The 72,089-nt window shown below is 45.0% G+C and overlaps 1 long non-coding RNA gene across 1 annotated transcript; it reads left to right on the plus strand.

Moving 5' to 3' along the window:
- Nucleotides 1-28,823: 28,823 nt before the first annotated feature.
- Nucleotides 28,824-33,461, plus strand: LOC143998330 (uncharacterized). The gene is made up of 2 exons (XR_013277855.1): nucleotides 28,824-28,954; nucleotides 33,161-33,461. It is a non-coding gene; the product is annotated as an uncharacterized LOC143998330 (long non-coding RNA).
- Nucleotides 33,462-72,089: the final 38,628 nt, after the last annotated feature.

Genomic DNA, 72,089 nt, shown 5'->3' on the forward strand with positions numbered 1-72,089 from the left:
ATAAGTTGCTGTAATGTTGAACAGGTTCTTCTGAGCCCAAGACATAATTGGCTCTACCTCCTGCCGTAGAGACAGACTCCGAGTACCTCCTTGTCTCCTTATATATGCCACTGCCGTCGTGTTGACTAGTCTGAGTAGAACCGAGGTTCCTGAGATCATATGACGAAATGCTAGGAGCGCCTGAAAAGCTGCCCTTAATTCTAGAACGCTCTACACCATCCTCCTGGAAGGAAAGTCCCAGATGCCCTGTGCTACTTCCATCAAACAGTGGGCGCCCCAGCCTTTGTTGCTGGTGTCGAAGTTATTGTTATCCATTAGATGAGGAGGATGGAATGACAATTGAACAGATTCTCCCTCTGAAGCCACCAGGGAAGGGAGCTTCTTATTGAGGATGTGATGCGGATGGGCTGAGTCTTGTCGCCTAGCCATTGGTGAAGAAACCCTCATCTTCCATTGGGCCCACTTCACCATTGGAATCGTGGCTACCATAGTGACGATACTCCTCAGACACTGGAGAGCCTGGAGATGGGAGGCTGAAAGAGCCGACAAATTCTGTTCCGAATTACCAGCACCTTCTCTTCGGGTAATGAGATGGTACCCTTTACTGTATTGAAGAGGACTCCCAGGAATACAAGAGACTGAGAAGGAATTAACTATCTCTTCTCTAGATTCAGGATCCAACCAAATTCTTGAAGAGTGGAGATAACCTTACCCTTGTGTAATAACAGACGTTCTCTGTCCTGGGCTGGCAGCAGAAGATCGTCCAAATAATGGTGAAGACAAATTCCTTTGGTTCTCAATAGGGTCACCACAGCTAACAACACTTTTGAGAAAACTCGGGGAGATGTTACGAACTGTAGATTTCGTTTGTCCACAGAAAAACAAATAAACTGCTGGAAATCTTCTGCCACAGGGACATGAAAATAAGCGTCCTTTAGATCTATTGAAATCATCCAATCGCCTGACTGGACCGATTGTTGTATTGTTGACAGCGCTTCAATCTTGAACCTCTCCTTTTTGATAAAACAATTCAGATGTGTAAGGTCTATGACTGGCCTCCAAGTTCCGTTTTTCTTTTGGACCATAAAAAGAGGAGAATAAATTCCCAACCCTCATTGATCGAATGGCAGGGCCTTGAGCCAATAAAGATTTTAGGCTGAAAGGGAGGTGGGAACGCACCTGAGTCTTGGGGATCTGCTGAAGGTCCAGGAATGGCCTGAAGAGACCGTTTTGAAGGTCCAGAAGTCTTGGATTGAGGCCGCCCAGACATGCCGAAAACCGTAGAAGATGAGCCCCCATCTGAGCGGGCCCAATCTCAAAAAGATTTTGTCGATTCCCTCTCTCCTGTCGAACTGCTTTTAGCCGATTTTTTAAAGGAAGACTGCCTTTACTTCCATGACCTGGAATATTCACAACCAGGTCTATAACTACGGGCCTCCCTGGCCTGCTCTTGATATTGTTTCTTAGGAAAAAACCTTCTTTGGCTTTTTAAACGTCTATCCTGAGGGAGAAACCCAGACTTCCCTCCAGTGGCCCGGGTTATGATATTATCCAATTTATTACCAAAGAGGGAAGAACCCTCAAAAGGAATTCGGCACCACACCTGTTTAGATGCTGGATCAGCCAGCCAGGGACGGAGCCAAAGAGCCTGTTTGGCGGTGACAGATGAAAGCATAACCCGAGACACCAAGCGGATGATGTCAATCAAGGCCTCTCCCAGAAAAGCCGATGCAAGCTGTAACTCCTGGATAGGAGAACTTTTTGCGACTTCATCCGAAATTTTCCTGAGAGTATCATCCACACTGTCCGTCCATACTTCTATGGCCTTGGACATTGCTGCTAAGGCCAACACTGGTTTACAGGCCATACCAGCAGTAAGGTAAATTCTCTTTAAATCGGAATCAATCCGCCTATCCAAGGCATCCTTAAATGAAACTGTATCTTCCAGTGGAAGTGTCACATGTTTTACTAGTCTCATCACTGCTGCATCCACTAGCGGAGCCGATTCCAGGTACTTGACCTCATCTTCCTTAAAGGGATATAACTTTGAGACTTTTGAAAGCATACTGTTCTTCTTCTCAACCTTACTCCACTCATCCGTAATGACCTCGCCAAACTCAGACAGGAATGGAGATTTGAGATGCTCTTTTTTAAGTTGCTTGAAATACTTCCTTTGTTTGGAAGGATTAGCCACCTCATCTTCCCAGTTCAAAGCCTCTCTGATAGCCTTCACCAAGGGGGAGAGTTAGGCAAAGTCAAACCCCACACAGGGACTATCTTCCTCAGAATCACTGTCTGACGCAGCAGCTGAAGGGTGACTTGGTAGAGAGGACTCCCAGTTCTCTTTAATTTGCGACTCCCTCACTGGTGACTGAGGCGATTCTGACTGAGGCACAGGGGTTTGGCTGGCCCCGACCCCCTTGAGGGACTCTTTAACCACTTTCTCCACAAGGGATCTTAGCTGCTGGTCCGTACCCCCTTTCTCACTAGAGGCTTTGGAAAAGCAGAGGTCACACAGGGATTTCCCAGTAGGAACTTGCAACCTGCACCCCCAGCAGGTACTGATAACTGAACGGCTGGAATGAGCCTTGGAGGAGCGAGATCGATCCTCGCTACGGTGCCCAGATCTTGAGGGTGAGCTGTGATGTTTAGATTTAAAAGAGGAATGTCGGTGGTAAGACTTCGAAGAATCACTTCCTCTGTGAGAGCTGTATCGCTGTTCTAACCTAGATGGGCTGGTGTAAGACAGAGAAAGAGGGAATATACAGATAAGGAAAGATAACAGACTGACTAAGACAGGATCCCCCCCCCCCCCCCCACACACAGTACCTATTATTAGAGGGCTGGCCACATACAGGTGGAGGAGAGTCCATGTCTCTAGAGGCTTCCATTGTTACTGCAAAGACATTCAAGTAAGGACGAGAGCAGCAGAAACTCCCCCCCACCTGTCCCAAAAGGCCACCTACCTCCACAGTAAATGACCTGGACAAGGGGAAGTTGCGCAATAGCCTGCAAGCATTCCCAAAGCCTGCAGGCTATTTCCCCCGTTTAAATAAGGCACCTTAGTGACCTCATCACAGCGCCGCGTGCGGCATCACTGCGCATGCGCGATTAGCGGCATTTTGCCGACGCAGTGCCGAATCGCAAAAGGGGCTTGGTCCTTTGGCTGCAAATTGGTTTGGGACTTAAGTGGTTAAACCCCAAGGTGTAACAGCTATTTCATGTATAAATGACCATTGACCATGTACAGTATCTTTAAATCCCATCTCCAACCAAATAAGGTCTCACCTTTTATCCCGAAGCACTGAGCTAATCTTTAAAAAAATGATTCTTTGCTATGATTACCTAATTCCCTTTATGGTGCACCTTTCAGACCGGTGATTTCTATCTGCTTTCTGCTGTTGTTTCCACTGTTCTCCTGACCAGTCTGGTTATCTTCCCTGGTAATGTCTTGATTCCAGTCCTAAAGAAGCCTCTGTTAACCCAGATGATGGACAACTTTAGCAACAAATAAGCAGTGCCATGTCAGAGGACAGAAGAACCCTTCCACGCTGCAGGAAAAAAATCAAAAATTTTGAATTTACCTGTCATATGACCAAGTATTTGGGGTCTTTCTTTTATCCCAACTCTGTTTTTTTTTCTTTCTCGAATATGTACTTTATTTCCAGGTGTCTGCTACATTGTCCTCTTCTCCTGATCTTCCCTCTGGTGGTGGGCATTCCTTAGTCCTGTACTAAACAGCACTCATGTAATAATGTGTATGCGCTGTTCAATACAGGAGTACTGAGGGCCCAGGGCAGGATAAAAAAAGTCCCTGGGGCTAGACACATGATGCCTCAGGCCAATGAAACAATGCTTTAAGGTACAGAGAGGGTGTAGATACATTATAAAGCAATGCAAAGGTTGCCATTGTTTATCTCTGTTCAAAAATAAATAAATAAATGACTTGCAAAGCTGAAATTAACTTACCATGAAGAACGCTGACATCCACAACTTTTTTGGCTGCCGCGTGCATCCACTTTGATCTGGGATCCTGGGCAGCCACCGGTTCTGCCACTGCTTCAAGGTGTTGATGTGGCTTTATCTCCTTTTATCTCTTTTCTTTTTTCTCTCTAAAAGTAAATTGAATAACTAAAATATCATATACAGTGGGGCAAAAAAGTATTTAGTCAGCCACCAATTGTGCAAGTTCTCCCACTTAAAAAGATGAGAGAGGCCTGTAATTGTCATCATAGGTATACCTCAACTATGAGAGACAAAATGTGGAAACAAATCCAGGCAATCACATTGTCTGATTTTTGAAAGAATTTATTTTCAAATTATGGTGAAAAATAAGTATTTGTTCAATATCAAAAGTTAATCTCAGTACTTTGTTATATATCTTTTGTTGGCAATGACAGAGGTCAAACTATTTCTGTAAGTTTTCACAAGGTTGTCACACACTGTTGCTGGTATGTTGGCCCATTCCTCCATGCAGATCTCTTCTAGAGCAGTGATGTTTTGGGGCTGTTGCTGGGTAACATGGACTTTTAACTCCCTCCAAAGGGTTTTCTATGGGGTTGAGATCTGGAGACTGGCTAGGCCACTCCAGGACCTTGAAATGCTTTTTAAGAAGCCATACCTTTGTTGCCCGGGTGGTGTGTTTGGGATCATTGTCATGCTGAAAGACCCAGCCATGTTTCATCTTCAATGCCCTTGTAGATGGGAGAAGGTTTGCACTCAAAATCTCACGATACATGGCCCCATTCATTCTTTCATGTACACGGATCAGTCATGTTCCCTTTGCCGAGAAACAGTCCCAAAGCATGATGTTCCACCCCCATGTTTCACAGTAGGTATGGTGTTCTTTGGTTGCAACTCAGCATTCTCTCTCCTCCAAACACGATGAGTTGTGTTTCTACCAAACAGTTCTACTTTGGTTTCATCTGACCATATGACATTCTCCCAATCCTCTTCTGGATCACCCAAATGCTCTCTAGCAAACCTCAGATGGGCCTGGGCATGTACTGGCTTAAGCAGGGGGACATGTCTGGCACTGCAGGATCAGATCCCTGGTGGCATAGTGTGTTACTGATGGTAGCCTTTGTTACGTTGGTCCCAGCTCTATGCAGGTCAAACACTAGGTCCCGCCATGTGGTTCTGGGATTTTTGCTCACCGTTCTTGTGATCATTTTGACCCCATGGGATGAGATCTTGCGTGGAGCCCCAGATAGAGGGAGATTATGAGTGATCTTGTATGTCTTCCATTTTCTAATTATTGCTACCACATTTGATTTCTTAAAACCAAGCTGCTTGCCTATTGCAGATTCAGGCTTCCCAGCCTGGCGCAGGTCTACAATTTTGTTTCTGGTGTCCTTCGTCGGCTCTTTGGTCTTCACCATAGTGGAGTTTGGAGTGTGACCGTTTGAGGTTGTGGACAGGTGTCTTTTATACTGATAACAAGTTCAAACAGGTGCCATTAATACAGTTAATGAGTGGAGGACAGAGGAGCCTCTTAAAGAAGAAGATACAGGTCTGTGAGAGCCAGAAATCTTGCTTGTTTGTAGGTGAACAAATACTTATTTTCCACCATAATGTGCAAATAAATTCTTTCAAAAATCAGACAATGTGATTGTCTGGATTTGTTTCCACATTTTGTCTCTCATAGTTGAGGTATACCTATGATGACAATTACAGGCCTCTCTCATCTTTTTAAGTGGGAAAACTTGCACAATTGGTGGCTGACTAAATACTTTTTTGCCCCACTGTAAACATTAAGCTGATAATGTAATTTCAATATGTACAAACAAGGTTGGTGCGCTCTAGAGCTGAGCTCTGTGCAGCCATAGACACACACAGTATGGCTTGACCCCACCCTGTTCCCTCCTCACAAGATTTGACTGGAAGCAGCCAAAGTCAATGGCCCCCACTGCTCTCAGTGTAGTGCAGCGAGAGCAGAGAGAGTGGAAGGAAAACTGGCAGCCGGGCACATCGCTGTATCAATGTAGGGCTCAGGTAAGTATTTTAGGGGGCACAGCACAAGATGTTTTTACCTTAACCACTTGTCGACCGCTTCACATACCTATACTGCGGCAGAAGAGCACATACAGGCAGAATCACGTACCTGTACATTGCCCTTTAGGAAGCGGCAAGCGGGCCGCAAGTTCCATGAGTGTGATCGCTGGTTCCAACGACTCGATGTCTGCAGGGATACCCGCGATCGTCTCACGGAGAGGAAGAACGGGGAGATGCTAATGTATACAAGCATTTCCCCGTTCTGCCTAATGACACTGACACTGATCACAGCTCCCTGTGATCGGGAGCGGTGATCAGTGTCATGTCACACACAACCACTCCCCCCCCACAGTTAGAATCACTCCCTAGGACACACTTAACCCTTCATTGCCAGTCACATTTACATAGTAATCGATGCATTTATAATTGCACTGATCACTGTATAAATGGGAATGGTCCCAAAATCGTGCCAAAAGTGTCCGATCTGTCCACCATAATGTCGCAGCCACGATAAAAAATCGCTGATCGCCGTCATTACTGTTAAAAAATATATATTAATAAAAATGCCATAAAACTATCCTCTACTTTGTAGACGCTATAACTTTTGCGTAAACCAGTCAATAAACACTTATTGTGATTTTTTTTTTACCAAAAATATGTAGAAGAATACATATCAGCCTAAACTGAGGAAAAAATATGTTTTTTTTATATATTTTTGGGGGATATTTATTATAGCAAATAGTAAAAAAGAATGCATTTTTTTTCAAAATAGCCGCTATTTTTTTTGTTTATAGCGCAAAAAATAGAAACTGCAGAGGTGATCAAAGGCCACCAAAAAAATCTCTATTTGTGAGAAAAAAAGGATGTCAATTTTGTTTGGGAGCCACGTCGCACGACCGCACAATTGTCAGTTAAAGTGACGTAGTGCCGAATCACAAAAAGTGCTCTGGTCTTTGGCCAGCCAAATGGTCTGAGGCTTACGTGGTTAATGCAGGAAATATAATCAAATAAAATAAATGATATAGCTTTAGAACCACATTATTTTCCGGCATCAACCATTAGCCAAGGTATGCTGGGTGACTCGGGCTGTGAGTTTTGGTGGTGGTGGGTTATTGTAGCAAATTAGACCTGGAAAATGTGATTTGCTTTGCACTGGTAATTTAGTAACTGTTACATGTTTCCATTTGTTGTAATATGTTGTCATTTATTACTAAGTGCCTGTCTTTACTAGGACCTTAACTACTGCATGACTAGGCAGCAACCGAGTTGAAATGCTTTTATGCCTTTTTTAAAGTAGAATGAAAGACTAAATAATAAAACAACATATAAATGTTCCCTCCCCTTTCTCCCCAAGGCCCTGCTTAGATTTTATTTAAAAAAAACACAATGTAAATACAATTTTTTTTAACATGCTTCTATGTGCTCATGTGGTTGCAAAATCCAACTTGTAGTTGTTATTGTGGTAGGCCAACAACGGGGTTGAATCAAATACAAGCCCTAGAAGTGCTTTCAGTCAGTTGCAATGCAGTCATCTAGGAAGTATGAAGCCTAAAGCCTCGTACACACGATCGGATTTTCCACCAACAAAATGTGAGACTTTTGCCCGTAGGTCGTTGGCCAGGAACTTGTCTGTACATAATTGTCGGCCAACAACTACGAGCGTAGTGACATACTATGTGGCTTTTCAGCTTTTAAGCGCTACCCTTTGGGCACCTTCTGCTAATGTGTACATGCAGCTGATAGCAGCTACAATAAACTCTGCGCCACTTACTAAATTTCTTGTGATAGTAATTGTGATTACTCTAATTAAACGACTATTATATATATTGATAATTTTGTAGCTGCTCTCTAAAAATAATCTAAAATAAGAAACTTGATTAATTGTGATTTGATGGCAATAGGGGTGCTATTAGAAAAAGAAGGGAAACCTCATATCTTGAACATTACATTAAATAATTTATAAGTGAAAAATACTACAGTTTCACCCATACGTGATTATAGTGGTGTTGCAACCCACTAAACATGCAATAATAAACAAAACAAAATTGCAAAAAATTAATTAAATGGTCCCAATTAGATTCTGGAAAGGAAGACATATATCCAAAGTCCATGCAATTATTAAACTCCACAAATACAATTGTGATAGGCTTCAACTAGATCCGTTTTCCAGAATCCAATAAAACCACAGATTTGAACACAAAGACACCCAACTCGTGGTTCCTCATTGTGACAACCAAGAGGACCAGAAAATTGCTCATACGAACGTGCAGTGTCGTAACTAGAACCTTCAGGGCCCTGATTCAAGAAACCATAAAGGGCCCCCCTGAACCCCAGCCAGGGCCCTTCCCTCCGAGTCCGGCAGTGGAACTCCAGGGCGTTGTCACAGGTATGACCTTTGTGAGCCCTGTAGTTCCACCACTGGCATCAGTATATTTTTTTTTTAGGTGCCCCATTAGGGGACTGTCCCTAGGCAGGATGGGGTCCCCATTCCCAGAAGAGATGAGGTCCTTTTCTCCAGGGCAGATGAAGTTACTGCCCCCAGGTGAGAAGGGGTCCCTATCCCCAGAGGGAGATGGAAGGGGCATGTAATGGTGTGTGGGGGATAGGGTCCTCTCACTCACCATGACCAAGCTGCAGGCCGCGCACTCATCCATGTTGGCCTGGGCTACATCCAGTGTGCTGGACGGGCGATCAGCATATCTCCCAGAAAGACCTTTCATCATCTGTGTATGACGGGGGAGGAGGGGGGCTGGCAGACAAGCCTGCAGTGTCCTCCGGGGAGCCGGCTCTCATAGGGCTGCACTGCATCTGTGTGCTTAAAGTTTGTTTACCCGGGAGAAGTATGCAGTGCAGTGTGGGCCAGACACAGGGGGGGGGCAGGACTCTGGCTGGGGAGAACAGACATTGGACTGAGTGGCAATGCATGAAGCAGGAGAGGGGTACTCTGAGGAGCCCGCCGAGGACACAGGTCATGCAGGGAATGCACAACTAAAGAGCAGCCAGTGTGATAGTCGATCTGCTAGTCACCCTCCACCTCCAGCCACCCGTGTGCATGGTGCACTGGTACCCCGAGCTGCCTATGCTGCTGCCGGCCATATGTAGAGGGGGCTGCATGGGCCCCCTGCAGCACAGGGCCCAGTTGCGGCCGCGACTGCTGCCCCCCCTATAGTTACGCCCCTGCGAACGTGATCACGTTCGTATACGCAATTTCCCGGTCCTCTTGGTTGTCGGTCGCATTTGTTGGAACGCACGCCATACACAACGAAGAACCACGAGTACACTACAAAACGATCTGATAAGCGAGCAGCCCCAGTGCCAGGTCGGGCACTGAGTAATGTAAGCAGCCATTTGGCTTTATGTTTTAAAATTTTTTTTAAATAAATATTATTACGCTATGGATATTGTTTGCTCTTTATGCCCCGTCTGAGCCTATGAGGAGGAAGGTGATCTCTATAGAGTGTGTGTCATATTCCATGTGAGCAGGCACTCACCTGCACAAGCTCAGCTGACTATCTTTTTAATTTAAGTAGTCATTATAATCTGGTAAGGAGATTATTGTATCTTCATGATTGGATGTCTTCGTGTTCAAATCTGTGGTGAAGGGATCTTTAAAGCGGTTCTTCACCCTAAAGGGGAAGTTCCGCTAGTATTATCCCTCCCCCCTCCGGTGCCACAATCGGCACCTTTCGGGGGGGAGGGGGGTGCAGTTACCTGGATAATCCAGGTATCTGCACCCACTTCCGGCCAGACCGCCGCATGGCTCCGCCCACCCCCGCATGGCTCCCCCCCGTTGTGTTCTGGGAAACACACAGTTCCCAGAGACACAGCGGGGGACCATAAAAGAAGCGCAGCGCAACTCGCGCATGCGCAGTAGGGAACTGGGCAGTGAAGCCCTCATGCTTCACTTCCCGATTCCCTGACAGAGGATGGCGGCGGTGGCTGCAGCGAGACGAGCGATCGCTCGTTATCTGCCGCCGACATCGCTGGAACCTGGGACAGGTAAGTGTGATTTTATTAAAAGTCAGCAGCTGCAATATTAGTAGCTGCTGGCTTTTAATATTTTTTTTTTAGGTGCAGCTCCTCTTTAACTAATCTCAGAAGATTTTATTGGATTCTGGAAAACGGATCTAGTTGAAGCCTATCACAATTGTATTTGTGGAGTTTAATAATTGCATGGACTTTGGATATATGTCTTCTTTTCCAGTATCTAATTGGGACCATTTAATTGATTCATTTTTGCAATTGTTTTTTTTTTGTTTATTATTGCATTTTTAGTGAGTTGTTAAACCACTATAATCACGTACGGGTGAAATTGTAGTATTTTTCACAACGCTTAACTACCAATGTAAAAAAAAAAAAAAATGTACAAAACATGTCTAATAGGTTTCCTTCTGTCTTCAAACACATACACACATCTATCTATCTATCTATCTATCTATCTACCGTATATACTCGAGTATAAGCCGAGATTTTCAGCCTCTTTTTTGAGGCTGAAAGTGCCCCCTCGGCTTATACTCGAGTCGCCGCTGTCTGACTGCTCGATCAGCGTATCGAGCAGACAGACGGCGGACATTAATTTTCAAAAGCCGCGCCTCCTTCTCTGCCTCCGCCTGTGATAGGCGGAACACTGAATTTCCCAGCAGTCAGTGTTCCGCCTATCACGGACATCCGCTCATTCTCATACTACGGACGAGTATGAGAGGATGTCCGTGATAGGCGGAACACAGGCTGCTGGGAAATTGAGTGTTCCGCCTATCACAGGCGGAGGCGGAATTTTGAATTGTAGAATGGCCGCCGAGAAGAGCGGCGATCCATCGGCACGGGACGGAGGAGGCACGGAACGGAGGAGGCACGGCACGGGACGGAGGAGACACGGGACGGAGGAGGCACGGCACGGGACGGAGGAGGCACGGGACGGAGGAGGCACGGCACGGGACGGAGGAGGCTCGGGACGACGGCGGCTCGGGACGGAGGCTTGGGACACAGGTAGGCTGGACACACACACAAGGCTGCACGGACACACACACACACACACACACACACACACACACACACACACACACACACACACACACACACACACACAGGGATGGATGGATGGATGGATGGATACACACACACACACACACACACACACAGGGATGGATGGATGGATGGATACACACACACACACACACACACACACACAGGGATGGATGGATGGATGGATGGATACACACACACACACACACAGGGATGGATGGATGGATGGATACACACACAGGGATGGATGGATGGATGGACACACACACAGGGATGGATGGACGGACACACACACAGGGATAGACGGACACACAGGGATGGACAGCCATGTCTCACCCTCGGCTTATACACGAGTCAATAAGTTTTCCAGTTTTTTGGGGGTAAATTGGGGGCCTCGGCTTATACTCGGGTCGGCCTATACTCGAGTATATACGGTATCTATCTATCTATCTATCTATCTATCTATCTATCTATCTATCTATCTATCTATTTATCTCTATCAGTACTAGACAATGGATGTTGGCAGAAAATGACGAAGAGCAGGCCTGTTATAAGCCACTAAGATTATATTTAGGGTTACAAATGCTTTAAATTTTTACTAAACCCAGGACCCTGCATTCACTATATCTGGTCTCCCACAGTACACAGAATATGGAAATGCAGTTATTTTAGTAAATATAAACCGCTAAATACCTTTTCTCATCAGCAGTTATACATAGCTCCCGACTGTCCTTGATTTCGAGGGACTGTCCCTGATTTGGAACAAAGTCCCTCTGTCCCTCTTTCCTCCTCATTTGTCCCTCATTTTGGTCTGATCTATATAGCTGAATATAAAATGCGCTTTTTTTCTTTCAAAAAGTGCTAAACCTTCATCCAATTTCAAAGTTACTGCATTTGTAGATTTCAAAAGCCAGTAAAAAGGAATGGTAGTGGTAAAAAAAATAAAGGACTTATATATTTAACCACTTAAAAACCACCCCAGGTACATTTACTATGGCATGGTGGCCCTAAAGTGCAAAATCTTGTACTTGTACGTGATTCTCATGCACGGCTCTGGGGCGTGCATGCGTGCTGCCGAAGCCATGCTCCTGCGGGGTTTAGACACAGCGGGAGCCAATCAGCAGGTCCCACGATCGTTCGCTGGAGAAAAGGTCTGTCTATGTAAACTAGGCAGATTGTCCTTCTGTCGGACAAGAACAGAAACATCTGTGATTCCTGCTAATCAGGAACACAGATGTCTCTCTTCCTCGAGTGCATCTGTCCCCCACACAGTAGGAAAACACTCATAGGAAACACAGTTAACCCTTCGATTGCACCTGATGTTAACACCTTCCCTGCCAGTGTCATTTATAGAGGGTCTGTGCATTTTTTTAGCACTGATCACTGTATTGGTGTCACTGATCTCCAAAAAGTGTCACTTAGGGTCAGATTTGTCCAATGTAATGTCGCAGTCCCGCTAAAAACTAGTAAAAACATTTAAAAAATGAAAAAGTCCCTGTATCTGTCCCATAGTTTGTAGATGCTATAACTTTTGTGCAAACAAATGAATATATGCTTTTTTGGATTTATTTTTTTTACCAAAAATATGTAGCAGAATACAAATTGGCCTAAATTGATAAAGAAATTAGATTTTTGAAATGTTTTCATTGAAAATGTTTTTAAGCAGAAAGTAAAAAATATTTTTTTTTTTTTTCAAAATAGTCATTCTTTTTTTGTTTATAGCGAAAAAAAATAAAAGCTGCAGAGGTAATCAAATAGCACCAAAAGAAAGCTCTATTTGTGGGGAAAAAAAGTCATCAATTTTATTTGGGTACAGAGTTGCACGACCGCGCAATTGTCAGTTAAAGCAATGCAGTGCCGTAACGTAAAAAATGGCCTGGTCAGGAAGTGAACTTCCTTCCGGAGCTGAAGGGGTTAAGGGTGCGTGGCAGGTTGTGTGTCCTATGCCTACATACTTTTGCTACACACCAAACTGAGAATGTGCAGAGTGCTTCCTAGGGCTCTGTACTATTGGGAGATGGATTGGGGACAGTGGAAGAAGGGAAGGATCAGTGAGGACAGGATCAAACAGCCTTTTTACACAATGCAGAGGATTATCCCCTTAGGTTCCACAATGAGTATAACAAGCATGCTTTACTGCACATACAGACTGATTTTACTGTTGTGGGTTTAGTAACACTTTGAATGCAGCCTGGTGACTACTTGTAAAAAAAAAAAAATGCAGTATGCAAAAATCTCCAACATGTCTGCATTTTTCCATCCCACACTGCAGCTCCTTTCTGTCTGCTCAGCTGCAATGCATAAAAATGAATGATATGTCACACTCTGACACTTCAATAAAGTAAAAAAAAAGGAACCAGTGCTCTGCACTTTAAAAGCACAGGGCACTGCCATCCACAGCAAACACTTCTTGCATGGTAAAAGCAGTGTTTCACAAAAAGTGTAAATAAGCCCAAAATTATACATTAGCAATGTAAACAAACAGATTATCATTTCCTGTGTTGGTCACCTTGTGACCTCTCATAAACTTCTACTTAGTCACATAGCTGATCAGAGAAGAAGCTAATGGAGAGAACCCAAAGTGACATTAAAGCCTTGTTTTTTTTCAATATATTAACCCTTTCATGACTAAGCCTATTTTTGGCATTTGGTGTTTACAAGTTAAAATCCATATTTTTTGCTAGAAAATTACTTGGAACCCCCAAACATTATATATATTTTTTTAGCAGAGACTCTAGAGAATAAAACGGCGATTGTTGCAATATTTTATATCACATGGTATTTGCGCAGCGGTGTTTTAAAAGCAACTTTTTGGGAAAAGGGACACTTTCATGAACTAAAAAAAAAAAAACAGTAAAATTAGCCCAATTTTTTTGCATAATGTGAAAGATAATGTTACGCCGAGTAAATAGATACCAAACATGTCACACTTTATAATCACACGCACTTGTGGATTGACGACAAAGTACGGTAACTAAAAATCTCAATAGGCGACGCTTTAATTTTTTTTTACGGTTACCAGGTTAGCGTTACAGAGGAGGTCTAGTGCTAGAATTATTGCTCTCGCTCTGACGATCGCGGAGATACCTCACATGTGTGATTTGAACACCGTTTACATAGGCGGGCACGACTTCCGTATGCGTTTTCTTTGCCTAGCGAGCTCGCGGGGACGGCGGGCGCTTTAAAAAAAATGTTTTATTTTTTTATTTATTTTATTTGTTTTAAAATGACTAAATTGTTTTTTAAAAAAATAAATAAAAATTTGATCACTTTTATTGCTGTCACAAGGAATGTAAACATCCCTTGTGACAGTAATAGGTGGTGACAGATACTCTTTATGGAGTACCTGTCACCACCTATTGGCACCTATTGGCAGCCGAGTAAACGGGAAGTGACGTCATGACGTCGCTTCCGTGTTTACTATGAGGAGACTGGAACGAAGCGGCCGGAGGCATCACACACGGAATCGGTGCTCCCGTTTGAACGGGAGCACCGGTAACAGCGGCAGGAGGCGGCAGGAGGGGGGGGACGTCCCTTCTCACTCCTCCGGCATAACAGCCGAGCGGCTTTTAGCCGCATCGGTTGTTATGGCTGGAAAGCCAATCGCCTGCTGAAGAAAACGGTACCGGGATGATGCCTGCAGGTGCGGGCATCATCCCGGTATACCCCCCAGAAGCCGAGTACGCAGATCTGCGTACGCTCGGCGGGAAGGGGTTAAAATAACAAACATATTATACTTACTGTACCTGCTCTGTACAATGGCTTTGCATAAAGCAGCCCCGATCCTCTTCTTCTGGGGTCCCTGTTGGCACTCCAGGCCCCTCCCCTTTGGCAAGTGCCCACGTGAAAAGCCGCTTTACATGGGGGCATCTGTGTGTGTTCGCTTCCAAGCCCAGACTCCCCACTCCTGGGTCACAGCATTTGCTTGACGGGAGCCAACAACACCTGCTGCTATCAATCTGCCCAAAGAGGAGGGAAACAGCGCCTGGAGCCGCTGCTCTCATGCACGTCGCTGGATTGAATTGGGCTTAGGTAAGAAAAAGGGGGGGTTCTGGGGGGAGCTGCAGCACCTTAATGCATAGAATGCATTATAGTGGATGTAAACCCAGTTCATGAAATTTGAACTGGGCACATATATCTGCAGTGTTTTCTTATCTCTGTTCAAAGCCCTCAGTCCCATGGCTTTCTCCTGCTCCGTTCTTCTGTTATCAGCATGATAACTTCTGACAATATCTCAGACAACTGTGATAAGACCAGGCTGAATTATGTGTCAGGGTGGGTGCTATAAATAGATTAGCAGAGAGCTGGTCTATTCAGAGCACAGCTCTGAAAGTATCTGCCTATGTGGAAGGTGGGGGTGCCTTTCCTCCAAACAGCTGTCTTGCAGTGTAAGCAAAGAATCCACACCCACAGGTGAATTAGGAAGAGAAAATGATAACAGGACGTGCACTTTCTAAACAGTATATAAACATGAAGACAGCGAATATACATGTAAAACGTATGTAGGGAGATTTGTTTCATCCCTGTGTATCATCATTATTATTATTATACACGATTTATATAACAGCAAAAGTTTGAGCAGCGCTTAACAAAATTAAATCTGAGGCTGTTCACTTCACTGGGTATATGTGAGGACTTACATCCACTTTAAGGTGAAAAACCATAAGGTTTTAGAATCACTTTAAATAGCAGCATTCTGGAAGAGGTTTATCCAAAATGAAAGTATAATTATTTTAATATTATACTTTTTATTCTATTCTTTATTTAGGTATAGCATGCAGAAATACAGAAACCATCACAAGGGTGTGCATGAAAATAAATAATCCCAAATCCTAACCTATAGTACATACACCACAGTGTAGGGAAAGATGATCAAATATCTGAAGGGAAGAACACTGAGCTTCAAGGGACTAGGAAGTCTCTGTACCCCGCATGACGTTTTCATGGCAACTGCCTTTTTTCTAATTAGGAGTAAAGAAAAAGCCGAACTGACCTGTAGGTCTTAGCAACCAGAGAAAATCAGTAGGGGAGCAGCAAAAGAAAGAGGATGGGTGAGAAGATAGAGAGGGGGAGAAAGATTTAAAAAAAAGGGGGGGCAGATTTGATACCACCGACCAGTCGCGCCATTTCTGTCCTGGTAGTCTCCAGAGTAGTCACACCTCAGGCGAGCTAAACCACCAGCTCCACAAATTCCTCAGAGTAGACAAATTCATGCCAGTAAAACCATTTTTTTTTTAAATTTCTCACGTAGGCCTTTCTCCGTGGCCACCAAGTCCTCCATAGCGTTAATTTCCACTACTTTCTTCAACCAGGCGGCGACTGAGACTGCTTCCAGTATAGGGGGATGCAGCTTTTTGCAGCTGAGAGGCAAAATTGATCTCCTATTGATCTTACTAGAAATCCTGAGATGATGCAGAAGGAAGAATTCGGGGGTCCAAGGTAACTCCCGATCAGTGAACTTTTGAACTCTGTCCAAAAGGACTGAAGGATGCGGCAAGACCAGAAGATGTGAAGAAGCGATCCAGGTGCCTCTCCACATTACCAGTTTACTATTAACTTAATGATATTACCCTAATAAAAATACAAACATCCATTTTTATGCGTCTTGCCTTGCATTTATATGCATTATGTGTACTGCAATGTAAATGAGGCACATAGAAAGCCATTGTTATCTTTGGGCCCATGCAGTGACCTGCGTTTATCCAGTGTAGAAAAATGCAGGTCACTGGAAATTGTGTAAATGAGCTCTTATGGGTGCCTTTACATTGGACCTTCACTCTTTTTTTTTTACTTTCACCAGCAGTTGTACGCTCGCAGGATCCTGGAAGTCAGCAAACCAGAAATGCCCATTTTCTGTTCACAGACAGCCTTCAATGTTAGCACAGGAGAGAACATGACGATCTGAGATATTCACACCTGCTTCCCTCTGCTGATTCTGGACTGTAAATAAGGACACCCAAAGGCTTGGTCTCTTGATACAGAAAACAGGGAATGAAAACTGTCATTCAATGTAGTTGTGACTAGTAACCACTAGAGTGTGCTAAATGACTGATCTACATTGTACCTCTATCACAAACATACAGTATCTGAGTGCAGTAGTCCCTATAGTCCATCCAGTTAGGACACTGTTTTCTTGAAAATGCCCCTGTAGCTCATTCAAGTCAAACAATCTATACTCCCTGGGCTATCTGCCACTGGAGGCTGGTGATAGAGCAAATATACATAATGGGGGGCAACCCTGAGCCCTCCATTATTCTTTCTACACTGACTGTGAATGTTACCAGTAACGTTTGTCAGACATTTTGGGAAGTACTAATATAAAAAGGTGCTATTTTGGTACAATGTGATTTGATTAACAGCAAAATGATTTAGGAACTCAATCTGATGTAGCGCCGGCTCCTGACGAGAACAGGCTATATGTTTTTGAAAATAAATATTCCTAAAACCACAGTTGGGTTTTAGGGCTAATTTTGCTAAATTATGGTTTCAGTACCAGTCTAGCTGGATTGCACTGAGTTCTCCTTGGCTGCAGGTGTCTCTGTCACCGCCAGCAAGCAGCAGAACGCAGCCTAGTTGGGTGTATTGAGTGCCATCCTTGTCTCTGAACCAGCCCTGTGGGAGTGTTTCCTGCTGTGCATTCTGGGAGGTGGTATTTAAGGTACTGCGATCACGTGCTTCTGGGTTCCGGTCCAGAAGAGATTTTCTGTCTGTTTGGTCCTGGTCCTCCTGATCAGCCCCCATGGCCCTCCTGGTATGGGGTGCGGATCCATACAATTCCGAGCCTCGGGGCTTGATAGCCCGAGGCGAAGCAACTGCAGGGACAGGCCTGAATGGATATGAGGCCATAATGATTCAAAGGTGGGCCTTCTCATCTGGGGAGAGGCCCAGCAACTGGAGAAGCATCCAGGGGAGGACTCTACAGGAGAAGGCCACCATGCGCAAGGCTGGTTTCTCAGAAGGAGCCTGGAGGCTCAGTTGAAGGACACTTTGTGGATCTATATTCATAGGGTATCGCCGGACCAGCTGAGAGATACTGGTACCGTATCATAGTTCTCTAAATTTGTCTATGTCCCTCAGTTACACCCAAGTCTGTGGCAGAGACTTTTGCTTTTCAAGTGTTGTACATCCAAGTCTGTGGCAGAGACTTTTCCTTTGCTTAAAGCGGGATTCCACCCTAAAGTGGAACCTCCACTGATCGGATCCCTCCCCCCCTCCGGTGTCACAATTGACACCTTTCAGGGGGGAGGGGGTGGAGATACCTGTCAAAGACAGGTATTTACACCCACTTCCGGGCATAGACTCCCGTGGGAGTCTACGCCATTTCCTGCCCTGCCGCGCTGTCTGCTGGGACACACACGGGTCCCAGTGACAGCGCAGAGATTTCCTATTGCGCTGCACGACTCGCGCATGCGCACTAGGGAACCGGGAAGTGAAGCCGATTCGCTTCACTTCCTGATTCCCTCACCTAGAATGGTGGCGGCAGCAGCCGAGAGCCGAACGATCGATCGGCCTCGGCTGCCGGCATCGCTGGACCCCGGGACAGGTGAGTGTCCATTTATTAAAAGTCAGCAGCTGTAGTATTTATAGCTGCTGGCTTTTAATATTTTTTTTTTTGGTGGAATCCCTCTTTAACACCCTGCCGGCTGCTAGGCCTAGTGAGAGGAGGTCTATCCGGAGGTTGGGAGAATCCAGCTGTGAAACGTTTATTCTATGGATTTTGCAGTTCCAAAAGTACCTGAACTTCCTTTCTAACTCTCTGCCTTTATTAAGAAACTGTGTTATCTTCTTTTTTTTTTTTTTAAATCAACCAGGTTTATTTCAATTCACAATGCATACATGTTACAGATTACAGTTACAAAAATGCTACAGATCATACAGCTCCTCAGATAACAATTGTATAACTCAAATCGTCAATGTCACATCACGTTTTATGCATGAAATAACTAAAGCCAAAAGGTACCTTGTGTCAGTGGTTTGGGCTACTTCACTACCCAGAGGCCGGAGGATCTACTTGTCATTTACATTACTATGTATTGTGCATAGACCGGCTATGAACAAGTGCTAGACTCCTGCAGCCACCTGTCCCAAATTTTGTAGTATTTCTCAGGACAACCCCTATTGGTGTATATAAATTTTTTGTAGGGGAGGGTGTTGTTTATTTCTGCTTTCCATTCTGCAATGCTCGGGGGACAAGTCCTCATCCATTTCCGAGCTATTGTCTTTCGCGCTGTGAATAACGTCTCGTGCAGAAATGTCTTCATGTACCTGTCGGTCGAGTCTGGCAAGAGTCCTAAAAGGCACATTTTTGGGTCCAGCGTGGCTGGAGAGCCCATTTCGTCATGGAGGAATCTTACAATCTGTGTCCATAGTCCCTGTACTTTGGGGCATGACCACAGTAAGTGAATGAATGTTCCTGTCTCCCTTCCGCACATTTGGCACAAGGAGGACTGGGAGCCTCTGTACCTGGCAACCCTGAGGGGGGTAAGGTACGCTTGATGGAGTATGTAAATTTGAGTCAGCCTGTCCGACAGTTTTGGGGAAACTGTCTTACAGCATTCCAGAGCTTCCTCCCATTCCCCGTCCTCGATAGGTCCCACCGCCCTTTCCCAGCGAGGTTTAAGTCCATAAGCTATTTTAGTTGCTACTGGGGTGGAAAGCAGATTGTAGAAGGCTGAAATTAGTTTTTGAGGATCAGTGTTTTTGATGATTGCCATAGCGACATTTGAAGTGGGCTTAGGGGGGGACAACGGGAATTGAGTGCGGATTGCATGTTTGACTTGCAGATATCTAAAAAACATATGATTGGGAAGATTGTACTCCACTTGGAGTGTGTGGAAGGTTTTTAGAGTCCCATTGGTAAGTAAATGTTGGAGATAGAAGATTCCATAGGTGGACCAGCAATCTACATCAGGAATTTGCAAGAATTCAGGTAGGACCTTGTTGTGCCATAACGGGGTGAAGTCGTTATATTGGGGAATCTCTAGTTTAGCGGAGGCGATGTCCCATATGCGTCTATATTGACGCAGCAGGGCCAGTTCACCAGTCCTCAAATCAGTATTTCCGGTGTTTATTGTTATCGCATAAATAGGGTCTTTAGTGCATCTGGCCCACTTGGGGCACATCAGCTGGAGGAACCGCTCCCTGTCTGTCTTGTCAATGTGGTATAGTTGTGATAATTGGGACGAAATATAGTATAGGTTGAAATCTGGTAGTGCCATACCTCCCAGGTCAGGTGGGTTTTTTAGCGTCTGCCATGCCAGTTTGTGTCTGTTAGGACCCCATATGAAAGATTTGAGGAGAGCTTCTAGAGTCTTGAAGTATTTCAAAGGTAAGTATGTCGGGGAGTGCCACATCACATATAATACTTTGGGAAGTAGAACCATTTTAATTAAGTTTATTCTGCCCCACACCCCCAGTGGCAAACGAGCCCAGGTCCTCAGCTTAGTTTTTACATAGGACGTGAGGGGTTCAATATTGAGACGTACAAAGTCTGTCGACATTCTGGATACATGGATCCCAAGATATTTGATGGTACTAACTCTCTGAAGTGGCAGACTGGCCTGTGACTCGGTTGGTGGGAAACTGTCTATTGGTAATATTTGCGATTTCTCCCAGTTAATTTTTAAACCAGAGAAGGTCCCAAATTGTTTGATTGTATGCAGTGCCACCCGCAAGGAGGAACCCGGATCTGCTAGGTATAAAAGGGTGTCATCCGCGTACATACTAATTTTTTCAATCAGATTACCTGAGCATAGTCCCTTGATTTCTGGATTATTCCGGATGGATATGGCTAGCGGCTCAGCAGCCAGGGCGTATAACAACGGCGAGAGAGGGCAGCCCTGCCTTGTGCCCCTGGTGAGGTCAACTGTGTTATCTTCTAAATAAATAACCCAAAAGAGGATCCAGTGTCAGTTTCTGCATTTCTTTGGGTCATCTACCAACGGAATCCCTAGACGGAGGTGAGGTCAAGAAGGTAACGGTAAGCCCAAATCAAACCAGCAGCTCCTCCGGGGGTCAGTGCAACACTGACATATTCAGTATCTCATAAAAGTGAGTACACCCCTCACATTTTTGTAAATATTTTATTATACCTTTTATGTGACAACACTGAAGAAATTACACTTTGCTACAATGTAAAGTAGTGAGTGTACAGCTTGTATAACATTGTAAATTTGCTGTCCCCTCAAAATAACTCAACACACAGCCATTAATGTCTAAACTGCTGGCAACAAATCGGAGGGCACATATCGATAGAACACTGGCAGCACTCATGCAAGCCCCAGAGCATGACACTCTCATCCAGGGCAGCCATCAGAAATTTTGAACCCCCTTACACAGCTTCAGGCCACAGTGTAAATTTGCTGTCCCCTCAAAATAACTCAACACCCAGCTATTAATGTCTAAACTGCTGGCAACAAGAGTGAGTACACCCCTAAGTGAAAATGTCCAAATTGGGTCCAATGTGTCAATATTTTGTGTGGCCACCATTATTTTCCAGCACTGCCTCTTGGGCATGGAGTTCACCAGAGCTTCACAGGTTGCCACTGGAGACTCCTCCATGACAACAAATGGAGTTGGTGGATGTTAGAGACCTTCCCCTCCTCCACCTTCCTTTTGAGGATGCCCCACAGATGCTCAATAGGGTTTAGGTCTGGAGACATGCTTGGCTAGTCCTTCACTTTTACCCTCAGCTTTTTTAGCAAGGCAGTGGTCACCTGGGAGGTGTGTTTGGGGTTGTTATCATGTTGGAATACTGCCCTGCGACCCAGTCTCCGAAGGGAGGGGTCATGCTCTGCTTCAGTATGTCACAGTACATGTTTGCATTCATGGCTCCCTCAAGAAAAACTGTAGCTCCCCAGTTACGGCATTCTATTGATATGTTCCCTCCATCGAAAAGTGCCCGCGCATGCGCAAGACAGAGCCGCACTCCAGCTGATTTCCCGATCAGCTGCATGTGCACATCACAGGAGGCATTATTCGACGGGAGAGGTAATTTCACAGACACAATTGAAAGCCATTTACAGAGCGGAAGGGGACATGGAAGTTGTTACATTATGCGTATGGAGAGGGATGGATGTTGGCATTTTCCCGTCAGGAGAGAGAATGTCACAGACACTATTAAAAACTATTCGGAGGGTAAGGGCACATATCGATAGAACACCGGCAGCACTCATGCAGCCCCAGACCATGACACTCCCATCCAGGGAAACCATCAGAAATTTTGGGGCCCCTTACACAGCTTCAGGCCTTGGCTTCCCCAGGGCCTGACCAAAAACATTCCCCAGGACCCTCCCACTGAGTCCTTCGGTGCACTAATTTTTATTTTAACACTCTCTATAATATATCCCCACCTCCGCCCAGCACCATCCATCCCTCTCCATAACATATTCCCACCTCTGCCCAGCTTCATCCATCCCTCTCCATAATATATCCCCACCTCCGCTCAGCACCATCCATTCCTCTCCATAATATATCCCCACCTCCGCCCAGCAGCATCCATCCCTCTCCATAATATATTGCCACCTCCGCCCAGTACCATCAATTCCTCTCCATAATATATCCTTACCTCCGCCCAGCACCATCCATCCCCCTCTATAATATATCCCCACCTCTGACCAGCATCATCCAGCTCTCTCCATAATATATCCCCACCTCCGCCCAGGATCATCCAGCCCTCTCCACAATATATCCCCATCCACGCCCAGCATCATCCATCCCTCTCCACAATATATCCTCATCCACGCCCGGCATCATCCATGCCTCTCCACAATATATCCCCATCCACGCCTAGCATCATCCAACCCTCTCCAGGATTCTGGGATATGTTACGGAGAGGGATGGATGATGCTGGGTGGAGGTGGGGATATATGGGGAGAGGGATAGATGGTACTGCGCGGAGGTGGGGATATATTGAGGAAAGGGATGGATGTTGCTGGGCGTGGATGGGGGATACATTGTGGAGACCCTCTGCTTTTTTAGCAAGGAAGTGGTTGTCTGGGAAGTGTGGTTGGGGTTGTTATCATGTTGGAATACTTCCCTATGACCCAGTCTCTGAAGGGAGGGGATCATGCTCTGCTTCAGTATGTCACAGTACATGTTGGCATTCATGGCTCCCTCAATAAACTGTAGCTCCCCAGTGCCAGTGTTCTATCGATATGTGCCCTCCATCGAAAAGTGCCCGCACATGTGCAGGACATACATTTCCCAATCAGCTGGCGTGACGTGACCATGGCTCATGAGCACATCACAGGAGACATTTTTCGATGGGAGAGGGAATTTCACGGACACAATTGAAAGATATTTACAGAGCGGAGGGGGACGCGGAAGTTGTTACATTACGCGTATGGAGAGGGATGGATGGTGCTACGCGGAGGTGGGATATATTATGGAGAGGGATGGATGGTGTCGGGGCAAAGGTGGGGCTATATTATGGAGAGGGTCGGATGCCTGATGCTGGGTGGAGGTGGGGATAGTGTTAAAAAAAAATGAGTGCACCAAAAGACTCAGTGGGAGGGACCTGGGGAATGTTTGTGGTCAGGCCCTGAGGGGACAAGGCCTGAAGCTGTGTAAGGGGGCCCAAAATTTCTGATGGCTGCCCTGGATGAGGGTGTCATGGTCTGGGGCTTGCATGAGTGCTGCCGGTGTTCTATCGATATGTGCCCTCCGATTTGTTGCCAGCAGTCTAGACATTAATGGCTGTGTGTTGAGTTATTTTGAGGGGACAGAAAATTTACAATGTTATACCAGCTGTACACTCACTACTTTACATTGTAGCAAAGTGACATTTCTTCAGTGTTGTCACATTAAAAGATATAATAAAATATTTACAAAAATGTGAGGGGTGTACTCACTTTTGTGAGATACTGTATATACGTATACATGTTATATGTTTGATGAAGAATGGGACCAGCCACCCCAGTGAAGAGCTGCTCCAGTTGGCCCAGGCTACTGCAGAAGTAAAAGATCTGGTTTAGAAAGTGGTAAATCCAAAGGGTCACCTTATTTCTCCCAGGAGGTTTACCTTATTTCTCCCAGGAGGTTTACTTTAAACCAGTGGTAGGTCAATGCAAGTCCTTTCGGTTTTTTTTCTGAATGCACCAGCAGGTGAATGTCCTCTTTCGCAACTCAAAGAGTATTGTATCAGGCTGCATCAAATTCAATTTTTGGGAAAAGCTAAATACTCTGTTGAAAAACATACAGGTAAACTTGTACTAGGCATATAGGAGTCAATTTACTAAAGTAAATTAGTTGTTCACTCTAGGAATAAAGAAACATAAAAAAGTAATGGCAGAAAGAACAACAAGTGGTCCATTCAGTCTGGCCGTTTCTTAATTTTTTTGTGTGTGTGTGTGCTTTTTGTTTTTTGCAACGTACATTTTTACCACATTCAAGCTAATGGAAAAAATCTCTTGTAAAGTGAAAATTCTCCAGCAAAGCAAACAGCCTATTTGCCTAATCAACCTCCTGACTTGTAATTCTCTCTAGCCAGTGGGATTCACACAAAATGCGTTGATTTAGCTTTGCAAGCTTCTATGTCATTCATCCACTTCTGTACACACTGGACAATGTATTTGCATCATAACCTTTGTCCAATAATCAAGGAACTTAAATAATGAGAGTAATACACCATATTGTGGCAACTCTGTGGCATATATTTTATATATCACTATGAAATAATTAAAACAAAATTAAGCGACTATCAAGAATCATTTGGCAAATTCAGGAAAAGCCCTGATTCTGGAATACCAAGTATTCTGCTTTATGAAGACTAAGCGTCTGCCTGAATCTTAGTTAGCTTAGTGTGACCTTGGGAAGGAGCTATATCTCTTACATCCTCAACATTCTAAGCAAAGCAGCCTTGCCTATAAATACTCATTCTAAGCAAAGCAGCCTTGCCTATAAATACTAAGCATTGTAGTGTGAAACACTAAGAAGAAATGCTTTGTTATAAATATAAGACTCTACCAGTGAACGATTTATAAGAGTGGACAGAAAGAACTGTGGCCCTGCCTATAAGTAAAGTGGACAAATAAAATGCAGTCTTTCCAATGTGGAATCTTTAGAGTTAAAAAAGTAACATGGCAACAAAGAAATCCCTTTGTGTTGTCAGATTATATTGAGTTCTTTCTTTGCATCCGCTTTAATGGTGGTAATTGCCCTTGACCCAACTTTATGCCCTTGTTTCTCACTAGCGACCTTGGGTCAGTAAACAATTAGTAAGATGCTTTATCCATAAACATCCCTCTTTGTATCACCGTTCTCCAGTGCGGTTAACATCACTGGTCCTTTCTGGCAATATGGTTTTCTTTTGTTTTTCTTTTTAGCATTCAGAAGATAAAGAAAGAATACAGCAAACAATGTGCACGTATTGTTTTGGCCCCCTAGAATAACGAGCAAGTTGGGTTGAGGAGGGCAAAAATTAGTACAACAGGTTTGCTATCACAAAAATTTTGAATGACATTCTGTTCAATTTCATAAGCATTCGATGCTTACACAGTGAATATAAATATCATTAGGGTCATCCAACAACATTGTTGGAACCTGGGGATTAATCTGGAGAGAGAACCAAGCTGGACAGAACTGAGACAGATACAGTATGTCCCTGTGCCAAGATACTGAGTGCGGGTATCAGGCAACAGCAGGGGTATCCAGGTATGTGTGTTGCATTTAAAAAGGAGCTCCGTCGTTTTTGTGTTTATTAAAAGTCAACAACTGCAAAAACTGTAGCTGCTGACTTTTAATAAACACACATTCACCTGTCCCCTTTTACACAGCGTGGTCACATACAGAGGCCCAACATGCAGGGAGCACCATCAGGCGTTCTGGAGCACCCAGGCCAATCCTGACATTTCTCTCCTACATGTAAATATCATCATTTATTTGCTAGAAAATCACAGAGAACCCCAAAACATTATATATTTTTTTTTAGCAAAGACCCTAGAGAATACAATGGTGGTCGTTGTAACTTTTTATCTCGCACGGTATTTGCATAGCAATTTTTCAAATGCGTTTTTAAAAAAAAAAACTGTTTTGTGCTAAAAAAAAATAAAAAACAGTAAAGTTAGCCCAATTTTTGCATAATGTGAAAGATGAAGTTATGCTGAGTAAATAGATACCTAACATGTCACTCTTCAAAATTGCACATGCCCGTGGAATGGCGCCAAACGTTGCTACTTAAAAATCCCCATAGGCGACGCTTCAATTTTTTTTTACTGGTTACATGTTTTGAGTTACAGAGGAGGTCTAGGGCTAGAATTATTGCTCTCGCTCTAATGTTCGCAGCGATACCTCACATGTGTGGTTTGAACACCGTTTTCATATGTGGGCGGGACTTACGTATGCGTTCGCTTCTGCATGCAAGCACATGGAGACAGGGGCGCTTGAAAAAAAAAATGTTATTGTTCATTTTACTTTATTTATTTTAGTTTGACATTTTTTTCTCCAAAAATATTTTTTTTTATCACTTTTATTCCTATTACTGGTATTGCAGAGTATTGGCAGATATTGCAGAGTATTGGCTGGTATTGCAGAGTATTGGCTGGTATTGCAGAGTATTGGCTGGTATTGCAGAGTATTGGCAGGATATTGGCAGAGTATTGGCAGGGTATAGGCAGAGTATTGGCAGGGTATAGGCAGAGTATTGGCTGGTATTGCAGAGTATTGGGTATTGCAGAGTATTGGCAGTGTATTGCAGAGTATTGGGTATTGCGGAGTATTGGCAGGGTATTGCAGAGTATTGCCAGGGAATTGAGGGGTTAAATTTCGGTGAGCAGCGATGTGTGCACTGCAGATTCAGCCCACAGCGCTGCTGACACCGATCTCTTCCCCGTCCGCTGTACCGATCGGTACAGAGAGGGAGGAACCGGCGTCATAACATGATGCCGGTTTGTTTACAAGTGATCGCTCTGTCATTTGATGGAGCGATCACGTGGTAAAAGGCCGCGATGAGCCGAGAGGACCCGGCGGTCATGGATGCTCTCGAGTGCGCGTCCCAGGGGGCGCACGAGAGCGGAATTCTGAGAAGACATCATATGACGGAATCTCAGAGTTAAGAAACCGCCCTGTAGCCGTCATTTGGCTATAGGGCGGTTGTTAAATGTTTAAAGTAGGATTATTAATGAAGCATAAACCCATCCGACATCACTAAACAGTATACAAGGCAAAAGTTTGATGAAAGCGTAAGGTGATGGGGTGGTTGTCATCCCCCATGTTTCCCCCCTCATTGGATGCCAAGCGAGGGTCACATGAGAGGTCTACCCCAGGTGGGTTCTTCTGGGCTACACTAGCCACCTTGTACACTGTTATTTCAACTTGAAGGCAGATGAAGTGTAACGCTTCCCCAGCTAGGAAGGCTAGTGTTAATTATGTTCCTGTTTTTTTCTTGGTGGGTTTTCTTGGGTCTGACCCTCTGGTCCTGTGTGCTATAAAAAGGGACAGGGGCCCGGACCCAGAGAGAAAATGCCATAAATCTATCCCCTATTTTGTAGATGCTATAACTTTTGCACAAACCAATCAATAATCACTAATTGGAAAATTGGACATTTATTATAGCAAAAAGTAAAAAATATTGTGTTTTTTAAAAAAATTGTCACTCTTTTTTTGTTTATAGCGCAAAAAATAAAAACCACAGAGGTGATCAAATACCACCAAATAAAGCTCTATTTGTGGGAAAAAAGGACGTCAATTTTGTTTGGGTGCAACGTCGCATGACCGCGCAATTGTCAGTTAAAGCGACGCAGTGCCAAATCGCAAAAAGTGCTCTGGTAAGGAAGGGGGTAAAATCCTCCAGGGCTGAAGTGGTTAAACAGGATGTACAGACAGGACCAGTGCTGTCTGATCTGCACCTTCCTGTGACCCATGCTCCTTGTTAATCTGCTTCTGTGATCAACTTTCTGAACTACCCAGGCCTGCCTTTGGACTCTCCTTGTTTTCTGTCTGCACCTGACCCCGGCTCATCTCTGACCTTGATTATACCTGCTCCTTTAGGTACCACGCTGCTGTTACTGACCGGGCCTGTGACCCGACCTTCTTGTCTACTTCACCTGCTCAAGCATCTCCTGTCTCGTGAAGATCCTGTCTGCCTGCACTGCTTGTGATCCATATCCCTCTGGGCTGATCCACTGCCTGTCAGCCCCTGCATCTGGGTGTGTGTGTCCCTGGATATCGGGTGGTCCAGTTTCCAGCCTGTCTGCTGTTCTGATCCTTCTCCTTGCTGGTCCTCATCTCTGCAGCATCAGGAACCTTGGAGAGGCAACTCTGACAGCCCGTTCACACCTGAACGTTTTGTAGCCCTACGCCTGAAGCTACAAAACGCTGGAGGGGAGAAAATCCATTATTCTCAATGGAGATGGTTCACATCTCCACTCCATGTCGCCTGAAGCCCTACGCCTGAAGCTCAAACAAGTTCCGGACCCTTTTTTGTCGCGCGAATTGGGCTGATTTGGGCGTTTTCATTCCCATAGAAACTAATGGAAACGCTCGATTCGAGCGTTTAGCGCGACAACGAGCGTTTCTACGGGCGTTTTGACGCTGTATCTGCTCAAGAAAAAATAAGCAGATGAAAAATATTTTTCCTATTGGCTGAAAAAAAAAAACGCCGAAGTTAAAAAACGCTCGTTGTCGCGCGTTGTAGTGTGATAAAACGCTCGTTGTCGCGCGTTGTAGTGTAACAAAACGCTCGTTGTCGCACGTTGTAGTATGACAAAACGCTCGTTGTCGCGCATTGTAGTGTGACAAAACGCTCGTTGACGCGCGACAAAACGCCGGTAAAAACGTTCAAACACGCTACGCTCAGGTGTGAATGCAGCCTGATAGCTTACCCGCCAGGCACTCATACTATTCTGCACTCCCGAGCCACCTGTGTGCTCTATCAGTGGCCGCAAGTCAGATATATACGTAAGGGAGGCCTTCCTCTGCATGGATCGGGGTCACCCATCAGGTACGTAGGAACTTGGCGCAGCATCATCAATGCCTATCAGTGCAGCCTCATCAGTGCAGTCTCATCAATGCAGTCCCATCAATGCAGTCCCATCAGTGCAACCTCATCAGTGCAGCCTCATCAGTGCAGCCTCATCAGTGCAGCCTCATCAGTGTAGTCTCATCAATGCACCCTCATCTATGCAGCCTCATCAGTGCAGTCTCATCAGTGCCCACCAGTGCAGTGTCATTAGTGCAGTCTCATCAGTGCAGCCTCATCAGTGCCAGTTCAGAGTTTCTCTATTATCTTAGTCTACTACCTATAATGAGGAGAAGGACCTACCTGGTCCTGACAAGCCGAGCTCCACTCACCATCCATGGGCTCACCAGTGCTGCTGGCTCTCATTTCAACATCAGCTCCTACCCCATGACCTCCTGATTCCCGATGTCCAGGCAGCATGGCATGGGGTGGCTCTCAATTTGTGGGCAGTGTGGGCTCAAGGGGTCCTGAATATACACCGATGTGCACTGGGCAGGCACCCAGCTGTGGCAGCAATAAAATGTCCCAATGTCTGGGGAGAGGTGGTGGCTGGTGTCCATGAGCGGACTCTGGTTGGGACCAGTAGTGTATTTAGGTTTTGCGCTGCTCTAGGTCTTACTAAACTCATGCACTCCCTAGACTAATTTGAATCTCAGCCCAGTATGCCCCATAAGACTGGCGCTACACTAACAGTGTAGCGCAAGCCGGCAGGGAATCTTTCCGTGCTGCCCCCCTGCAAAGTGCTGCCCTAGGCCTGGGCCTTGTCGACCTAGGCCAGGATACAGCATTGGCCGGGACAAGGACATGCCTGTACATCTGACTAAAAGCCATGAGTGTCCCGGCTAATCCGTGCTGTTGGCAACTATGCTAATGCTGATTCCAATGCGTGCACTTCACTTAACTCCTCTTCTTCCGTACCTGTGTACAGGTTGGAGACCTCTGCAGTGCTGATCTGTTCCCATTGCTATGGGAAACAGACCTGCTCATGGAGAGTGTGCCGACAACAACTCTTCCTGTTAGAAGCTATCCCACCTGCCACATGTAAACGCTTATGGCAGGCTGCTAGAGAAACCTTTGTTACCCTTGGTAACCACTTGCTTGAACTTTACACTGTGTTAACTCTCACACTGACTGACCCGCACTGTAGACTGTGTGCCGATTACTTGCATTACGCCCCTTTAGTAACTTTAGACCAGGCAAAGGAAAAGTTTCAAAGCATTACTGAAGAATTTAACACAACAGTTCAACAAAAAGTGTAGTCTTTTCCTGACATCCCTAGTCCCTAACTTCAGGCCATGGACCATATCTGCAGGGAGGACTGCAAGTTGCAGAAATCTCCCTAAATAGCGGGAACTCAGAAATCAGCATGGTACTGGCGATTCAGACTCCGGCAACAGCAATGAGCAGTTTTCACACATTTCTCTCTCTGGGTCCAGGCCCCTGTCCCTTTTTATAGCACACATGACCAGAGGGTCAGACCCAAGAAAACCCACCAAGAAAAAAACGGGAACATAATTAACACCATAATTAACCCAGCTGGGAAAGCATTACACTTCACCTACCTTCAAGTTTAAATATAGGCAAACAGTGAACCAAGGGGCAGAATAAATAACAAGCAACATAACTATAATACAATATATACAAACAAAGGGGGGACATGGGAAAACAAGGTAAGACAAAAGATGTGACGGACAAACAGGGAGATGTATTTTTAGCAAGGTGACCAGAACTGAGATCAGGAGCAAGGGAAGCAGATATGGGGTATCAGGGCACAGGATGCAGGTACTGGAAATTGAATAGGAAGAGGAATTATGGTTGGAATCAAGATCAAAGTCAAGAGCAGGATTTGGATCAGAGCATCAATAACATAGCACACAGGCAAACCACTGAGGCACTAAAGAACCTAGAGGAAGGGTTATATACAGAAGCTAGAAGAGGGGTTACATATATGATGTGGAAGCATGGTAATCTGCTCCGTTGCAGCACTGTGTATCAAGATCCCAAGCCTACAATGAGATCTTTTCAGTTCCTGGGCTTAGCACTGGAACCACCAAGACCAGAATATCCTAATGAAGTTCTTCTTTAAAGTGATTGTAAAGTCTCTTTTTTTAATTAAAATAACAAACATGTTATACTTGCAGTGCCTTGAAAAAGTATTCATACTCCTTGACATTTTTCACATTTTGTCATATTACAACCAAAAATGTAAATGTATTTAATTGGGATTTTATGTGATAGACCAACATAAAGTGGCACATAATTGTGAAGTGGAAGGAAAATGATAAATGGTTTTCAATTTAAAAAAAAAATATTTGAAAAGTGTGGCGTGCATTTGTACCTTTACTCTGATACCCCTAACTAAAATCTAGTGGAACCAATTGCCTTCAGAAGTTACCTAATTAGTCTCCAGGGTATAATTTAATCTTAGGCCAAGGAACACACCAGACAGGTCAGGGATTAAGTTGTGGAGAAGTGAAAATCTACTAAGACATGGTCTAAATACCTAAACTGACAGGCCGGGCAAGAAGAGCATTAACCAGAGAAGCACCAAAGAGGCCCATGGTAACTCTGGAGAAGCTGCAGAGATCCACAGCTCAGATGGGAGAATCTGACTACAGGACAACTATTAGTCTTGCACTCTACAAATCTGGCCTTTATGGAAGAGTGACAATAAGAAGTGCCATGCTGAAAGGAAAGTCATAAGAAGTCCCCTAGAAGAAAACCTGTTAGGGGCTGCAAAAGACTTGAGACTGGGGTGGAGGTTCACCTTCCAGAAGGACACAACCCTAAACATACAGCCAGAGCTACAATGGAATGGTTTAGATCAAATCACATTCATGTGTTAGAATGGCTCATTCATAGTCCAGACCTAGATCCAATTGAGAATCTGTGGCAAGATTTGAAAATTGCTGTTCACAGATGCTCTCCATCCAATCTGACAGAGCTTGAGCTATTTTGCAAAGAAGAATGGGGGAAAAGGTCACTCTCTAGATGTGCAAAGCTGGTGGAAACATCCCCAAAAAGACTTGCAGAATTTGCAGCTATAATTGCAGCAAAAGGTGGTTCTACAAAATATTGACTCAGGGGGGCTGAATAAATTTTTCACATTTTTTTTGTAAAAAATTTAGAAAGTAATTTATCATTTTCCCTCCACTTCACAATTATGTACCACTTTGTTAGTCTATCACATAAAATCCCAATAAAATACATTTACATTTTTGGTTGTAACATGACAAAATGTGGAAAATTTCAAGGGGTATAAATACTTTTTCAAGGCACTGTACCTGCTCTGTGCAGGGGGTTTTGCACAGGGCAGCCCCGATCCTCCTCTTCTTGGGCCCCTGGCTGCAGCTCCAGCCCCCTCCCTCCTGTCGAGTGCCGCCACAGCAATGGAGACACCCAACCCGAGCTGCAGCTCTATCTGTCCATTTAGATGTTTGTTTGCTTCGGTCCCCTCTCTCTCCTGATTGGCTAACTGAGTTTGAGCGACAGCAGCGAGAGCCAATGGTGCCACTGCTGGGTCTTAGCCAATCAGGAGGGAGAGTTCTGGATGGCCGATTCACTCATGGAGATGGCTGGATAGAGGTGGGTCTCAGGTAAGTATTGTGTGTGTGGGGGGGGGGGGGGCTGCTACACACAGAAGGCATTTTTATCATAATGCATATGCATTAAGATAATAAAAATCTGACTTTACAATCACTTTAAGGTAGGCTCAGACAAAGTGTTAGCTCTCTTTAGCTGTTTATTTTTAGTGTGCACAAAAATATACGTAATTGAAGTGTTTTACGTTTTTTTTAATGATTGTGCTTAGGTTTATATATGTCTGTGAGACTCTCTTGAAGCACAGCAGTCAAAGCATATTTTTAGGTACAAGGAAGTGCTGCCAGATGAAAATGAATAATGATGTCTCAGGGGTGGACCCCTCCCAAACGTGTTTTGCGTCAGAGTGCATGGTTAGGGGGAACAGGAGCATGACACCCAGGACACCAGACTGTAAATTTAAATTGAACCATAGCTTTTAAGCCCCTCCCACTGATAACAGTATGGACACACCCACTGTTTGCCACCCTGTGGTGCATCCACTGCATCACTATAATACCTGCGTGTGTCAGGGCTGGCTTAGCCCTTCCTTCCTTGGGCTGGCTGCTCAGTTGTTGGCTAATTACCAGCTCTCATCTCTCTCCACAGTTACCCAGGTGTTCCTGATCCTGCTTGTCTGACCTGCTTACTTAAAGCTGTCCAGCTCACTTCATCTCTGCCTTCGCCTTGGTCACATCACAAGAAACCATCGCCTGCGTACCTGTTTAAAGACTGGCTTGCTGACATCCCTTCTGGCTCCTTACCCTGCTTGCTGTTCCTCCACTTGGATCCCTGACTTCTGGCCTGGCTGACTACTCGATCCGGTTACTGGACTCTGGCTATGCTTTGACTACGCTTACTCTATTTACCTTTTTATTTTTATTTAATAAACAAGTGTGATTTAATTGTACTTCTGTCTCGGGCTGATTCATGGTTTCTGACAGCGTGGGGGCCAAAGGCGTACTTTGTTCTTTACAATCCCAGCATGCACCAGGCACTGAGGAAGATTGTCCCTTCCTGCTCAACATAATTTAACCACATCCAATGTTTTCTGTGGCATGCTATTCACCGCAGGTCACTATCTCCCTGAAGAGTCCCTCATTCCTACATTCTAAAGTTGAGAGGTATTTGCAACCTGTGGTGACCATCTGCCAGACATTAGCTGTCTAGATAAAGTCTATGGCAAGAGACTCTAGCTCCATCTTAACGGATCCCTCAGTTCACCACCACCTAAAGCTTTTACCTGTGGCCTTATGCTATTGCATGAACAACTTAGTGGATATATGTAAGCAGGACCAACCATGACAGTGTCACGCACTCACTCCACTGTGAAGCATGGAACATGACTGACTACGGCCTGGCACACTGGCCCCTCATAGTCCATAGCCCATGCAGAACTCCATTTCTGCAACACGTGTGCACATATGGTGGGTCCTAGATACATCACTCACCATACTCCTGGTCACTAATAACAATGACCCTCCATAGCTAGGGACACTTCTAGCTTCAGGCCACGTGGTTGTAGAATAGAGATCAGACCGTCTACAGAACACCTAGGCCTATGCGACATGGGGGCCAAGGTCACTTACCGCATTCTACATAAAGAGGTTCAACTACTTACCACAAGAGGGATACCCCTTCCTATGTCTACCACTTACCTGTCCCAACCCAGCTAGGTTTGCACTAGAGTTGTTTCTCTGGGATCCTAAAATCCCACTGTTTGTTAGTCTATGAGATGCATCAGTCACTGTGGTCTAACGATGTGCTACCCCTACTCACATCCCCAATGGTAACAGACATCCACTTCAGTCACTTCAAAGCTGCCAGAGACTTAATACAGCTCCATTTTATTGTAGTGAGATAGTCAACAGAAACAGTCCATAACAAATTAATTCTCTTTCCTTTAGCAATAGTCAGTGTACTTCTCAAGACATGGTATCAAGGGTGCCCATCCTAGGGGTTAGCAGAATAAGTCCTTAGTCCATCTCTACAAACAGGCTCCTCTAATCCCCTCAACACAGGCTAAGCTCCACACAGAGTTTTCATATGATCCTTCCAGAAAGAATGTGAGCTCACCTCACTCCCTGGGAGGACTTTAAGAAGAACGTCTATCTTAAAGGGGCAACAGATTAACCCCTGCTTACATACACTACAGATCTCCAGGGTGAGCCTCCCCCTCATCCATATGCAAAGGATCCTTTGACACTAATGCTGGACAGCGGACCTACCGTAACTTGCAAGAAACACCTCAATTGGCTGCCCTTGTGGGAGAATGCCTGTTTGGTCCCTACGTGGATAAGTAGATCAAGGAGATCATGGGGATTAAGAGTTCTCTCCTCCACCAGGAAAAGAAGGCTTGGGTTTCTGCAGGTAGACCAGTTACTTCTCAGATCAGGCCCTTTGAGCCTCCTAGTTACATGTCTAAGTCACATTTTCATTGGAAGATGTGGACCTCCAAGCCAGCTCAGTCTGACTCCAAGCATCCTTCTTAGTGATGGGGCAAAATTTATATTTGAGTTATAAGTGTTTTAGTTTGAGCATACTACTGCACTATGCGGTTCAGTTCTATCTTGTGTTTCTTTACCATATGAGCTGGAAACAACCCCTCTTTTGGCATAATTAGGATAAATCCCACAATCGCTTATGGCTACTCACCAAGAAGGAGAGTCATGGATGTGTGGTAAGCACTGTGTGTTTATTGCTTTCTGTCATCACTGGATGCTTTGGGAAACCTGGGAAAGTGCAACAATATATCGACTAAGTTGTCCGTTTATGAAGCACTGAAAAGATTTCACTGCTTCATTCTCCGGCAGTCTCAGAGGAGATCGCTCTCCTCTGGATGTCAGTTTATGAAGCTTTGTAGATCGCTTCTACTTTAGAGGAGTGAATTGATCTATAAACGCTTCAAAGAGTGAAGAACGGCCACTGATACTGGATACTGGTGACTTTACAAGATTACAGTACCAGAAATTCACAGAAACACTGACGCCACATACACACGACCGGACTTTCCGGCAGACTAGGTCAGACGGTCTTCCCGACTGACTTTTCAGCGGAGTTTCGATGGACTTCCAAACGAACGGACTTGGCCACACACGAAGACACTAAGCCCTTGTACACACGGTCGGAGATTCCGTCGGAATGTGTCCGATCGGAGCGTTTTGTCGGATATTCCGACTGTGTGTGGTATGCATCGGACTGAATATCCGTCGGACCAAATTTTCCAACTTGCTGGAAATATTTTCCGACAAACTGCTCCAATTGGACATACTCCGATCATGTGTAGCCTACTCCGACGGACAAGGTGCCACGCATGCTCACATTCAAATTCCAACACGGAAGCACTCGTTCAGGTAAAACTACTGCTCGTAATCGATATAGCACATTCGTCACGCTGCAATGTTAAAAATTCTTTCATGAAGCACATTCTCTTGTTCTTTACAATGCTGCAAGAAGGAACTTCTTTTGATGCTCATAGTCACACACACTTCTCCCGAACGTATTTCCTGACTCTTTTTTAACCATTTCGGCAATACAATTTTTGATTTCGTCACATCTACACAATTTTAGATTTTGTTTATTCTTTTTTGGATGCATTTTTTTTTTTTTCCTTAACATCTCCTTTTTTGACAGTTTGCTAATTTCTAAATTTTTTGGGGTGTTTTTTGTGTGTAAACTTACCACAACAACATTATTGTATTTTTTATATTTTGTTTTTCTTTTTTAATCTACAGGAGTTTGTTTAGTGTTGGTAACCCTTGTTATTCATGTCACTTTGTTTTTTTGAAATGTACCTGCCTGCTCACAAATAAACTGGCCTTTTGGAAGGAAAACACATACGCAAGTATTTCTTCCAAAAAAAAAAAATGTCGAAACTGGGGAGATTAGCGAAGCCTTTGGCCCCCAGGGCACACATCAACTATTTCAACGCAAAAATTGGTGGCCTGAGGAGTACATGTCTGAGGGAGAGAAGTCTGGTCCTGAAGTCCATGAAACCCGGAACAGCAGCAGATGACATCTATGTTCCCAGGCTGTGGTACTACAACAGGCTGCATCTTCTGTCAGACCAGACTGAACCCAGGTCATCACTCTCTGGTCTTCCTTCCACGCTTCCTTCCAGGCTGTGGCTGTGGTGCTGGAGGTGTGGCAGAAGGAGGAGGAGGAGGAGGAGCAGGGGCATGGGCCAAACCACACAAGTGTGTTTCTTGTGTCATTTGGCCCAACAGACCCTTGTTGAGGGTGTGTACAATAACCTCCTCACACAAGAGCTGTTGCCCCTGCTCCATTTTATCAAGCTTGCACGCAACCAAGGCGGCAAAGGCCTCTTGGTAGGTGGGTTTTGCTTGGAGGGCCGCAGAAGCCTCACCAATCAGCCTCAGGGCCGACTCCTCAACATTCCCCCCCTTTCTCGCCCTTTTGCGTGGAAGGCGGAGGGGAGGGACCTGGCATTCAGTGAGGCTCCTTTGCCCGCCCACCGCCTGGCTGCCGCTTACCCCCGCCTCCTCCTGGCTGCCACTTTCCACAGCCACCTCCTGGCTGCTGCATTCCACACCCTCCTGTTCCTGGCTGAGGTCTTCCTGTGTATGAAAAAGGGACATAGTTTTAGTTTTGGGTTCATCAAACACACACAATTTTCACATCAACACTGTTGCAAATTGTTAACCAATAGAAAAGACTATCATTCTGTGCCCATCATTTTTCTTTCTTGTCCCAAAGGTTTTGGCCACTACTGTCTATTGATATGTGAAACACTTTCTAAACTCAGCAATTAGTGAGCAAAAATCAAGTTAACATCATTCATTTATACTCCCAAAATATGTACAACAATACTATACCTGGCTCAAGCTGGAAGGCCCAGGTTGGGCGTTGGAAGACTCATCGGGTGTGGAATGTAGCATAGGACGCGTGGAAGGAAGAGTAGAGAGGGATTCTCTGACCTCAGCCTGGTCTGACAGAAACTGCATCCTGTCATAATACCACAGCCTGGGGACATAAACGTCATCTTCTGCAGCTCCAGATTGCATGGACTTCAGCACCTTGGTCCTCTCCCTCAGATATGTACTCCTGAGGCCACCAATTTTCTTTATTAAATAGGTGACGTCTGCCCTGGGGACCACCGGCTTCACAAACTCAACCAGTTTCAACATTGCTGCCTGCCTCTTTTGCCTCTGTTACTATATTGAGGGTGTGTTGGTTGCCACAGGCAGGGCATGTCTCTGTCTTTATCGATGAACAGAGGGAGGAAGCTATGATCGTTGAAGCCGTCCATAATGTCTGCAAGACACAACACAAGACAAACCCTAATGTCAGGCTAAACTCCACTAATGCAGGCCTCAGTCTAGAAGCAGTATAGCCTAGTGATGTACCAAGTTCAAAATTTTACCTTCGTTTGCACGTTCGTCCCCTCAGCTTCTCCCTCTGTTCACAGATCGTACGGACGACACACGCGTGTTGCGTTTTATATACAGTGCGCATGCTTGAAACTCCGCCCACAACGTTCTTTCTAGACTATTCCCCGCCCCTTCGCTTTCAGCGCAGTGGGGAGAGCACATGGAGGAGAGAATGCAGGTGCGCACTAATAATAGTTCCACTAACAAGGAGGAGGGTGAGGAAAGCCCGGAGCCTGAAACGTCCCAATACAGGAAGAGAAGATTTAAGGCCTCAAATATGTGTTTTGGAGAGATGTTGGAGATGGTGGACATACTGAACAGGACCGACTATGATGGGAAGTATGGACCTTACCCAAACTCAAATATCAGAAAGGCCAAGATCATGACTAAAGTTGTGAAGAGTCTTCAGAAGAATTTTGGGGTACGCCGATCCATGGATCAACTGAGAAAACGCTGGTCAGACCTGAAACTCAGGGAGCACGAGCAGTATATAAGGATCAAGCGTGTTCTTGAAAAAAGTAAGGAGTTGTCGTGTGTTCATATGATTATTCTTGCTTGCATACTGCTCCATGTGCTTTGATTTCATGTTGTGCATTTTAAAATGGCCACTTGGTTTCATTCGTTCGTAAGAAACATCGTTCTGCAGATAAGTATTCCATCTTAACAAAGTGTCCACAATAATGTTCTCACCTTGGAACTCGGCCAAAAAACACAATTGTACAACACTTCCAAGCAATGTTTCATATTCCTATTTCTGCCATCTGTGTGCTAATTATTCTTTTTTTACATTCTCATAGGGGAGAGAAGACTCGGCAAGTATGAGGACACCAGGGACCACACCCCTCCCAAAGAAGGGCAAATTCGAAAACCAGAAGCAGAGGAGCAGGAAGGAGAGATCGTTGAGGTTGGGCAAATTGTCACCACAACAGGAGAGTGTCGGAGAACACAGCTTCCGGTAAGCTCATCAATGTATCTCACCATATTTTTATTACATGGTGTGTTTTTTTGCTTTGTTTTTTAGGTGATGTGGAAGAAGATTCCCGTTTTACCAGTAAAAGTGCCCAGATCCTGATTGGGGAGATAATGGGGTGCAATCGGGATTTGGAAAATATACAGCAAAACATCAATGATGTGAAAAATAAAATGAAGAACATCACTGATGTTTTGTTTTTGAGTGTGAAACAGCCCAAACTAGCTAGGATTTTATTTTTTCGATTTTAAACCACAAATTTTGTATTTTTTGAAAATCCAAATTTGGAAGATGCACAGAGTGTGTAAACATGCGCTATCTCCCATCATGGGGGATAAATGTACGTGTTTTGTGTAAAGTGGCTGAGATGAAGGGGTTGCAGCCCCAAAACATGTACATTGATCCCCCATGATGGGAGATAGCACATGTTGACACACTGTGTGCATCTTCCAAATTTGGATTTTCCAGGAGTGACACCCCATGTGATGAAGGCAATAACAGCCCAGTTTGTACATACTCATGTCTGATATTGTCTTCACTTTTCAAAGTTGAATTTTCTAAGTTCCTGTGTTCTGTATGTTACGCTTTGATACATGCCTGTTTACACAAAAGCAACAAGTACACAAAAATTAGCTGAAAGACTGTTTTTGATACACACATTTTCTTGGTTTGTTTTTAAAACCCTTTTCTAAACGCACATGTGAATGTGCTTGGATTAAAAAGTTAAATTTTCAGCAATGTGTGGCTTCCTTTTTCATTGCGCCAAAGATGTATTTTGAGTTCAATTTTAGATTGCGGTGAGAATGGGTGTTATTTACTAAAGGAAACTCCACTTTGCACTCCAAGTGCAGTTTCAGGTGCACTTTTGCAGTGCACTTGTAGTGCATAGTGGATGTGCCTTTAGTAAAAAAACACCCACAGTGATGTGTTAATTTGGACAATCATGCCATTTTCCTGCCATGGTGCTGAAAATTAGCACGATTTTGGTCAGTAATGCACTACATACATTAGTTAACAAAAACAAGGTGTGTGTAGCAGACCCACAACATAATAAGATTATCTGAAGAAGAGACTGTCCCCTCCTCTCGCTCTGAACTTGGGTTTGCACTGTTGGTGAAAAAGGCACAACAAGAAAAAAACTAAATTTACCTAGGAGACACCTAAAAGCAAGCCAAGCAGTAAATGAAGGAGTTTCAAAGAAAAATGTATTTAGAAAATGCCTCTCAGACATTGTCTGGCATACCAATGGCCCCCCTACCCACAAAGTAGTCCATGTATTGGGTTCTAACCTCACGGCCACTTTGGGGGGGGCAAGCCAGGATGAGCAGGTTCAAGGCCTGTGAGGTTATCATCATTTTCAAGCAAGTCTGCTCCTTGTTGGCCAACTGAGACCGCATAGTTCACAGAAACTTTTTTAAGAAAATTGTGAAGAACACAGCACGCCAGCACTATGTGATTCAGTTTGTATTCCGCCATGTGGATAGGCGTAAGAAAAAGGTGGAACCGGCTGGCCAGTATAGCAAAGGTGTTCTCCACCACTCTTCGGGCTCTGGACAGGCGGAAATTAAAAATCCTCTGGTCTGGGGTGAGGGTCCTCATCGGGAAAGACCGCATCAGATGGTTCGCCAGGGCAAACGCCTCATCCGCGACAAAGACGAACGGGAGTCCTTCCTGATTCTCCTCTGGGGGTGGCAAGCCCAGACTGCCACTCTGGAGACGCCAGTAGAACTCCCTCCATGCGAACACTCCACCATCCGACATCTGTCCATTTTGCCCCACGTCCGCATACAAAAAATCATATGTCGCAGACACCACCGCCAACATCACGATACTATGAAACCCCTTATAGTTATAATAGTACGACCCCGAGTTGGGTGGTGGGACGAGGCGGACGTGCTTCCCATCTATTGCTCCTCCACAATTGGGAAAGTCCCAACGACTGGCAAAGTGGGAGGCCACAGTCTGCCATTCCTGTGGCGTTGAAGGACACTGTGGAGTGAAACAAGAACCAAAATTAGTAATTTAAATAATCAACATTGCAAGCAGATTAGACAACATTTTTGGCCAAGATTAGTATAACATTTTGGGAACTGAGTATTCAAAGCCTAAAGTATAAGGTCCCCTTATGAGAGTCAAATATGCCTGAGGACAAAGGGGCATAGCATATAAATTAGAGCATATTGCAATGATGGTAATTAGGGAATGAGGAAAGAAATGCAAGACATTAGCAATCATGATATACATAGAATGTGATGTTAAAGGATAAAACTTACCTTCATATAGTCCTTCTGCAGGACCTGAATGATGGCAGAACAGGTCTCTGGAATAATGATCCCCAGAGCCTGGGGGGAGATGCCTGTAGAGAACTTGTCCTGAAGGCTTCTCCCTGTCGCCAAGTAGCGCAACGTGGCGATGAGCCTCTGCTCCAGAGTGATGGCTTGCCGCATGCAGGTATCCTGCCTGCTGATATAAGGGGTCAGCAAAGCCAGCAGACGGTGAAAAACGGGGTCCGTCATCCGGAGATAATTCCTGAAATCATCAGGATTATTCTCCCGGATCTCAATGTGCAAAGGCATGTGCGAGAACTGGTCACCAATTCTTGGTCCACAAACGCCTCCCCTCCCTGTTCATGGACCGGGCTTGTGTCAAAGTAACAACCCCAACTCGAAGCCCCCGCACAGCACAAACTCTACGACGAGTACGTAGACAAAACATGGTTTGAAAACGGTTGGCTGGTCAGCACGGACAACAGAAAGCACCGATAAACAGCAATGCCTGAAAGAACGAACTGAATAGCAGAAGCAAGCAGACAATAAGAAATGCAAATCAAAGTGTACTATACCAAGATATAGTCCACCATGAGAAACAAATACTTACTGACTGCACGCACTGATTATCAGATACGCAAAGACAAGCACAAACCGAAGAGCAGTAGCGATCTGAATCACAAATCCTAAAAGCGCAAATCGTCTCTCACCAAACTTCTAACACGCGATAGACACGAGATCAGCAGAAGGAGCCCAAAGGGTGCCGGACGTGGTGCTGAACTTCCCTTTTGTAGGCCCGCCGTACACGGCTTATGTCACTGCGTTCTTGCCAACCGGAAATTCCGACAACTTGGTCCGACCGTGTGTATGCAACATCATTTCCGGACCTGGTCCAGAATTAATCCGTCTGAATAACTCCGACGGATTTGATCGTCGGAATCTCTGAACGTGTGTACAAGGGCTAACTCCATTTGCTTTGAACGTGATGACGTAAGATGGGACTAAAAAAAGGAAGTTCAATAGCCAGTAGCCAATAGCTTCCCTTGCATCGTATTCGGTCCATTTGACCAGCATACAGACGAGCGGTTTTCCCGATAGGAATTGAGTCAGTCGAACAGATTTGAAACATGTTCTATTTCTAGGTCAGTCTGATTTTTATAACGAAAAAGGATCGTATTAGCCCACACATGATCGGATTGTCTGACGAACTGACCCCCTCAGACCTAGTCTGCCGGAAAGTCCGGTCGTGTGTACACAAAGACAGGAAGAGCTTGCTGTTTAGCAGCTTCTCTTGCAGGAGGCCTTTGCCCCAGTCCTGAATGAGGAACACTTTCAGAATTTCTGCTTGAAGCTATCCTCAAATCGAGGATTTCTTGTAATGCCGCGTACACATGATCGGAAATTTGGCCAGCAAAAGACAGATGAGAGCTTTTGGTTGGAAAATGCGATTGTGTGTATGCTCCATCAGACTTTTGCTGGCCGAATTCCAATACCAATTTTCCTCTCCACGAACTTGATGTCTGCATTGGGGACCTGCATCTTCACAAATTCCAGCAGTTTCTCCAGCGATGCCTTTCTAGCTGGCTTATTGCGATATAAGGGGTTTTTAACCTCCCACAAATTTTGCATATCCCTGTATTTGTCTATGAAGTGGCCCATGAATTCAGGGTCTTTGAATTGTTTCATATTTGCTGCAAGACAAAACACAAGACAAAAACACTAATATCAGGCTAAACTCTCCTAATCTTATCCCAATATAAGTCTCAAGCTAGAATCAGTATAGGCCACTGATTTACCAAGGTTAAGATGTTACCTACGTTAGAACGTTCGTTCTCCTTCCTCAGCCCACTGAACATACGTCAGTCATTTGCAGCCTTGTCAGTCGTATGCAGCCTTGTATTTGCAGCCTTGTCAATCGTATGCAGCCTTGTCAGTCGTATGCAGCCTTGCATTTGCAGCCTTGTCAGTCGTATGCAGCCTTGCATTTGCAGCCTTGTCAGTCGTTTGCAGCCTTGCATTTGCAGCCTTGTCAGTCGTTTGCAGTCTTGTCAGTCCTATGCAGCCTTGCATTTGCAGCCTTGTCAGTCATATGCCATTTAAAAATGGCCCCGGTAGTTCTCGGCGGCTTTCGGGTATTTTCGGCTGAACTCGGCCGTTCTCGGCTATTTTCAGCCACAAAGCCGCAGAGAACGGCCGAGTGCGGCCAAAGATAGCCAAGAATGGCCAAAGATAGCCAAGAATGGCCAAAGATAGCCGCGAACGGCCGAGTGCGGCCAAAAATAAACGGAAGCCGCAGATGGCGGCAGAAAGGCCTAGCAACAGCGGGGGATCGGCGTATAACACGCACCCCTGATTTCCCCCTGATTTTAGGGGGGAAAAGTGCGTGGTATAGGCCGATAAATACGGTACTTGTCATGTGTCCCTATTATTATTATTAACTAGCATGCTGCTCCATTTGCTTTTCTTTACTGTTGTACAGTTTAAAATGGCTACTTTCATGTTAGTGGGCACAGTAATCTTTTGTAGGAAACACTGTTCATTTGCCAAATAAATACAATGTTTTTGGCAGATACAGGGTTAACTACATTTGGTCATGCTCATTTGTATTAAAAGAAGTTTAGGACATTGTTGTCTAGATGTCTTTGAAACTAGAATGAATTGCAAACTTGATTCAATGTAATATAAGGAGAGGACACTCAACAGCTGTTCACACATCTGGACTAGTGTGGGACACCAGGGCACATTTTTTAGGGTGATCCACACAGGTGCTCCAGTGGATACTTGGGGTGTCTCTATGTGTGAAACTTGTCCAAAAAAGGTACTTATTCCAGCTTGGTTAAGGGAATTAATCATGTCAACTTGGAACTCTCAAACAATTGAACCCCAGGCTTATCGAGGACATAATGGTGTGTAGTCGGGATTTAGATCTTATTAAGGAAAAAACCAAGGAGATTGAACAAAGACCGAAGAACATGATTGATGTACTAGTGAGAATCTAAATCCAAAAAAGATTACCCCTTTTTTTATTTTTATAAAAAAATGTGTCTAAAGTTTTAATACAGTTTAAAAGCCAAATTTAGAAGAAGCACACAGTGTGTCAACATGTGCTATCTGCCATCAGGGGATTTCAATGTACGTGTTTTATGGGTGCAATCCCTTCCCCCCAACTCTAGTAGGTGAGAGGAAGCGGTTGCACCCCAAAAACACGTCCATTGATCCCCTATAATGGGACATAGCACATGTTCACATTGGGTATGCGACCAGAAAGGAAATCCCCATTTTGACTTACAATTTGTGTGCATCTTCTAAATTTGGCTTTTACAGGGGTGACTTCACCCCATCTGATGAAGGCAAGATCAAGACCATTTTCACACTATAATGTCTGATATTGCCTTCTTTTTTGCAATGTTGAACTTTGTAACTTCCAGAGCTGTGTATGTTATGTTTGGAAACTTGCCTGTTTCTGTACTTTTTCAAAAATTTCAAGATAAAACTTTTACAAAAAAAGATTTTTTTTTTACCACCAAATGTTTTATAACGCATATGTGAATGTGCACGGAGTAAAAGGCTTTCTCCTCAACAATGTGTGGCTTCTTCTTTCAATGCTCAATAACACTTTTTGTATTAAGTTGGTGTTTACAGTGACAATGGGTGTTATTTAAATAATGTTAAAACCACTTGGCACTACAAGTGCACTAGGAGAACCTAGGAGACAGATAAAAGAAACACAAGCAGTATATCCAAATCAAGATTTTATCATATACATTTTTTTTTTTGGAAAATATTTACAAATTAGCTGGCATAGCAATGTCCCCCCTACCCGTAAAATATTCCACACATTTTTCACGCACTTCACGGGCACTTTGGGGGGGCAAGCCAGGACGGACAGCTTCCAGGGCCATCAGTGTTGGTTCATGAAGTCCGGCCTCAGGCCTAACTGAGGCTATATAGTTTGGAGCATTTCTTTTTAATAAGTTGTGCAGGATACAGCAGCATAAAACAATGTGGTTCAGTTTGTACACCACCAGGTTTATTGCGTAGAAATATGTGGAACTGGCTGGCCATTATCCCAAAGGTATTCTCCATGACTCTTTGGGCTCTGGTCAGCTGGTAATTAAAAACCCTCTTCTACGGGGTGAGGGTCCTCTGGGGGAATGGCCTCATCATGTGGTTGGCCAGACCAAATGCTTCATCAACAATAAAAACAAAAACGGAAGTCCTTCGACGTTCTCTTCCATAGATGGCCATCCCAAGCCACCGCTCTGGAGACATCAGTAGAACTCGGTCTGGGCAAAGAGTCCACCATCTGACATCCAGACATTCTTCCTCACATCCACATAGAGAAACTCGTATGTTTCGCTGACACCACCACCATCAACACGATACTATGAAACCCCTTATATGTAAAATAGTGGTGGGATGATGTGGACGTGCTTCCCATCTATTGCCCCTCCGCAGTTGAGAATGTCCCAACGATGGGCAAAGTGGGATCTGTCATCCGGAGAAAATTCCTGAAATCGGTTATTCTCCTGGATCTCCCGCAGCAAAGGCATATGAGAGAATTGGTCACTCTGCAGTAACCAATTCTTGGTCCATGAACTCCTCCCCAACCTGTTCATGTACTTGGGTCAAAAGTAAGAACCTCAACATCAAGCCCCCACACAGCACAAACGCTACGATGAGTACTCAACCGCAACATGGCTTCAAAACGGTCGGTTGGTCAGAACGAACTAACCGAATGCACTGAAGAACAGCAAGGCCTGTAAAGAGAGCTGAAAGTCAGTAATGTGCGAACAAGAACGCACTGAAAAACAGATACGAACTGACTACATGCACTGATAAACAGATACAAACCCGCAAGCACAAACTGAACAGCAGTAGAACGATCAGAATAAGCATGAGTCTGAGAAGCGGGAATCGTCTCTCACCAAACTTCTACTAACACGAGATAAACACAAGATTAGCAGAAGGAGCCCAAAGGGTAGCGCACTGGCTATTGAACTTATGTTTTCCAGTCCCGTCGTACGTGTTGTACGTCACTACGTTCTTGACAGTCAGAATTTGTTGTGTACGTGTGTATGCAAGACAGCTTGAGCGGAATCCCGTCGGAAAAACCATCATAGCTTTTTCCGACCAAAATTCCAATCGTGTGTATGCAGTTTGTGGGTTTTCTTTTATGTTTCTTTTATGCACAGTTTCTCTGAACTTTTTGGACAACAGTCCAGCTATAAATTCTTATTTCTGCCACCCACCCTCATCACCCCAGCCTCTACTCAACCCAGTGGCAGCTGGTGCTCAAAATTTTTGGGGGGGCGCAAAAAAACTGAAAAATTCTGGGAAAAAAAACATCAATTGCAGCCTCACTGTGCCCATCAAACGCAGCCACTCTACCAAATGCAGCCACTGTGCCCATCAAACGCAGTCACTGTGCCCATCAAACACAGTCACTGTGCCATCAAACACAGTCACTGTGCCATCAAACACAGCCACTGTGCCCATCAAATGTGCCCATCAAACGTGCCCATCAAACGCAGCCACTTTGCCCATCAAACGCAGCCACCTTGCCCATCAAACACTGCCGCTGTGCCCCAAATGCTGCCACTGTGCCCACTAAATGCTGCCACTGAGTCCTTTTCTCCTCAGAGATGCAGCGGGCAGGGCTAAGATTACTCAATCTGGAGGGGAAGAGGAGAGGGGAAGAGAGCTGGCTAGTCATGTGATCGCAATCTCGGCTCTTAAATTAGGTATTTACAGCATTTATATTTATAAATCATTCACAGAGGGTAACACTGCAATAGGAGGTCGTGCTGATGGTGTATACAGATTAGTGTTATGAGAGCAGCAGGAGAGGGAGGAGAGGCTCACACACAGACAGAGAGGGGAGGGGGGAGCAGAGAGGAGAGCAGATAGCAGGCTGCTGATGACAGGCATGTAAACTGACCATGGTGTCTGGTCTCAGCAGCCATGATACACCATGGTCAGTTTACAGAGGGGTGGGGAGAAACTGGCAGGATCAGCCAGGTTTTTTAGGTGTTACAGGGGGCCAAATGACATAGGACAAGCACTGAGTCATATAACATGGTTTAAAGGAGCAGGATCCATTTTATTTTTGGATTAACAAATGCTTTAACCTTCTTGCTTCCCCCTCTAGGACATTAATGGCCAGTGCTGATTACTGAATAGGTGGGATCTTATATGATCGAATCAGGCTTCCAATATCTCAACCCAATCACCCAAGTCCTGACCTAGCCCTGTGTACTAAAGGGCGCCACTCTTATCATCATTTTCTACTGTACATGATCTTGTTTGGAGACTTAGGTAATCAGCTGAAAAATCAGACAGGGAGTACTGTATTTATTGGCGTATAACACTCACTTTTTCACCATGAATAGCCCTGTGCGTGTGCGTGTTATACGCCAATACAACAATTTTTTCCCTGAAACTTCCCTCTTAAAATTAATGTGCGTGTTATACACCTGTGCGTGTTATACGTCGATAAATACGGTAACTGTAATTTGCAGAATAAAAAAAAGGTGCACGGTTAGAAGCAAAACTGGTTCAAGATGGCAAAAACATACACTGTAGATATATAGAAGCTGCACAAACATATGAAAGCTGCATAAACCTACGCCTTACCCAAAAGACAGGCTCCGTTGCAGTCTGCCTGCTCAGTGGGGAATTTGTCCACGGATCCCCACCGATCAGGCGGATGGCTGGTCTATGTCTGCTCTACTTATGCAGGGTAAACACAGACAAAGCCTGCTCTCCAATATGGGCGGTCAGATGTAAACGGAACGCATATCCATTTACACCCGACTGCCATCCGATACAATTCACCAGATTGGGAACAGATCCCCATCTGTCTTCTGTTTTTTTACAGACAGGATTGGATTGGATGTCGGCGGGTCACCCCCCCCCCCCCCCCCCAGAGACTAGAGGGTCTGATCGGATCCACCAGAAAAACTAACAGGCAGACCCAAACGGTCCCCCCATTTGAAAGGACCCTTAGACTTCACAGCAATGGCTATGTAATTCAATCAGTCATGTGGCCATGTGATCAATGATGTAATGAGTAATCCTGCTCACCTGTGTATGTGCAGACACAGGGCAAGAAAATGGCCCAACTGAAGCTGCTTGGGCTGGCACTGCCAGCTTACTTCCAGGTTAAGCCGAACATGACTTATCATACACAAACTGAATGTCAGACAGAGTTTAAATCTACTTTAAATTGTAAGCTATATAGAGGTATTACAGCCTACATGCTCATAGTCCAGTTATTCTCCTAGGTATTGATGTAGTGCACCAATCCATCTATATATCTTTTGTCCCTGATGTGATCTAAGAAGCACACTCCTGGTTACCCAGATAAATAAATAGGTAAATTGAGTAAACTAATTTTAACATAATTGTAGTGTTTATGTCTTCAATAGTGCATCAATGGATTAATTTGTTGCTTGAAATAGCTCTTTAAAAGGTTATATTTTATATAATAGTAAGTATGAAACCTCTTTATAGTGTTCTCTTTCCTGATTGCTGACTGCAAGCCACAAAGTAGCTGATGAACTATTGACCTCCGTCTCACATGAAACTCTCAAAGTATGCATTTTGTTAAATAAAGACTTTTTATTGAGCAATGTTTAAGTCATTTTGTAAAGTTTCATACATCACAATGGGGATGTTTTACTAAAGTAAAGCATGTTAATTTTGGAAACTTCATTTTCACCTAGTTTGATAAATGAGTTGTAACTGTACTGCCTTCAACCATCCAGTCATGTCAAAATAAAAAATAATCCCCCCCCCCTCTTGTTTTTAAAAGCGGATTTCCACCCAAAAGTGGAAATTCTGCTTATCTGCTTCCTTCCCCCACCCTCCATTTGGCACCTTTTTGGGGGGAGGGGGGGGGGTCTCACTTCCAGGAGACAGAGCAGCGACGCCGTCTCTCTGAAGTTTGTCCTTCTCCTCCGCAGCCGGGCCAGTTAGAAAGCACAGCACAATTCTCGCATGCGCAGTAGAGATTCGGCTGTGAAGCCATAAGGCCATAAGACTTCACTGCTGGTTTCCCTTACTAAGAATGGCGGCGGCAGCACCTGGGTGTCGATCCAAAAATCGACTGGGTTGCCGACATCGTGGGCTCCCTGTACAGGTAAGTGTCCATATATTAAAAGTCAGCAGCTACAGTATTTGTAGCTGCTGACTTTTAATGTATTTTCTTGATCATACATCACGGGACACAGGAGCTTCATTACATAGTGGGTTATATAGGCACCTCTGGTGATTGGACACTGGTTAACCCCAATTAAGGAGAGTTCCTCCCCTATATAACCCCTCCCAAATGGGAGGCACCTCAGTTTTTTCGCCAGTGTCTATGGTGGTTGGTCACGTAAAACTTTAGCCCTGTGCAGGTCCCTGCGGGGGCCTAAGGGCTACAACAAACCGGATCCATATCTCGGGCCGATATTTGACTCCCAAGATGGTATGGTACCCGGGCCTCGTCAGCCGAAGAAACGAGGTTTGGCCTGTAAGTCCTCTCCATTGGAAGACTGGATTCTGGGAAAACCAGACTTGGTGTACTGTTTACACAGAGCGCACAAAAGTTTTTGGCAGAGTCTTTTACATGGTCCAGGTAGGAGGCTCTTTCCGAGAAAGAGCCCCAGATAAACCTGAAGGTTGGCTAACACTGCCCGCCGTGATGGGTGAAGGCTGGAATTTGTCTGTTTGAAACAATTCCTGCGGCGGGGACAGGTAAGGGAAGTTAATCCTATAAATATAAATATTGTCAGGTCACCTTGAGGTGACAGATGCACACCGTAGGGATCAGGGGTGCACCGCAAGGATGTGGACCCTACGGCTGACTGCTGCAGACGGGGGACAGATCCCACTGGGGTTAGAGCATAAGATTCCCTGGGGCGCAGAGTCTAAGAGCCAGCAGGTGTTCACCAGCGCCTCTAGTGGTGAGGATGGACTTGGCTGCAACTGGCTCCAGGTTGCGACCCCCAGGGTCCCCCAGCTCACACCCACAGTAGGCAACAGGAGGATAGGGATGGTGAGGGACAAAGCCAAGGTCGGGGCCACAAGCAGACAGGAATAGTCAGAGACACGCCAAAGGGTCAGGATCACAGGCAAACAGGGATAGTCAAGGACACGCCAAAGTCGGTAACGGGAAACAACCGAATCGCACACGGCAGGTAACAGGAAGCTAACACACAAAGGAATACACAATGGTTGATCAGCACTGATGGCCTGCAGTGCACAGGTTAATATAGGGCTCCCTGATAGGGCCTGGGGTGGAGCCATGCTTAGAGGAGAGGTTATAAAAACCACCAGGTGGAAGTGGCTGGCCTCTTAGTCTGAACACATGAGGGGAGGTAAGCAAACACAGGAAGATCACTGCATAACCATGACAATTATATGATGGATTTCTTCATTTTGAGTAGTTGTATGTCTTACCTGGTTTCCAACACTAGAGGGAGTAAGAGCAGCCTGATGCATACTTACATGCCTTTCAGTACACACGCTCAGTGAAGCCTGGTTCTCCAGCTGTCTCTCGTCTCCACTGCAGTCCCTGACACAATAAAGGTAATACAGGGGTCCCACGTAGTCTGGGGGTCCCACGCAACTCCGATGGAGTTTTCCTTCCCCCCCCCCGGATTCCGCTGTCCTCGTGCACGCGCGCCGGCCTAATGGAGGAGGGGGAGTGTGGTTGTGAGCCGTGCACGTCAGTGTGCACGGCGCTGTACTGTGCAGGCGCCAGGCGGCAGTTTTAAATAGCCCAGAACATCAGGGGGCTGTAAGTGGAGACACAGGAGCTGTGGGCAGTAAGTATCCTAGGGGATTGGATCCAGGCAAACCTTAGACACCTACTCAGCATCAGGTTGTGCAGTTTAAGCATATATATTTATTGTGAGACTTTAAGGACAACAGTGATTGCACTTTGTACTAGTACCTCTGCTTTGTAGCTTAGGACTATGTCTCCTCGTAAGAGGGTCTCAGGGGGAGGTAACTGGTAAATCACTGCTTAAGTCCAGGGGTTCTAAAAGTGCCTGTAAGTTACCATCCCCCCCTGCAAGACTGGAGCCAGCTCTCAGGACGAGTCAGTACCCCTGTCAGGTTTTGCAGCCTCTCCTAATATCCCAGCCCCGGTTTATGTCACTGAGGACTCCCTTAGGGCTACATTGGAGGGTTTTGAAGGGAGAATAATGAATTTTATTTCTGCTTCCCTGAAAGATAGCAGGAAAAGGGGTAGATCCCCTCCCTCTGATGAAATTTCTCTCTCAGATGATTCTTCTGACAATGAGGAGAGATCCTTATCTTGGGACAGGGATCATGAGCAGTCGGATGAAGCAGAGGAAGAGGAGAGAGTCCCCTCCTCCCAGGCGCTCAGAAAACAGGTGCAGTATTATACTGAATTGGTGCGTACCACATTCAGAATGCCTGCTGCTGAAGTCGCTACGTCCTCTGTTTCTTCCCTGGGAGTCAGGAAAGCCCCACAGACTGCCTATTCCTTCCCACTTCATCCCTTAATGGATGAATTGTTGTATGAGGATTGGGGACATCCCGATAAACTGTTTGCTCCTCCTAAAAGGTTTTCTATGCATTATCCTCTGGAGGAAAGTTTCACCAAGAAGTGGGGGGTCCCATCTGTTGATGCGGCTATTTCTTGCGTGAATAAAAACCTGACTTGTCCCTTGGATAATGCACAGGTATTTAAAGATCCAACTGATAAGAAGCTGGAAACCTTATTAAAAGCCTCCTTTTCCATGGCTAGCGCTGTAGTGCAACCTACAGTCGCAGCCGTGGGGTTGTGTCAGTTCCTCAAGGAACAGGTTAAGCAGATGCTTGGGCTCCTTCCCAGTGAGGAAGTAGAAAATTATGCAGAAATGCCTCATATTCTGTGTTTCATGATTGATGCGATTTTGGATTCTGTCCAACAAGCATCACGTTTGTCTCTCATGTTGGTACACATGCGAAGGGCCCTATGGCTAAAGAATTGGGCAGCTGAGTTGTCATGCAAGAAGCATTTGATTGGGTTCCCATTTAAAGGGGAACGTTTTGTTTGGAGAAGAATTAGACAAATTCGTCCAAAAAATTTCAGGAGGTAAATCTACTCTCCTTCCAGTCAAAAGGAGCAAGAGTCCTTCATTTAGGCATGCTCTCTCTCCCGGAGCATCAAGCTCTAAGCAGTGGCGACGGCCTTCTCAACCCTCCTCTACAGGAAAGGCTCAGGGCCGAGCCCAGGGGCAGAAAAAGACTTGGGGACGAAATCCTGCCAAGCAGAGCCCAAAAGCTTCCTTGTGAAGGGGTGCCCCCGCTCGGCCAAGTGGGGGGTAGGCTCCTGCAGTTTGCAGGAGCCTGGCGGGAAGAGATCCGGGACAAGTGGGTGATCTCTTCGGTATCTCTGGGCTACAGGCTAGAGTTTCAGGAGATTCCACCTTCTCGTTTCCTAAGGTCAAGGATCCCCAGGGATCCAGTAAAGCAAAAACCGCTATTTCTGGCCTTAGATCACTTACTATCCCAGGGGGTGATAGTAGAAGTGGACCCAAAAGAACAGGGTTCAGGATTTTACTGGAATCTCTTCACCGTTCCGAAGCCAAATGGAAGTGTCAGACCTATCCTAGATCTGAAGGATCTGAACCGGTTTTTACACATCCGGTCCTTTCGAATGCAGTCAATCCGCACTGTGGTCTCCTCCCTGCAAGGGGGAGAGTTTATGCAATCAATAGACATCAAAGATGCATATCTCCATGTGCCAATTTTTCCCGCACACCAAAAATTTCTAAGGTTCGCGGTAGAGCGGCGCCATTTTCAATTTGTGGCCTTGCCGTTTGGGCTTGCTATTGCCCCTCGAGTCTTCACAAAGATTCTGGACTCTCTCTTGGCAAACCTAAGAGCTCAGGGTATAGCCGTCATGGCTTATCTAGACGATTTACTTCTCATGGAGAAAACAGTAGTGTTCCTGAACCACAGCGTTACCAGAACGCTAGAACACCTGGAACGCCTAGGTTGGATTATAAACCTAGAAAAGTCGTCCCTACAGCCTGCCACCAGGTTGGAATACCTGGGTATGGTCATTGACACCGCTCAGGGCAAGGTGTTTCTTCCAAGGCCAAAAGCCTTGGCCATTGGGGATCTGGTGCGCCTAATTCTGGGCAGGAGATCATCCCCCATTCGATTGTGCATGAGACTGTTAGGAAAAATGGTCGCCTCCTTCGAGGCTGTCCCATTTGCCCAGTTCCACTCAAGGCCTCTGCAAAGATGCATCCTTGTGGCTTGGAACAGGAAGCCCCAATCCTTGGATCTTCCTATGCGTCTATCTCCAGGGACATGCAGGAGTCTCGTCTGGTGGTTACAAACCAAGAATTTGCTGAAGGGCAAAACTTTTCTTCCTCTTCCATGGAAGATTATCACGACAGATGCCAGCCTGACAGGCTGGGGAGCACTGTTAGAGGAGACGTGCTCGCAGGGGAAATGGTCTGCGATCGAGAGGCTATTGCCCATAAATGTCTTGGAGATCCGTGCAGTTTATATGGCTCTCATAAAGAGGTCTTACAGACAACGAAGTCTCCCTGTTCGGGTTCAGTCCGACAATGCCACAGCAGGGGCTTATATCAATCACCAGGGCGGTACCAGGAGTCTGGTTGCGCAAAAAGAGGTGAATCGCATACTTGTCTGGGCAGAAAAGTATGTTCCGTGTCTTTCTGCAGTCTTCATTCCAGGAGAGGAAAATTGGCAGGCGGATTTTCTGAGCCGCCAGCAGTTGTGCCCAGGAGAATGCACCCGACCTGTTTCGGAACATATGTCACAGGTGGGGTACTCCAGACGTAGATCTGTTTGCATCCAGGTTCAACAGGAAACTGGACAATTTTGTGTCAAGGACAAGAGATGCACTTGCTCAGGGGTCAGATATTCTGACAGTTCCCTGGGATCAATACAATCTGATCTATGCCTTCCCCCCGAGCCCGTGTCTGTCTCGGTTCCTGGGAAGAGTCAAGAAGGAGTCAAGAGGGAGACAAAATCAGTCCTTTTAGTGCCCCCGGCTTGGCCCAGGCGACCGTGGTATGCAGAGATCATGAAGTTGGCAGTAGGCAGGCCATGGATCCTCCCTCTCCCAGATCTGCTCTCACAGGGACCAATTTACCATCCTGCTTTACACAGTCTAAATTTGACGGTTTGGCTGCTGAGACCCACATTCTGAGAGACCGTGGCCTTTCGGGGCCAGTCCTTTCTACTCTGATCAATGCCAGAAAGCGGCCTCCAGGCTTATTTATTACAAAATCTGGAGGGCATATGTTTCCTGGTGTGAACTCAGGAAATGGCATCCTAGAAAGTATGTCATTAGCAGGATCTTGGCCTTTCTCCAGTCAGGCCTAGAAATGAATTTGGCCATAAGCACTATCAAGGTGCAGATTTTGGCCCTGTCAGTGTTTTTTCAGAAGCCACTTGCATCGCATTCCCTGGTGCGGGCTTTCATCCAGGGGGCCATGCGGATAAAACCGCCAGTCAAACCTCCGGTATACCCATGGGATCTGAATTTGGTTCTCTCGGCTTTGCAGGGGCAACCATTTGAACCTTTGCATCTGGCTTCATTAGTTCTCCTGACTAAAAAATTGGTTTTCTTGGTAGCCATATCCACCGCTAGAAGAGTATCAGAGCTAGCAGCTCTTTCCAGCAAGGAGCCGTATGTAATTATTCATAAGGACCGGGTGGTCATGCGTCCCAACAGGTCCTTTCTACCTAAGGTGGTTTCGGGATTCCATTTTAATCAAGGCGTAATCCTACCATCCTTTTTTCCGGACCCACAGTCCGCAGAAGAAGAATCTTTGCACACTTTGGATGTGGTTAGGGCAATCAGTATATATCTTCAAGCAACTGCTCGGATAAGGAAAACTGATTGCTTGTTTATTTTGCCGGAAGGCCCTAGGAAGGGCCAGGCGGCGTCAAAATCCACTCTCTCAAGGTGGATTAGACAGATTATTTCTCAGGCCTATAGTGTTAAAGGGAAAATCCCTCCTTTTCCAGTGAAAGCGCACTCTACTAGGGCTGTAAGTGCTTCTTGGGCAGTGCATCACCAGGCCTCCCTGGCTCAGATCTGTAAGGCTGCAACTTGGTCATCAGTCCACACATTCACCAGATTCTATCAGGTGGATGTCAGAGGGCAAGAGGATATCGCCTTCGGGCGCAGTGTACTGCAGGCTGCAGTTTAGGTCCTCCAGTCCCTGGCGGTCTATAATTATGATCTGTGTCTCCCTCCCCTCAGTCTGAGCATTGCTTTGGGACATCCCACTATGTAATGAAGCTCCTGTGTCCCGTGATGTATGATCAAGAAAATGGGATTTTTATATACAGCTTACCTGTAAAATCCTTTTCTTGAGAGTACATCACGGGACACAGGGCTCCCGCCCCTCTTGGGTTTTACGTGGTTTCTTATTGCTTTGCTACAAAACTGAGGTGCCTCCCATATGGGAGGGGTTATATAGGGGAGGAATTCTCCTTAATTGGGGTTAACCAGTGTCCAATCACCAGAGGTGCCTATATAACCCACTATGTAATGAAGCTCCTGTGTCCCGTGATGTACTCTCAAGAAAAGGATTTTACAGGTAAGCTGTATATAGAAATCCAATTTTTTTCCCCAGGAGGAACTCCTCTTTAACCTTAAATAAGGGCATGTGTGTTCCAGGGCATTTTTGGTGCGTTTAGGTGCGTTCCAGTGCGTTTTTGATACAGTTTACCGCGTTCCAGTACAGTCCAGTGCAGAAAAAAGCATGTTCTACTTTGTTTTCTGGAACTGTGATGCACTGGAATTGACCTCACTGGTGTGAACTATGCTATTGAAAACAATATAACCTACTATCTATGCATTTTTGATGCAGAAAAAAATGCACTGGACAGAATGTGGTGGGAACTGGCTCTTAGTAAATCGGCCACATAGTATTTTACAGAGACACACATTTGTATCAGTTAAATGTGGTGGTTGAACTTTTTTTTGTCAGTCTAACTTAAAACTATGTAACCTTTGGCAATGATCCTAGTCTTAGGAAATAACTATTGGCTTGGATGGCTTTTCTAGATATTTGTCAGCTGTGCATTTCTCCTAAACTCTGTTGGGGCCCATAGACATCCTTGGTGTTGGTCATGGTCTACTGGTATACAAAGGATGAATTCACAAACATCTAAAGTTTCTATGCATTATTATACAACATAATATTAAAGACTTGATGACACAGTAGAAGACTTGTGTTAGAAGGCTTGTGTCCTTTCCAGATACATACAGTATCTGTATCTGGAAGGGATTCACATACTTTATCTGTTTATGTTGGCAAATAATGCCTTGAAATGTGTGTGAGTCCTGGGAAAACAGAGCTTCTGGTTTGTCAGGTGTGGATTGCTACAGATAAGAAAACACATTCCAGGGCTGACAAAGCTTGTGATCAAAACATTGCCGTAGATGACCCTTTTGTCCTGGTATACGAGCGCAGAGTTCAAGGGTGAGAGCTGCATTGTAACTGTTCTTAGGATTAGGGGTCATACACTCTACTCGCCCTGAGTTTACATTTTACAGCATCAGCCCTATTTCATTCTTTTCACTTTCTTTTCATTACAAATGGGTTCCCACAATTCCAACCGCGGTATATATTTACGATTCTGTGTAGTGTTATGCTGACCAATTAGGTTTGCTTGGCTATTTATTTCAACACACTGTGCATGAACTTTAGAATTTTTAAGTGTTGATTCCTACTAACATATGAAAATCTGTCACATAAAAGATAAAAAAAAAACTAAAATTGCAGCATAGATATAGGTCCAAATGTATTAAAAAACAAAGCTGAGTGCTCCAGGGTCTTGCAATACTGTTTTTTTTTTTTAATAATTATTTTGACCCTAAATTTCTTTCTATAAAACTATATACTTATCTGTATATTTAATACTGAAAAGGACAAGTTAAGCCCCATACATACTTTCAGATTTTCTGCAGATTTTTGTCTTCAGATTTACCAAAACCATGTAGTGCCATGTTTGCCTGATTGCATACAAATTGAACCTAAGGTCTGACCTCATATTATATGGTTTTGGTAAATCTGAAGACAAAAATCAGCAGAAAATCTGATAGTGTGTATGGGGCTTTAGTATTTTCCAATACAACATTCAAAACTAGAACTATTTGGAAAACCTTCCAGTATGTATGTACAGTAAGATGGATCCAAGATTTTTTGAAGTGATTCATCTTAGGTTACAGTTGATACTTTCACCTTCCCTGGAGTTGGCACTTCTAGGGATTCATGAGGATGAGCAGTCTGTCATAATGGTTTTAGGGTGCCCATACACACAAAGTGTATGCTCCAAAATGTTTATTGAGGTGTACCAATACTTACACAATTATGTTATGGTAAAGTTACACTACTTAATGTGCTGGCTGGATCTCACAATTATATTTTCCATATGTAGTACTAACCCTGAAGGAGCTGCTGGTTATTTTTGGGCTTACCCTTCTGTTCTCCTTATGGCACATCTAGGGGATGTCCCGTGGTAAATAGCCCAGTAACTCGAGACTGACAACAGATCCACTTGAATGGATTTTATTTGCAAAACTCAGTCAATTGAACAGTTTTTTTTAATTTGGAATATGTTGCTTTAAATAGTTTGTAATAGCATGTTTTTTTGAGTAGAACAGCACTTCAGCAGATGCAAGACACCATAAACAATCTTGAAATAAGAAGTACTTGATTGCCAGTTCATTCAGTTCAGTGTCTGAATACGCTGAATATATTTGCAGCCTTCTTCAGATTGGAGTAATCTTTAATCATTAAATACATAACAACAAGAAGGTTACATCAGCCTTGTACATTAATTCAAACACTATTTAGGCTTCATGCAGACTGCAAGTGTTAAACTCCTGTTTTACAGGTGTTTGATGTTTATATTTTCCGCTATTTTGCACCTTCTCACCTCACCCCTAAATGCCCCTCTATGTTAGCCTGTGTGTCCATGCACAGATAGGCATTTACAGGCATATAGAAGCAGGGGTGTTTTTTTTACAAACCAGAATGTTCCTTTATTGCAATCAATTAAGGCACAGTACAGTAAGTAGACCAACATGGACCAAATCCAAAACATAGTATGTATACAGTAGGCAGGCATAACATGGAAATGTATAACAGAAGGAAAGAAGAGAGATTAGTAAAAGTAAAAGGAAAGAAAGACACCAGTTCTCAACCATATTTAACGGGTGACAAGTTATATTGCTAGCGCCAGCGTGGCTAACCCACGCCACCCGCATACATCCATCATTCCACCACCAACAACTGATCAAAGGCCTGAAAAACATAGGAAGTACAAAAAGTACCCGGGGGTCCCATTTTCCCCCCGTGAACCCCGCCCATTAGGCCGTCCATGCCCTCCAGACCTTGTTGAATTTCTGGGGGCAGTTCCTATTCATATAGGTAAGTTTATATAACGGGAGCACCGTATTAATCGACTTTTCCCACATTCCAATCATAGGGGGGGGAGGAAGCGTTCCACCTCAATATGATTTCCCTTTTCGCATAAAACAGAAGATAGGTCAACAACAGTTTAGTATATCTAGGCCTTTAGTCATCATCCTGAATCCCCAATAAGGCCAGCTCCGGCGACAGGGGGAGCTCTAACTGGAGATGCCCATTGATAGTGTCAAATACCTGAGCCCAGTATTCAGCAATCTTGGGACAGCCCCAGAACATATGCAGATATGTGCCTATAGACTGTCTACATCTGGTGCAGTCCCTCCACCGCTGGGGATAAACCTGATGGAGCCTCTGAGGGGTGTAATAGACCCTGTGCAAAAATTTGACCTGGATCAACCTTTCCCTGGAGGATATAAGGGTAGCTGCACTATCTGCCAGACATTCCTCCCAATCCGATCTGTCCAGTCCGGGTAAATCTACCTTCCATAAGTCCCATAATTTGTGCACCTTAGCAGAGTCAGTCCGTAGTAGGTTCAGGTACAATGCAGACAGGGGCTTATCCATTCTCTCCTGCACTAACATCTCCTCAATGGGGTCCATTCACAACCTAATCGGAGACGGGAATTGGGCCCTGACAGCATGGCGCAGCTGGAAGTATCGGAATGCCATCCAATCCGGTAGGTGGAACTTATCCTGTAGGGCCGCATAGGAGAGCAAGACTCCAGCAACAAATATATTCCCCAAGGTCTCGATCCCATACCCGGCCCATACCTGTGGGTCCGGCACCATCTTCATATGGAGGAGACTAGGGTTACCCCAAAGTGGGCAATGGGGAGACCAGTCCTGTGGGTCAACCAGCCCCCACCTGGCCACCGCCCATGCCCTGAGGGTAGTTTTTGTAGGTGCCGGGAGCCCGCTGCCTGCCCGTCACCCCTTATACACCAGGCTGCTCAGCTCACGAAGCGACCCCACGACCTCCGCCTCCAAGCACACAGCCGCATTCCCCCTAGGGAGGGCAAGCCACCACCGAGCTGTCACCAAAACCGCCGCCCAGAAGTACGCTCGATAGTCCGGTAGTGCCAACCCCCCACAGCGGATAGGAAGCATCAGGGTGGACCTGGCCAACCGGGGCGTCTCCCCCTTCCAAATAAAGGAGCCAAAGCATCTGTCGACCTCCGCAAAGAAGGAATCGGGTATCCAGGTAGGGCTGTGGCGAAAAACATTTAAAAACTTGGGGAGGAAAATCATCTTCAGCAAATTTATACGACCCATAAGGTTCAGGGGGAGGGAGGCCCATGCGGTGCACCTGGTCCGAAGCTGAGTCAAAACCGGCTGCAGATTCAGCTCCCCAAAGCTTGCCAGCTCCCTCCTAACCTGGATACCCAAGTACCGGAACTGGTCAACCCAACGAAGAGGGATGTCAATACTAATGTCCCTGGCCTGCAGGTCAAGCGGGAATATGTTGGATTTTGACCAGTTGATCCGTATGCCCAAAAACCTTCCAAAGGTATTTAAAAATCTCCAGGGCCGCCGACAGGGAGTCATCCGCGTCCTGGAGATACAGCAGGGCAATGTCTGCGTACAACGAGATCTTTTCCTCTAACGATCCCACCCGCAGTCCCCGCACCCTCTCCGAGGCCCGAATCATAACCGCCAAAGGCTCAATTGCAAGCGCAAATAGGGCCGGGGAGAGGGGGCAGCCCTGCCTTGTGCCCTTCTGCAACGGGAAGGATGACGATAGTCTATCATTGGTCCGGACGCGAGCCCGAGGCTCCCGATAGAGTATCCTTAACCGAAGCAGGGGTGTTTAGTAGCAGAAACTGAACCCACATTGTGTTTAGGAGAGGCGTTTGTGGGCAGAACAAAAATACCTGCTGCATCTAAACATGTGTCTAAACACGCCTAAACACCTTTCAGTTTTCATTCATTACAATGGCCAGAACAAATTACTATTCTGCCAATTGAAATGAATGAACACCCAAACACTTGGTGTGCCTAAAAGTGTTTGAAAACTCTTTTCAGAAGAAAAGTATTTAGAAGAGCATAGTCTTCATAAGGCCTTATTGATAAAATGTGTGTAGAAATAGTCACAAAGACCAAAAGCCTGGATATCAGATGTAGACATCCTTGGCAGCACTGCAAGACAAATGCAAGAGCTAATACGTCTCAAGGGATATGCCCTCTAGGCTTGTGCAATTCGTTTCGTAACGAATCTAAATTCGCACGAATTTTGCATCTTTCGGACATTCGGATGCATCCGAATGTCCGAATAAAAAAATAATGAATAACAACGAATATGAAAGAAATATAACAAATTAATTTGAATGAATTTGAATGAATTTGGTAATTCTTTAAAGATCTAATGAAACAAAAGGTCAGCTCATAGTAAATCTTATAGTCCAATCAGCTAATTAATTTTGTGTCGGAGGTTTGGATTACTGGCAAAGTGCATTCCTGAGAACTGAGTTAGAAGGGTGTTATATTGTATTTGAGCCGAGGAGAAGTGTGTGTGTTAAAAGATTCAATAAACAAACGACTTTCCAAACTACGAATCATTATCACGAATGTCTATACATACATAAATAGCGAATTTCAACGAATACGAACTAATGAGTTCGACACTCTACGAATAATAACGAATTATCCGAAAACATATTAACGTAACATAACGAATATATTAGCAATTGCACTTGCCATGCAGTGTTGCCAAGGTTGTCTAAATCTGATATCCAGGCTATGGAGTTGAGAAGGTCATGTGTTTCTGAAATACATAAAGTGTTTGTGGTTTATGGCCACCTGCCTACCTCTGAGTCCATCCATGCCCAGAAAAAAAATAATAATAAATGGTCTGCGTCCATTTCCTTTTTTCCCAGACCTAAACGTGATGTATCTGAGGACACAAGTCTGCTTACTTTCAGCCGCCCATAGAGCCATAATAGGTCCACCCCTGTCTGTTTTGTAGATGCAGACACAACTGAATGGGCACAGATGTCAATAAACTGACATCCATCCTGTTCAGCTCCAATTTAGCATGGGATCTAAACCATGTGAAAGGGCCCTCTCAGCACATCTCTTCCCAGCCCAGTGCTCCAGTGACTGCTGGAGGGGCAGAGCAGAGAGCGATGACAGACAGTCACTGCTCTCAGCTCAGAGCAGACCTGAGAATTAAGTAATCAGCGAGTGATCCCTCAGTTCTCAGGCTTAGAGCCACTGGGGGACAGATGCAGAAGATACCTAAGTATGTATGTTTATTTTTTTTAGTATTCCTACACTTCCTTGATGAACTTTAATGATCACATACATTACTGTGCAAAAGTTTTAGGCAGGTGTGAAGAAATGCTGTAAAGTAATAATGCTTTCAAAAATATATATTTTAATTGTTTATTTTTATCAATATACAAAATGCGAAGTGAGCGAACAGAAAAAAACCTAAATCAAAAAGTCAGGTGTATCACTAACCAACTATACCAAGCAGGTATCAATGCTCATAAATTGCATATGTAGGTTGAAATACAGCCATTAACTGACACAGAAGCAGCTTTGTAGGAGGCTTAAAACTGGGTGAGGAACAGCCAGACTCAGCTACTAAGGTGATGTTGTGAAAGACAGTTTCATGTTACAGGTCATATACGGTACACCATGGCAAGACTGAACACAGCAAGAAGATATAAGGTAGTTATACTGCATCAGCAAGATCTTTTCCAGGCAAAGATTTTAAAGCAGACTGGGGTTTCAAGATGTGCTGTTAAAGCTCTTTCGAAGAAGCACAAAGAAACAGGCAACACTGAGGACCATAAACCCAGTGGTTGGCCAAGGAAACTTAATGTAGCAATGAAAGTTTCATCATGCTTAATTCCCCTCGACCATGGAAGATGTCCAGCAGTGCTATCAGCACAAAACTGGAGGAAACCAGGGGGACCCAGGTAAACCCGTTTACTGTCTGGAGAAGTCTGGCCAGTCCTCTTCATGCAGGATTTCTGGCCAAAAAGCCATACCTCTGATGTGGAAACAAAGCTAAGCAACTCAACTATGCACAAAAACATAGGAACTGGGGTGCAGAAAAATGGCAGTAGGTGCTCTGGACTGAAGAGTCAAATTTAAAAAACTTTAGTCTGTAGCAGGAGACAGTTTGTTCTCTGAAGGGCTGGAGAGCAGTACAATAATGTCTTCAGACAAAAGATCTGTGGTTAGTTCTCCAAGATGTTTGGAACAACCTACCTGTCGAATTCCTTCAAAAACTGTGCAAGTGTACCTAGAAGAACTGATAATGTTTTGAAAACTCTGTGAAAAGTGAGAATTTGACATTAAAGTAGACCCAACTAAGCTAAAAAAAAACAGCTTCCACCCTCTTCAAACGCATATACTAAATAACCGGTAGAAGGAGATGCTAACAGTATTATTATTATTCAGGATTTATATAGCGCCAACAGTTTGCGCAGCGCTTTACAATATGAGGGCAGACAGTACACTTACAATACAAATCAATACAGGAGGGACTAGAGGGCCCTGCTCGTTAAAGCTTACAATCTAGAAGGGAGGGTCAAGTTGAAAAAAAAGGTTATAACTGTGGGGGGATGAGCTGATGGAGAAAATGAAAATACAGTTGTTAGGTTTGGGTAGGGCAGGCTTCTCTGAAGAGAGGGGTTTTCAGGGATCGTCTAAAAGCTAATAAAGTAGGAGATAGGCGAACAGATTGGGGTAGGGCATTCCATAGGATTGGAGATGCTTTGGAAAAGTCCTGGATACTTACCTATTCTCAGAACACTCCAGTCCAGTCATGTGATCAGCTCCCAGCGGCCAGCTTCAGGGGAGATGGGAGAGGATGGACAACTGACAATGGATGCCGAGTATTAAAAGAGAAGTATGTTTGTTTGTTTTTCTAGATTCATACTTACCTAGGTGGATGCAGCATCAGACCGATGCTGCATCTGTCCCCCGGCGCCTCTGCACTGAGAGCCGAGCCACCGAACACCGCAGATGGCTCGGTTCTCTAGGCTGCCTGAGAGGAGAGCTGCTGACTGTCATTCAGCAGTTCTCCTGCTCTGCTCCTCCATGCTCATTGGAGCACTGAGCTGTGGAGGGGCGGGGAGCCTCCCTCTCAGCAGCTCGCTGAGAGGCTGAGACTGGCATCAATCCAGGCAGTTGGTGCATCAAGACTTCCTAAGTCGGGATGACGCGCTGCCTCGACTGATCCTGGTGATGTCAGCGGAGAGCAGAGTTCAGACTGCTCTCGGCTCACAGGAGTGTAAAAATTAATTGCACTCCTGTGACCCATAGGAGGAGCCCAGCCTAAAAAGCTCAGGCTGGACGTCTCCTTTAAGCCTATGGGTGATGTCACCACACAGGCATTTCATCCAGTGTCAGCAGTCTCTCCTCTCCCCTGAAACCGGCTGTTGGAAGATCATATGACAGGACTGGGGCTCTCTAAGAATAGGTAAGTATATGCATCTTCCCTCTACAGGGTAATTAGTACAAGAGTTAGAAGGTGGCTGGGAACCGTTTTAAGGTTAGTTAGTTCTAGCCCAGACTTCTACTTTAAGCATGTTTTAATTTTATCAGTTTTATTTTATTTTTAAATTTATGTATTGGTTAAATAAATAAAAATTTTAAATGCTATTGTGTCATCTTTCTTCTTCTTCTTACTTGTGAATAATATACTGTTAGTGTCATGTCAGGTAGGTGAGGCTGGTATGCAGAGGAAGGCCTCCTTTACGCCTCTAACTGGAGGCCCCTGATAGAGAAAACAGGAGGCACAGGAGTATAGAGTAGAATGAGTACCTGGCAGCATCACTAGCAGAGATAGTGGTCCGAAGTTCTTGATGACACAGTGATAGGTTGCCAGGAAGCCAGAGACAGCAGGCAGGATGGAGACTGGAGCAGGCTAGTATCTGGATGCCACACACAGGAATGCAGGGAGTAGTTAGCAGAAAGGATGTTCTGAGGGAACTGGAACACAGGCAGGTACAGGCAGGCCATGTCAAATACAGACAGGCGATACAGGAACAGATGCAGAGGCAGAGTCGAGGTTGGGTTGGTAACAGGCAGCAGTGGCGGTGCGTCCATAAGGGTTCACGGGCACCGCCCCCTCTCTCCAGTGACACCCTCTATGACCAATAGATAGATTCATGCATAGCATGAATCTATCCATGGCCGCCGCTGCCACCCCCTATTCAGGCACCTGGCCCCTTTTCGGGCACCGGCACCTGAATTACAGCGGCGGGGGTGTTTTTGAAACACCTGAATAGAGCCATAGGCTCTAATAGGCATCGAAAAAGGTGAACAGCGAGTGCCATGCTCTCGCAGTTTGCCCCGGGTGAATATTCGCTTTCCTAACACTGAACTGCCTCTCCACCAATCAGGTGCTCGGGTCTTTTACCTGTCACTTGATTGGCTGAAACAACAGACGCTGTGATTGGGTGTCTATCAGGAGGAGAGGATGGGAGGAGAGGACAAGAGGGGACGCATGGAGGACACTGCTTGGCGTCGTTGCCTGCTGCCCCACTGGGACAGGGTAAGTGCCTGGCAGACAGCAAGCTGCCGTGGGGGGGTCACAGTGGCAGCATTCAATGGCACAGTGGCAGCATTCAATGGCAAAGTGGCAGCATTAGATGAGGCAGAGTGGCAGCATTTCATGGGCACAGTGGCAGCATTTCATGGGCACAGTGGCAGCATTTCATGGGCACAGTAGCTGCATTTAATGGCACAGTGGCAGCATTTGACTGGCACAGTGGCAGCGTTTTATGTGCACAGTGGCAGCGTTTGATGAGCACAGTGGCAGCGTTTGATGAGCACAGTGGCAGCGTTTGATGAGCACAGTGGCAGCGTTTGATGAGCACAGTGGAAGCGTTTGATGAGCACAGTGGGAGCGTTTGATGAGCACAGTGGCAGCGTTTGATGAGCACAGTGGCAGCGTTTGATGAGCACAGTGGCTGCATTTGATGGGCACAGTGGCTGCATTTGATGGCACAGTAGTTGAGTTTAATGGGCACAGTGGCTGCGTTTGATGGGCACAGTGGCTGTGTTTGATGGCACAGTGGCTGCGATTGATGGCACTGTGGCTGTGTATGATGAGCACAATGGCTGCGTTTGATAGGCACAGTGGCTGCGTTTGATAGGCACAGTGGCTGCGTTTGATAGGCACAGTGGCTGCGTTTGATGTTTTTTTTCCAGAATTTTTCAGTTTGTTTGCGCTCCCCCCAAAAATTTTGAGCACCAGCCACCACTGACAGGCGGGAAGTGTGATAACTTGAGGAGAAGGCAGGTGCAAGGTCAGAGACAAGCTGGGGTCAGAGGCAGGCAGATGGCAGGAGTAGTCAGAGACAAGCTGAGTCAATCACAGGAACAGATGCAGAATCACAGGTAGCAGGGATCACAGGAAACGCTGTAGATCAGACAGCATTGGTCCTGTTTACTGGCCTGGTTTTAATAGTCTGTTTGGTGCCGGGAACTATGTATGCGAATTGGCACCAACAAACGTGCACCAGCCTGTACAGCTTTCCTTATAGTAATCCTTCTGAGGTGATCTTTCTGACAGTAAGCTTGCTATAAATATTTTTTTAAAAAGAAAAATACATTTTAAAAATAAAATTGTATTCAAATCATTGTGCAATACCATCTTAGTACTCACCATAAGCATCTCTGGTAAATCAGATCTTCGCTCTCTTGCAGAGGTTTAGCTGCTAGACATTGTTCATTGAGGGAACCATTAATGCAAGTACAAGTGCCTTGACATAAAGAAACAAGTACTGTGACATACAGAAGGAGAGCATGATCCCCTCCCTTTGGAGACTGAGCCGCAGGGCAGTATTCCAACATGATAAAGACCCCAAACACACCTCCAAGATGACCACTGCCTTGCTAAAGAAGCTGAGGGAAAAGGTGATGGACTGGCCAAGCATGTCTCCAGACCTAAACCCTATTGAGCATCTGTGGGGCAACCTAAAACAGAAGGTGGAGTAGCGCAAGGTCTCTAACTTCCACCAGCTCCCTGATGTCATCATGGGGGAGTAGAAAGGGACTCCAGTGGAAACCTGTGAATCTCTGGTGAACTCCATGTCCAAGAGGGTTAAGCCAGTGCTGGAAAAGAATGGTGGCCACACAAAATATTGAAACTTTGGGCCCAATTTGGAAATTTTCACTTAGGGGTGTACTCACTTTTGTTGCCAGCAGTTTAGACATTAATGGCTATTTGTTGAGTTATTATGAGGGGGCAACAAATTTACACTCTTTTACAAGCTGTACACTCACTACTTTACATTGTAGCAAGTGTAATTTCTTCAGTGTTGACACATGAAAAAATATAATAAAATGTTTACAAAAAATTGAGGGGTGTACTCACTATTGTGACATACTGTATATACACTATATTACATAGTTACATAGTTAGTAAGGCTGAATAAAGACACCAGTCCATCCTGAGTGCGTGTCTACAATTGTCCCTATCCCTGTACATTGCACACTCACATCAGTCCCTACCCTCAAGGAGCCCACAATCCAAGGTCCCCATTCATAGACTACGGCCAATTTTGGACAGAAGTCAATTAACCTACCTGCATGTCTTTGGAGTGTGGGAGGAAACCAGAGTACCCGGAGGAAACCCACACAGGCACAGGGAGAACATGTAAACTCCAGGCAGGTAGTGTCATGGTTGGAATTCGAACCAGCGACCCTTTTTATTGCTAGGCGAGAGTGCTACCCACTACACCACTGTGCTGAAGAAGAACAAATAAGGGAGGCTATTATAGACTTTAATGGAACTGTAGAATAACAGTTACAAATTAAACTGTATACATTTTAATACAAAAATACATATATTGATACAATACAAAATATTATTTATTTTGTATTGTATCAATAAATGTATTTTTGTATTAAAATGTATAAAACTTAATTTGCGACTCTCCTTTGCAGTTATCCTTTATTCTTCTTCATATTGCTGGGACGAAGGTACCATAATATTTAATATTATTGTGGCACTCCTCTTCATATACTGTACACTATATTGTCAGAAATATTGGGACGCCTGCCTTTACACGCACATGAAATTTGACGCCTAGCTTGCAGTCTAAGCTCTTATTCATCCCAAAGTAGTTCTATCGGGTTGAGCTGCAGGCCAGTCAAGTTCCCCCACCCCAAACTTGCTCATCCATGTCTTTATGAACCTTGCTTTTTGCACTGGTCCAAATCATTTGGTAGAGGGGGGATTATGGTGTGTGGTTGTATTTCAGGGGTTCGGCTTGGCACCTTAGTTCCAGTATAGGGAAATCTTAAGGTGTCAGCATACCAAAACATTTTGGACATCGTGTTCCCAACTTTGTGGGAATACTTTGGGGATGGCCCCTTCCTGTTCCAATATGACTGTACACCAATGCACAAAGCAAGGTCCATAAAGACATGAATGAGCGAGTCCTTACCTCAACCAGATAGAACACCTTTGGGATGAATTAGAGCGGAGTCTGCAAGCCAGGCATCTCGTCCAACATCAGAGAGCGCCTGACCTCACAAATACGCTTCTGGAAGAATGGTCGAACATTCCCATAGACACACTCCTAAACCATGTGGACAGCCTTCCCTGAAGAGTTGAAGCTGTTATAGCTGCAAAGGGTGGGCCAACTCAATATTGAATCCTACAGACTAAGACTGGGATGCCATTAAATTTCATGTGCATGTAAAGGCAGGTGTTCCAATACTTTTTGACAAAATAGTGTGTGTGTGTGTGTGTGTGTGTGTGTGTGTGTGTGTGTGTGTGTGTGTGTGTGTGTGTGTGTGTGTGTGTGTGTGTGTGTGTGTGTATATATATATATTGTAACATTGGGGGATGTTTAACTCAAAAAACAATAAATAACAAATGCCAAGCCATCTGGCTCTCTTCAGCAGCACTGCCACCTAGGCTTTACAATTCAGCCCTCTTGGCCATATAACAGGGTTCCCACACAACTACTGTACCTCTTTTCAACTTCCTTGCTGCTCAGGCCTTCCACTTCAGGCTCTCATTTGTCTCAGATGCGCACAGCTTTAACACACACAGTGTCCATCTAGAAAGCAGCCCCTCACTGCTCTGATCCTCAGACTTGGGTCTCTGGCTTTCTCTAGTGCACACCTGCACACCTGCACTCTCTGCACTCTCCGCACTCTCCGCACTCTCCGGACTCTCCGGACTCTCCGGACTCTCTGGACTCTCTGGAGACCTCCTGTCTCTCTGGGTGGAGCCCAGAACCCTAATCCTAACTTTGCTATAAGCCCAGGACCCACCTGCTCAATCAACCAGCCAGACTCCAGGCTGTTCCAAAAACCCGGTCCCAGGATTGGAGATTCCATCCCACCCATAACGCTATGGAATCTCCGGGCTCCAGATCCCCAAGTGGATTTTACAAACTTTGGAGGAAACTGATAAAACAGATTCCTCCACATTAAATACCCCTGGAGCCCCTCAACCTGCCTATTTGAGAACCCTGGGCGACAGTTACTAGGAAAGGGAACTGTACTGTCACAATATATATATATATATATATATATATATATATATATATATATATATATATAGATATACTTTTTGAACAAAGTGGCACATAATTGTTAAGTGGAAGGAAAATGATAAATGATTTTCAACATTTTTTACAAATAAATATGTGAAAAGTGTGGCGTGCATTTGTATTCAACCCCCTTTACTCTGATGCCCCTAACTAAAATCTAGTCAAACCAATTTCTTTCATAAGTCACCTAATTAGTAAGTGGAGTACACCTGTGTGTAATTTCATCTCAGTATCAATATAGCTATTCTGTGAAGCCCTCAGAGGTTTGTTAGAAAACCTTAGTGAATAAACAGCATCCTGAAGGCCAAGGAACACACCAGACCAATCCATCATCTGAAAATGGAAAAAGTATAGGGCAACTGCAAACATACCAAGACATGGCTGTCCACCTAAACTGATAGGACAGGCAAGAAAAGCATTCATCAGAGAAGCAGCCAAGAAGCCCATGGTAACTCTGGAGGAAACGTAGAGATCCACAGCTCAGGTAGGATGCTATGTCCACAGGACAACTGTTATGCCGTGTACACATGGTCAGACTTTCAGGCAGAAAAAGTGAGACGGAATCTTTTCATCGATATTCCGATCGTGTGTGGGCCTCATCTGACTTTTTTTTTCGAAAATTTTGACGGACCTAGAAATAGGAATTGATTCAATCGGAAAGATTTAAAACATGTTCTATCGGGAAAAAAGACGCATGGACAGCTATTGGCTACTGGCTATTGAACGTCCTTTTTCTAATCCCGTTGTATGTGTTGAATGTCACTGCGTTCTAGACGATCGAACTTTGGTGTGATCATTTGTAGGCAAGACCTTTCAGCGGAACTCCGTCGGAAAAACCACCAGAGTTTATTCTGACAGAAAAAACGGTCGTGTGTATGCAGCATTAGTCATGAACTCCACAAATCTGGCCTTTATGGAAGAGTAGCAAGAAGAAAGCTATTGTTGAAAGAAAGTCATAAGAAGTCCCGTTTGCAGTTTGTGAGAAGCCATGTGGGGGGACACAACAAACATGTTGAAGAAGGTGCTCTGGTCAGATGAGACCAAAGTTGAACTTTTTGGCCTAAAAGCAAAACACTATGTGTGGTGAAAAACTAACACTGCACATCACCCTGAACACACCATCCCCACAGTGAAACATGGTGGTGGCAGCATCATGTTGTGGGGATGCTTTTCTTCAGCAGGGACAGGGAAGCTGGTCCCAGTTGATGGAAGATGGATGGAGCCAAATACATGGCAATCTCAGCCCCCGTACACACGGTCGGAAATTTCCGACAGAAAATGTCTGATCGCCCCATGTTGTCGGATAATCCGACCGTGTGTGGGCTCCATCTGACTTTTTCCGTCTGAATGTCCAACCAACAAAGTTTGAGAGCTGAATCTAAAATTTTCTGACAACATGATCCGATGCGCGTCAATTCCGATCATTTCTGAGACAGAAGCGCTCGGTCAGGTAAAACTAGCATTCGTAATCGATATAGCACATTCGTCACGCTGCAGTTAATAATTGGTTAATGCAGCGCATTCTCTTTTTCTTTATAATGCTACAAGAATGAAGTTGTTTTGCTGCTCATATTCACACACACTTCTCCAAAACGTATTTCTTTATTCTTTTTCCTGATTTCATGAATAGAATATTTTTATTCGTCAGATCTCCCGAATCATTTTTTTTTGTTTACATTTTGTGGTTGGTTTTTTAATCAAGATCTTTTTTTTTTTTACATTTTTCTCATCTTCTTAATTTTTTTGGTGTGTTTTGTGTGTCAACTTACCACAACACCATTATTATCTTTTTATTTTATAGTTTTTTTTTTTTAATCTCTAGGAGGTTGTTTGGTGTTGGTGCCCCTTGTTAATTGGATTTGGCATTTTTGAAATGTACCTGCCTACTCACAAATAAACTGTCCTTTTTGAAGTAAAACACATAGGCAAGTAATTCTTGAACCAAAAAAAATACTTTATTTAGGTGTCTTAAACAAATAAAGAGGGAGGCAACGCTGGAGAAACTGGGGAAATTGGCGAAGCCTTTGGCCACCAGGGCACACATCAATTATTTAAAGGCAAAAACTGGTGGCCTGAAGAGTACATATCTATGGGAGAACAGTCTGGTACAGAAGTCCAAGAAATCAGGAACAGCAGCAGATGACATCTATGTCCCCAGGCTGTGGTCATACAAGAGCCTGCATCTTCTCTCAGACCAGACTGAACCCAGGTCATCACACTCTGGTCTTCCTTCCACACTTCCTTCCAGGCTGTGGCTGTGGTCCTGGAGGTGTGGCAAAAGGAGAAGGAGGAGGAGGAGCATGGTCCAAGTCACACAAGTGTGTTGTTTGTGTCATTTTGCCCAACAACCCCTTATTTAAAGTTCTCATGATGATTTCCTCACACATGAGGCATTGCCCCTCCTCCATTTGGTCCAGTTTGCACACAGCCAAGGCGGCAAAGGCCTCTTGATATGTGGGGGTGGCTTTGAGGGCTGCAGAAGCCTCCCCAATTAGCTTGAGCGCCAACTCCTCCACATTCCCCCCTTTCTGGCCCTTTTAGTTGGAAGGCGGAGGGGAGGGACTTGTGATTGAGTCAGGCTCCTAGGGCTGCCCACCTCTTGGCTGTCACTTACCCTTGCCTACTCCTGGCTGCCACATTCCACAGCCACCTCCTGGCTGCCGCATTCCATGCCCTCCTCCTGGCTGAGGTCTTCCTTTGTATGAAAAAGGGACATAGTTTTAGTTTTTGGTTCATCAAACACACACAACTTTCAGCTCTTGACTGTTGCAAATTGTTAACAAATATAAAAGACTATCATTCTGAGCCCAACATTATTCATTCTTGGCCAAAATATTTTGGGCACTACTGTCTATTGATATGAACACTTTATAAAATCAGCAATTAGTGAGCAAAAATCAAGTTAACATCATTCATTTTTACTCCAAAAATATAGAACAATACT

Source organism: Lithobates pipiens, unplaced genomic scaffold, assembly GCF_037356315.1.
Source record: "Lithobates pipiens isolate NorthernLeopardFrog02 unplaced genomic scaffold, aLitPip1_a1.2 Scaffold_19, whole genome shotgun sequence".
Taxonomy (NCBI): Eukaryota; Metazoa; Chordata; class Amphibia; order Anura; family Ranidae; genus Lithobates; species Lithobates pipiens.